Genomic DNA, 72,089 nt, shown 5'->3' with positions numbered 1-72,089 from the left:
GGAATGATGTGAATGAGTACTCATATATACTAGCTAGTCTTTGTTTCTCCCTTTTAGCCTCGGTTATTGGGAGTATGTGAAATGTCGTGGTGTACAACACGGTATCTATTCGAATTTTGGGTCATGGGTTCGACTGTGTGTATTGTTGGCAACGCCTTTTAAATTATGCATAATTTGATAAATTGTGATTGAAATAAATAATTTGTTAATGATTCAAAAATTTTTGCATTGTCTCGGGATTTAAAAGAAATGTAAATAAATAGTTACTATTTGATCAAAATGTTATTCGAATGAATAATTTGCATGAATGAAAATGTGGATTTCTGAAGGTCATGGATTTTGAAGAATTTAGAAATTTTAAAATTCTATTTGTTATGAATTGTCAAGCATAAATTGTATTAAGTTTTAAATTATTAGTTTGTGCACCACTGAGTTCACCACTTAGCGATAGCTTTGTATGCTGTCGCAGATATAGAGACTAGAGGAGCAGCAGATTGAGCTGCTGAGGACAGGGGAGCTACCTGCTAGAAGTTATCGGGTATAATTTATACCCTGACTGTAAATATTTCTTTTGATGTATATATTGCACATAAATGTATGGACATGTAAAAATGGGTCTTGAGCAGTTTGTATAAAATTTGTATAAAGTTGTAATATATATTGCAGTTTGGAATTCTCTTAATGTAAATATTGTAATGATGTATCTAAATTGTTTTGTTTCAAATGAAATATGAATGAAATGGATTGCGAGTATTTTGATAGTGGATTTGAAATTTGAAAGTTGATAAATGTGTTGAGAAATTGATTGAGATTGAGTATGAAATTGAAGCAGTTGTTGAGAAAAATTTTTAGAAGTGCTTTTTACAGGTATTCGAAGAACGGTTTTCTCAAAATACAGAGGAAACTCTGTCAAAATTTTTATAAAATTTGCGAAAAACTAAAATGGACCAAAAATATTAACTAGTTTTAATTTTAACTAAATGTTTTAAATACTTATTAGAAAATGCTCACCACTTATCAAAAATAAGAAAATTGTTTTAAAATCCCTTGTAGAGTACTTAATGAGTTATCGGTAGGTGAAGTGCGGTAGTTCATTAGGTATTCTACGGGATCATGTTATGCCTTACAGAGGGGTAAGGTGTGACAGTTTTGGGAAGAGATGGATGATCTAATGCAAAGCATACCGAATGAAGAGAATGTTTTCATCGGTGGAGATTTGAATGGACATGTAGGAAGTGATAGGTAAGGTTATGAGAATGTTCATGGAGGTTTTGGTTTTGGCAGCTGAAATGAAGAGGAAAAAAGTATCATGGATTTTGCTATGGCATATGACCTAATACTAGCAAATACCTACTTTATAAAAAGAGAGTCACATTTAGTGACTTTTAAAAGTGGGCAACATATAAGCCAAATTGACTTCCTCTTAACCAGAAAGACAAATAGAGCTCTATGCAAGGATTGCAAGGTCATTCAAGGAGAGGTTTTAACAAGTCAACATCTGTTAGTGGTCTTGGATGTCAAGTTTAGAAACAATTCAACTAAGGTTAGAAGAAATAGTATAGCTCAAACAAAGTGATGGGAGTTCAAAAGAGTAAAGCAAGTGAAGTTCAAAAATGAGCTTCTCGAGTCCGAAGCATGGAAGCTGAATGTGGAGGCCAATGATATGTGGATACAGATGGCATCAAAGATTAGAGAAGTAGCTAGAAAAGTACTTGGAGAGTCTAAAGGACATGGACCACCCTCAAAAGAGAGATGGTGGTGGAATGAGGAAGTACAAAAGGCAGTGAAGTGAAAGAAGGAATAGTATAAGAAATTACCTAAGTGTGATAATAATGAGGCATATGAACAGTATAAGATAGCAAAGAAAGAGGCAAAAAAGGCAGTTAGTCAAGTAAGAGCATAGGCCTTTGAAAAGTTATATGAGAAACTTGGAACTAAAGAAGGAGAGAAAGATATTTATAGATTAGCAAGGAGGAGAGAAAAGAAATGTTAAGATCTCAATTAAGTTAGGTGCATTAAGGATAAAGAAGGAAAAGTATTGGTGAAAGATGAGGACATTAAAGAAAAATAGAGAAATTATTTTGATGATCTCTTTAATAATAGTCAAAGTGGTAATAGTATGAATATAGACTACAGAGCAATAGAAAAGAATGTGAATTATACTAGAAGGATTATATCTTTAGAAATAAAGGAAGCACTTAAGAGAATGAAAGTGGGTAAAGCTTGTGGACCCGATGGAATACCAATTGAAATGTAGAAGTGTTTGGGAGATATGGGAGTGGCATGGTTAACTAAATTGTTTAATAAGATTCTAAACTCAAAGAAAATGTCTGATGAATGGAGGAGTATTTTAGTACCTATTTTTAAAAATAAGGGAGACATACAGAGTTGCTCAAACTATAGGGGAATTAAACTCATGAGCCATATTATGAAGTTGTGGGAGAGAGTTATGGAACATCGACTATGTCATGACACTTCTATCTCTCCCAATCAATTTGACTTCATGCCCGGTCGTTCAACTATGGAAGCGATATTTCTCATTAGAAGCTTGATGGAGAAATATAGAGATGTGAAGAAAGATCTACACATGTTTTTTATCGATTTGGAGAAGGCTTATGATAGTGTTTCAAAAGATGTCTTATGGAGAGTGTTAGAACAAAAGAGGGTATCTATTAGGTACATACAAGTGTTAAAAGATATGTATGAAGGAGTAACTACTATTGTGCGCATAGTGGGAGGGGACACAAGAGATTTTTCTATCTCAATTGGATTATACCAAGGTTCAGCTCTAAGCCCTTACCTTTTTACATTAGTTTTAGATGAATTGACGAAACATATACAAAAGAGTATCCCTTGGTGCATGATGTTTGCAGATAATATAGTTCTAATAGATGAGAAGCGAGAATGAGTCAATAGAAAGCTAGAGTTTTGAAGAAGTACTCTAGAGTCAAAGGGTTTTAAGTTAAGTAGAACGAAGACAGAATACATGCATTGCAAGTTTAGTGAAGGCCGAACTGGTGATAGGGAATAAGTTAGTTTGGATGAAGTGGTACTGCCCCAAAGTAATAACTTTAAATATCTCGGCTCAATCCTTCAAGTAGATAGGGTATGTGAGGAGGATGTTAGTCATAGGATTAAAGCCGGATAGTTGAAGTGAAGAAGTGCCATGGGAGTTTTATGTGATCGCAAGATTCCCAATAAGTTGAAAGGAAAATTTTACTGTACAGCAATACGACCAGCCATGTTATATGGTAGTGAGTGTTGGGTACTGAAGGAGTCGTATGTGTCTAAGATAAGAGTTGCGGAGATGAAAATATTAAGGTGGATGAGTAGTCATACTAGACTAGATAAAATCCGTAATAAGAGTATTAGAAAAAATGTAGGATTGATGCCAATTGAGGATAAATTGAGAGAAGAGAGATTGAGGTGGTTTGGTCATATGAAGCGTAAATATACGGAGGCTCCAGTTAAACAAATAGAGCACATTAGATTAGAAGATAGAAACAAAAGAATGGATAAACCTAAACTGACTTGGAGAAGAGTAGTACAACATAACTTAGAAGAATTACATATTTCTGAGGATTTAATCCAAAATCGTTTACAATGGAGAAAGAGAATCCATAAAACTGACCCTAAATTCTTGGGATAAAGACTTAGTTGAGTTAAGTATAAATCAAACTCTTATCTTTTAATAATTATTAAACGAAAATCATTTAATTAATTCTATTGAATAAAATTTTAATTATCCACTATATTACTTTTATTTATATATATATATATATATATATATATATATTTTAATTTAAGATCAATTCATATTAACTATTATTTTTTATTTTTTATTATAATATATTGAGTAAAATACAATTTAATAATAAACTATTCAACGGTCAAGTCTAGTAATAGAAGAAAGGCCTGATGTGGAGTTGCGTAGGAATATTAAGAAGTATTAAAGATATTTAATATTAATTATTAGCAATTCCTTTTTTTCAAACAAAATAATAATATACTGCACAGATACATCAAATTTCATGTACAAACTACAAACTGCACATTAGCTCTATTTTTTTTTCATATATAGAACCTTATTACACACCACCACGCGCCAAAAGAACCAGCATTCAGTGATGCTATTATATTTTACATAAAATGAAATTATCACAAAACTTTCCTGGAATGATCTGGTTTTGCAAACACGTTTAATTTTCTTGAACAATCTTGTCTGCTGGTGCTTTCTCCTGCTTTTCTATATATGCAGAGGGAAACCATCCTGCCTTACCTCTGCATTCTCCTTCAGACCACCCAGTTGGAGCCACCTTGTCATATTACACACCACAAATGAAAATGGTTAGGATAAAGGAAAAAATAGCAAACATGAATCCTAGGAGGAGAATAACAACATTAACAGAAGACCACAGGGAGCAGCCAGGCAGTTCAAAGGCCTGCTGTGATAGAAATTATTTAAAATTTTAATACATTTTCTAGTTTAGTGCCTAATCTTATGTTTTCTCTAATTAAGAGGATTTAAGAATTCCCAATGACCCAAATTACTGAAGTAGACGAAATCAAATAAAAAACCGATGCCAATTTTCACATCATTGCCACCATGACCACACCAATAACATTGCCACACACTTTATCACTTGACCACCGTCGACATCTTTTCTCACTAATGGACAATGAAGCATATTGAATTTGACCATAGTTCTTTTAAAAAATTCACACTTAGCTGAGCAAAATTATTTAGGCGTCCAAATAGAAATTCCCAAAATATTCAGGAAACATTAGTGCTATTATCCATCTACACTTTGAGATTTACAATATTTTCCAAGAAGTTTAACAGGTAAGTGAAGAATCTACAGGTAATTGCATGGATTAGAAAATGCAGAATTCACCTGACGAACCACGACATAATCATCCAGAAATAGACTCAACTCCCCTTCTGCTTGAGCATCAAATGCATGTATAACCTGCAATTTTGAAGGTTATAAAGGGAAAGGTAAAAAACCAACAGAAGTGGTAAATTAGGAAACCAATAAACTATACTTGATTAGTGAAAGTGCCAAACACAAGTATTAACCCTAGAATCACGTGCACACGAACTGAGGGGGAAAAAATGATTTCAATGGTAAATCACATTATGAGAATCACAGTTTGGAAATCAATAGTTGTGATCCAAATAAAAGAATACTTAATCAACCTAAACACTTCGTTACATTCCTTAATATTTTGTCTCCACCATTTTCAGACATTTTAAATGTTAGATCTTATGTTTTACTTTTCCTCTGCTTTTTGAAGTTCTCATGTTTAGTTCCATTTTTGTTGCTTTTATATAATTTGTAGGCCTCCATGTGAAAATATGAATTATAAGAAACAATATTTTTGGGGATAATCACGCCTAGCGCCCTGAAATTTGGGGTTTATTGCAAATGCAAACTGCATCTTATCCTTCAAAATGTTATAAAATCTATTCTAAAAACTTTGGTTCGGATTTCAATACCCACCCTCTATGAACTTTCTTTTGGAAATTTCTCTGATTCTCCCAAATAATTTTAGTTTGACAAAAATGGTTTAAAGTTCTAAATGTTCATAGAATAAACTTTAATTCAACACATGATTTATATTAGAATATTAGAATAAGTAAATATTGTGAGACAGATCTTGAAGAGAAGTTTTAGATATGAAGTTGAATATTTTTAATTGAAATTGACATGCTAATTATTGCTGTCAGTGAAAACTGAACTGAAACACAGATTTTTCTACTTGATAAATGTTTTATTTAAATTTCTCATTTTCAAGATTACATGGAAAATTGAACAACAGTTGGAGAACATAAACTTCAATTGTCAAGGTTAAATGATTTATAAAGTTAAAATTTGAAACTGTAACATTTCAATGCATAGAGTGAAATTTATATCTAAACCACAAAGTTCACAGTGTTGGATGTAATTTTCCTTTTTTAATTTTTGGGAATGGCACCTAGTCCTAATACTTCATAGGAGTTTTTCAATAAACTTCTAATGCTTTATTATTATTATTATTATTATTGAAGTCTTGGGATTATTAAAGCTCTTCATTGTCAGTGCTAAAATGGAGTATCTTGAAAATCTTCATTGTTCAATGTTGGATTCTGCTACTCAATGCCATATTTACTTTCCTTTTTTATTCAAATCTAAATGCTCAAACTAATAGCGTCATTTCAAGTACAAAGCATAGAGGAATGCTTCAATGACGCAAATGAAATGATATGATCATTTTGCTGATGAAATTACAACCTATATCAAACAATGTATCAATTTTAAATCAATCAAGAAGCAACATGGGATGCAAGCACATGCACACATTTCAAATCATGGATTGTGCAATCACAAATATATTGAGTAAATTATTTCAGGGATTTATTTTAATATATTTGTTTTCTTCCCCATGGGAGCAAAGTTTGACAGTTTGGAGAAGAAAATGGATATCTAAAGAGATCAAACGCCTTACCTTTGCTATGAAAAATGTGCCCTTTTGATTAATATGCATCTGATCGCCAGATCCATTTGAAGTAGTGTCTTGATGCACGGATGGGGTGTTCACATCTTGCTGAATGGTCACTGATTGTGATGAAGAATCATTTAATTGCTCCTCCAATATCATCTAACTCCAAAAATAAAAATTTTAAGTAGCAACAGTCATAATCTTCTGCATACATACATTGAACGCAGACTCTATTGACACTCAAAAAATGCCATAAGTTCAGGAGTACAAAACACATATATAAATAAATGAACAGATAGACATGAGTGCACACACAAATACATTGAGATTGAAAGAGAGATATTGCAGAGCCAGGGCGCATGGTTACAAACCTCAGCATGTAATTTATCTAAAATATCAAGAACATGTTGATGATAACATCTCTCGGCATCCACCTGAAAAATAATTTCATTTCAAATCCACATGCAGAAGAAATAAATGAGCTTGTACCACAACTAAGTATCAGTCAGTACCAAAAATATAGTTAAACAAGATGTTCATCAAACAAACAACCACAAAATGATATGTTTTACATTTGTCCATCATACCACCAGTATAGGAAAAGCACTTTCAGCACAACATACCAAATGAACAAAACCAATATAAAAAGAGCCTTACACCACGTAAACAATAGAATCAAAGACACAAACACATACTAGTTTAGTTTTTGGATAAAAATCAGTTGCTCGCTCTCTTCCACAACATCATGATGCAAGATATCAGTTCTCAACACCCAAGAGAATTTCATGAGGGATTTTTGTTAGGGGTGGGCAAGAGAAATCAATAGACCAAAGCACCAACCAAAAATCATAAAAACTGAACTGAAAAAGGGATTAACCAAACTAGCCAATTTCAAATGGTTCCGTATTTGGTTTTTATTTAAAAAAAAAAAAAAAAAAAAACTAATAGTTAACCGCAGCGACCAAAGTGTATACAAATCGTACATATTCTGATATTCAGCATAAGTACGTAATTTTTATAATATTTATTAACTTTCAATCTTAAATTTTTATATTGTACCTTAACTTTTTAATATGATATATATTAAATTTAAAAAAAAAAAGTGTAACATAATGATAATAAAAAATACATAGAGCTCTATTTCCTTGAGTACAATAAAATTTTTTGTGATAGAAAATAACCATTATTGAAAGTTTTTTAAGTGAAATCCAAGTTCAAATTAATTAATATAAACTCAATTTAGTTCACTAGTTAGAAATCTGATTAATCGTTGAACCAAAAAGATAAAAACTGAATGAAATGGTTAACCAATGTCGATGGCTAGGTTCAAAATTTTGCCCCATAAATTGGATAACCGAACCATGCCCATTCCTATTTTTTGTTGGTCTAGTGTAAGGGAGAGAAGACACAACAATTTTTCAAACTTCAAATGAATTTCTATGCAAGTGTTCATACCCTTTTTTCTAACCAAGTGCATTAATGTATAATCAAGTTGTGGAAAATGTATGATCATGGTTGCATACATGATGATACATAGTAGTAGAAGAGGGTACGTGCCAATGTGGCCTACATGTTCACCCAAGTTAGCCATGATTTTCAGAGAAAAAGGACCCCTAAAATCCACATTAACATTTTGATAGCAATAAACCACCAAATGATCTTGACTAGAAAAGCTTTATCCACTCAAGCACATGATAGAGGAAATTTAAAAAAACAAAAAAGTGCTAACATTACAACCACAAAGTATTACCTATGCATTTTTTAAAGCCCCAAAAAAAAAAATGGTGTAACTGCATTACATAACAGTATTGCCTTTATTTCATTTGAAGCACCAACCTCATTAAAACTCACATGCAATTGAATAGTGAGATAACCATAAAAAATAAACTAAAATAATAACTGCTAAATAATAGAAATAAAAGAACAGGCTGATGGTAATCAATAAAGAAAATCATTTGGCATTTCCTGCAACATGAAACACTCCATGTGTCATTCATTCAAAAACATGCAAAACAGAAAAGAAATGGGATCATTGACAATACCATTGCAAATAGACACTGAACAGTAATCTGTTGCTGCTGATTTTCAACTGACAACATGGCAGAAGTTGCTTCTTTCCCAAGTGCCGTAACTGTAGATTTAAGTTCAGTCAGCCTTGCTTCTGCACCTCGAAGTTTCATGCAATTCTCCGCAGATATATCAGATTCTCTAGTCTTTAATCGACGCCTCAATACTTCAGCGGCCTGAAGAGAAAATCTCTGTTATGAATCTATTATTTAAACCACCAAACACCCATGGCATGCCACAGATTACCTGGGCATCAACCTCTTGGCGGAGTTTTTCGTAACGATGGGTTAAATGGCGAGCATCCTCCAAAGGAGCTCCTGTTACTAATAACCGAAGAGGCTCAGAAACCTAAATATCAAAAGCCTGTAACACAATTAGAAACATAAAAAGAAATGGAAAGAATTTAAGTTCTCTGTAATAAAGAGCAACCTAAAAATTTCTAACCTCTTCAATGTTGATTCTTAGTACCATACAAAAAAAGTAGATAATTTACAGCATTGGCAGAACAAAAAAATAATAATGCTACTAATGACAACACTACTAGCACACCATGCATGGTGTCCATCTTAGTCATATACTTGTGCATCTTTACATTTTCTTATTATGCTATCATCACATACCTTAGTTTCTTCGGTTAATTTCACTTGTCGTCCCTCAACTTAAGTAGTTGTATCAATATCTCCCTCAATTTCAAATTGCACCATAAAAATCCACGAACTTCAATTTGAATATCACTAAAACTTCTATGACCTACTATTACAGGTTTCCATATTAACTTATGGCTAAGTTTCACTCATCATCCCTCAACTTAAATATACGTATCCTAGTTGTCCCTCAACTTTATAGTCAATTTAAATTTTAAAATTTTCATTTATTTTCAATTTATATAAAATAAAATCATAGTTTTAGAAATAGTTTAATATTTTATAAATTTTTATAATTAATTAATTATTTAATTTATCATATAAAAATATTATCTTTACATATATTATTTTTTAATTCTTTTTTAGGTTAATATCTAAAAGATTTATATCTAATTTATCTTAATTTCTTTAGTTTTATTTTAATGTAAAAAAAATTAATAACATATAATTATTTTACTTTATTTGAAAATATTTAAATTCTAATTAAGTATGAATGATTTTATTTTTTTATATAGGTTGATATTGTATATAGTTTTTGCATTTATTTCTTAAATTTATATCTGATCTTAATTATTATTTAGTACATTTTGTATTAAAATTATTTATATAATAAATTAAAGTTTAAAGATTCTTGTGAGATAAATTAAAGTTGAAAGATGTGTGTAGTATATTTATCACAGTTGAGGAACAATAAGTGAAATTTAACCATAAGTTAATATGGAAACCTATAATAGCAGGTAACAAAGAGTTTAATGATACTCAAATTAAAGTTCAAGGAATTTTATGATACAAATTAAAGTTGAGGGACATTACTGATACAAACAACTAAGTTAAGGGACTATAAGTGAAATTAAACTAGGTTCTTCTTAACATCAATAGCCATGTGACAGCCACCCATTCTACATGCTAAGTACTAATCCCTTACATTCAAATGCTATACAAGCTTTCTCATATCTTATGTATTTTCAATATGAGAACCTTTTACAAAAACCACTCCTTATATAAGCACAAGGCACAATTAGAATAGCACACACTAGTTAGGCTCTACTAATATGGACATAACATGTTCTTCAAACATGTAATTAATGTATGACACAAAGTAAATAAGTAGAGGGCCAAGGGTCACATTGTGGTGGCTTGGCTTAGTAGAGGGCTGAAACATACATGGCAAACACAAGGCAAGTAGGATTTTGCAAAACATGAGGCGTTAGAATTAAAGTGTTAGGTGGAGGGACCTAAACACTCTACAAATCTTGTATATAGTTATTATAGAAAAAATAAACCAGGCCTAATTCCACCTCAAAAGTTAGCTCAAAGGGAGGAGAGTTGCCAAGTCTTATATATAGCACAAATACCTTATCCCAAACCAACAACTCACCCTTCTCACGCTCAGACATGAACATCTGGAGCGTGAAATTTGCAAGCAAATATATATACAGGTGACCCACTACTAAAGTAGGGTAGGCTCTGATACCATATAAAGAAAATGAACCAGACCTAACTCCACCCTAAAAACTAGCTCAAAGGGAGGAGGGTTGACAAGTATTATATATAGCACAAATACATTTACAGGTTGCACTTGAGAAGGGAGTGTTAGGATTATAAATCCCACATCGGGAAAGTATAAACATAAAATGGTAAATATAAGCTGTTAGATTGTAACATCGACTTAGCTAGTTATTTTGATATACAAAATAATTTAATCACTTATATAAGTCCAAATTAAAATGAATTAAATTATAATTTAACCAACACTCTCTCCAAATTTGACATGGTATCAGAACCCGAACTGGGTTGTGGGTTTCAGTCACCCATAAGACTGTACAATCGAGTCCGTATTGGGTTAAAAATATAAATTAATTATCAAATAACAACCATATAGTTGCACTTGAGAGGAGAATATTGGGATTATAAATCTTACATCAGGAAAGTATAAACATAAAAGGGTAAATATAAGCAATTAGATTGCAACATTGACTTGGGTCGTCATTTTAATGTGTAAAGCAATTTAATTACTTATATAAGTCCAAATTAAAATGAATTAAATTGTAATTTGACCACCACTCTCTCCAAATTTAACAGTTATATATATTTTCAAAGTGCGATCTCTCTAAATCTGGTTAAAAAGCTAGTCTTTCCACAACCTTACAAACTTACAGAATTTTTTTAGCTTTTAGGCAGGAAAATAGAATTTCTTGTAATATCTAAATCCAGCAGAAACATTAAAATGCAGTTATCTCAAATCTGGTTTAAATTCTGCAATTCCCTTAAATGGCATAAATGCATGGGCAACATATACATATACACACACATAACTTTGTTCCAGGCTATTCAGAACAAAGTGTGTTGCTTAACCAAAAGCATAAAGCAAGCCATGCGAGATGGATTCATTTGGTCAAGCTGACTAGAGTTGCCTTTATATAGGCCACTGCTTCCAACATTAGGAATCCAAGGTTGTAATTACAAAGGATTGGGTTAAATTTCGATCTACAAAGAACATCAACGGAGTTGGACGTTTAACCATTTTGGTTACATTTACCCCACTCCAGCCCCCTCCCTCTTCCTCTTAGGAGAAGTTTGATTAGTACTGCCTCTGACCACAGGAACATCTACATTGGAAATTATGGCTCCTATATTTCAATTAAAAATAAAAGAAAAAACTACAACAATAACACTGACGGACCACTGTTGTAGAATAGAAGGATGTAGGTAATTAAAGGTAATGCAACCCTTCCTCCTCTCATGAGACCCAATCTCTTCCTCTTTTCATTTCTCCACTTTTCATAAACTTCATCCCCCAGGTTTGTTTTAAAGCGAAGAACTAATAGTTTTTGGAATTTAAGAGGCTTCATTTGACATTTTTCTTTTAAATTTTTTAGGTATTATTTGTTTTAAACTGCTATAGATTATTACATCCAAAAGATTGTAATGTTACTTGAGCAATATGGCTAGATGTATTATATACTGAAAATAAATTATAATTTGAAGTTTAAATATTTCATATTTATTTATAGAAACTAAAAATTCAAGCAATATAATGGTCAATTACAAAGGATATGTTATTGAAAATATTGAATACATTACAGGTTATTTGACATATAGGTAAAATTTATTAATTTAAAAATGATTTAGCTTTATATCTTTACAATATAAGTAATTAAAGTTTCTTACATATGCATAATAATTATATATAAACATTGGATCTTGGTCAATTTGAGTTAATTTTAAGTTTGCTACATAATTGTTGATAATTTTTTGTTTTTGGATCATTTTAATTAATTTTATATGAAAAAAAAATCTTTAGCCATGTAATTAATAATTCCTACTTAATTCTTACTTAAGAAAAAGTTCAAGTACCACAATCCAATATAATCAATGCCATGAGAACTTGACAAATACCTGTTTTTAAATGATGTTATGTGCATAGAGCCAAATGTGTTTCACTATGAAGGATAAAGGAACAACCACATTACAGTCTAGGAATGTTCCTTTATATAGCTAGAGAAAAAAAAAGATTACAAAAATATCTTTCATGGTTAAAAATCCCTAGAGGCCAACAATACTATACTATACCACTACATCATCCACCTGTCTACTAATGGACTTAAAAAAATGTTGCATATCAAATACAACAAACCCAACCCATCCCCCATACATCTTCTTTAAATATAGTAGCATAAATTCAACCCGTTTGTTATTGAAAAAGGTACATTTTCCCAGATATTAGAAAACAACTGCAAAGGCAAAATTTAAGAGATTTTGGTAATCTACATATATAATTATATGTTTATGAAAACGAGTAATTTGGACAAAACTAAGCATGTAAAATAAATCATGTCCATAACATAATACAAATTAGCAAAAGAAACATAAACACTATCAAAGCCTTAATCATGAATTAAATTGCCAAGAAATAAACTAAACTCATTCCAACTAGAAAAAAAAAACTGCTGCATGTAACAATCTAAAAAAGAAAAAAAATATATTACTTAGAAGTGGTGTTATTTAATGAAACAAATGAAAAACCCAACTTCTCAAGAAAATGAAAATATCCACAACAATTACAGTGAGTCATCCATTTGAGATGTAAATTCATTAAAAATTTAAAATAATTCAGAAAAATATCAAAGTAAAGAGACATTAAGAAAAATGTTTAATTTTAGGAATATAACAAAAAATTGAAAAAATTAAAGTTACAACATTATTTGAAGGCAGAAAAATAGACAAATAATATTCAACTCAAAACCCCTACTGTTAATCTGATTAGGGTCATTCCATGCATATCAAAATTAGGCTAAATTTCACAAGTTTTTTAAACTTAGCCTACTTAGGGCATTGTAACAACGTTAACCCCAAATATTAATTTGCAACATAAAACTCTCCCAATATTAATTTAGTGAATATAAAATCCTTCTGACCTTTAATAGCTGGAGGTCTGCAGGTAATATGCTCACCTGGCATGTTAAAAATTATTTAAAAAAAAAAAATCCTCACCATCTACCTTTGTATCACCTATCACCATCTCCCTAACCTACCCACCATCTCCCTCTTCCTCTAATCAAGGTCAGCTGACCATTTTTCCCAGAAAAAACACAATCTCAAATATAATTCCAAACCAACAACTCAACAAACACAAAGGGGAGAGAGTTTTACAATTTATTTTTCCTCAAAATAACCAGTAGCTACAAATTCTCCATCAACTTATACACCAGCAACATTACACAACTAAATCCAGAAATATACACTAGCAATAAATTCTCCCTCAACATATATACTAGCAACTATCACCCAAACTCACCAATCTTGGTGAAATCCAAATTATTGGATAAATTAATCCAAAAAGAATAAGTGCAGAACCCAAAACAATAGACTCACTAGAACAAAACCCCCATCCTAAGTCCCCTTTCCCACTCTGAAAAAACCCAAATCCCAACCCAGGTTCATCAAAATCACGCTGTAAGGTGCAAAGCCCAAGGCCAGAGGGATAAAATCAAAGTGCTATAGATGGTGAATTCTCCAGGCTTGATTGCCAACCTGCATGAGCTTCTCTGTAATAATATTTGCAGCTTCCATGTAACTAGAGCCTAGAGGGCGGCAATGGTGGAGATTCAGTGGCTATGATGTTCTCCACTCTCCAATTGTGGCATGAATTATCCTGGGCATATCCACTTAAGGAAGAAAGCGGTATGATAAAAAGGAAGATTGAAGAATGGAACTAGAAGGGAAAGACTTTGATTGCGTTGTGTCTTGGGCAAGTGGTATAAAGAGAGAGAGGAAAGGAGAGTAACCAGAAGAATGACAACAGAAGTTCAATGGAGGTTGAAATGGGGTAGCCAGTAGGGGAAGAAGAGCAGCATATATTGAAATAGAATCGGGAAGTTCAATGAAGGAAATGGTGGGTGGCAGCGAAAGAGAGAGGGGAGAGGTGCACAGGTGGGGAGGTGAATGGATTTTAATTTCAATGTATTTAAGACTTTTCACAGCCGACCCCAAATTTTTGGGATAAAGGTTTAGTTGAGTTGAGTTGAGTTGAGTATTTAAGACTTTTCACGTTTTATTATCGGAAAACCTGATGTTAAAGGTCAAAAGGGTTTTTATGTTCGCTAAATTAATGTTGGGGATGTTTTATGTTACATATTGAATTTTAAGGACAACAGTCTTACAACACCCTAAATTCAGGAATGACGAGTGAAATTTACCCTTTCTATTAATATTGGTTATAAGGCTTGCCCCATACGAAGAACACTCAAGTACATTGCCTTCATGCGTTAGACAAGCAGGTTCATGTATTTGTAGATATTTGCAAATACAAGTATGTGAAAATGTAATATCCCATGAATGAAGTTGTTGTAATGATCTTTGTAAGATGGGTGTCAAAGAACTATGAGAAAACTGATAAAATTGAAAAAGAGAGGAATTCACCTGATCACCAAGGATTGCAAGGAAAGTTTCCCTCTCATTTTCCATTAAATTATGTGATGTACCAAATTGAAGTACAGATCTTGCAACATACGAATTTGTGCATTGATTATCAGCTCCATATTTGCAACAATCTTCAGCCAACTTTCTTGCTAAAATATTTGGGTGAGATTTCATCCATCAGCATTGTAAAGCAAATGAATGCAGAGAAAAGGCAAAATCATACTCACCTATCTCCATTTGCTTTGAACTTGCAGATACAAATCCTTCAATGCTACGAACAATATTCTTCTGAAAATGCTGTGGAACATAAGAAATTTTAAGACTTTGGTCCAATTAATACATCATCTCATCGAATATATATATATATATATATATATATATATATATATATATATATATATATATATGAAGCTAATTTTATCTATGATTGATGTATTAGATGTTGTTGCCTGAGACAAACAAAAAGAAACCTGAATCTTTGAAATATGGTCAAAGTGTAATTAAATAAAATAAAACAATTACATGTCCAAATATTGTACCTTAGCTGACCTTGTGGAATTGTATAGATTTTGAAGTTGTTGATAACACTGAAATTCAGCTTCATCAACAGTAACAGTTTCATTACCAAAATGCCCCAAATGTTTCAATACAGCCTGCAAAATGATGAGCATTTAAAACAAGGATTAAATTGAAGTTATGAATGAAATGAATCACGCTGAGTCTTATCATGCTAACAACTCATTTTCATGTGCCCTGTTATTCTTTATTACTGATACAAACCCACCTTTTCCTCCATTGATTTTTCAATAAAACATGGTGATACAATTAATGTGAATAAAAAACTTGAGTTTTATACCTCCAGATGCAGATATTAATACAATTGGAAAAATAAATTATTGCACATCCTCAGCAGGAAAAGAAAAGAATGCAAAAATGTAATAAAGAGTAATATAATCTAATCACTAAAAGTTTAAATCAAAATTTATTAGTCATCCAACTAGAATTTTCTTTCGTAAGTGGCACTCTATCTAAAAGCCACGTATATTTTAACCAGGGTGGGTCAGACATTAACCCAACATAAACAGGCTTTCAGTAGGTAACAATAAGCATAAAATGTTATCACATATGACAAATCCTAATAAAAAATTATCAGGGTGGTTCCCTACTTGAATGCATAGCATTGGAGACCAAGTGCCATAAAATGGGCAAGAGGGTAGAAAATTCACCAAAATTGTTGCGAGAACATTGGAGTTTCATAGGCAAGGGTTGCACATTTTGGGATGAGTGTAAGTAAAGAAGTTACTCTGAGAAATTAAGACATCTCATAAGTGATGCAGCACATTGGGCAATAGCATACCATAATTCCCTAGAAGTTATATAAGACCAATATGTTGTTAAGGGATAGATGAAGGGTGAGAAAAGAACAGACATGTCAGCCCTCGTATTTCTCATACAGTATTGAACAATAAAAAATTGTGAATTCAGATTTATGGCTGTAGTGTCTGATATAGGATGATATGCGCATTGGTCTGATATAACAACAGCAGTTATGTAACAGCTACTATTGATGTAAAGACCCAAAAAACTACAACCATTTCTTCTCATGCTGATAACCTTACCATCACTGACCCAGTAATTGTAAAACACCTCTTCTCCTCTCTTTCTTTCATTTCAGCCTTTTGATTCTAGTTTTAGCATTTAAAAAAAAAAAAAAAAACACTACTATTTTGACTTCAGAATGCTTCATTTGCTCAATTACAAGTCGTGCTTTAAAAACTTTATGCAAAATAAGGTATTATTTGGTCCCTTTTTTAGTTATTTGGCTAGGGTTATAAATTTTTAGATCTTCATCTTGATGATTATTGCATATTTAGTTTTTCCATATTGATTAAAAAAAATACAACAGCATAGGATGATAAAATCCAATATGATCCAAAACAGCAATCAAATCTGATACTGCTACAGGAACCATTTTTTAAAAACCTAGATATATGCAAGTAAAGAACATAGTCCATTAAGTTAGGGCATCCTGATAAGTGATGGCTACAGTGGCACCTAGTACCTAGATATGGTAAGAAATAGGCAAGGGCCTCTATACCATCTATTGGGTCTCACTCTCACCGCCTCATAGCTTAAACCTTAGGGTTAGTTTGGGTGTTCTAACACAGAACTAGAGCCCCCCACACCAAATGTGGGGGTGAAGCTTATGATTTAGGGTTGTATGATGTATCTCTTATGTTGGGTGGGTTTCAGGTAATTGTATGTAATCTAAAATTGCTTTAGAAGCATATTAGGACATTCATATGGGGTAAAAATCCTAGTGAATATGATGCAATTAAGGAAGGGAGGGAGGTGGAATTCAATTTTTGAGGCAATTATTCGTGTCTAGAGAACCCCAAAAAAAAAAAATTATAGCTGGTGGATAAATCAAACTATCCTACATCAAGGGATCAAGCTGAAGTCACCTATTCATAGATTTCATTACTTTTTGAAATTTTTTTTTTCATACAGAAAAATAAAAATACAAAGCTACTTGCCAAAATAAGCAACAGGAAAATCATCATAAGTAAGAGGATAGGAAGAGAATCCCCCCAAATTGCCAAGCCCATAGGAATTGAAACCTAACTTCGCAAGAAATTCGGCGCAGAAATTCCCTTTGCCTTAACTCCATAATATTTAATACAAAGTGTAATTTTTTTTTCTTTTTCACAAATAAAAATTAAATTACAGAATTCAAATTCTTTTACACTATGTTGAATTAAACAGAGTCGCTAACTGAATCATCCATTAACACAAATCACCAACCAGTTTAAAAAAAAAATTAAAAGAACTCACTTGCTGTTGCTTGGCAACTTGCTCTCTAAGCCTAGCAGCTTGCTTCTTGATGGCCTCCATATGAAAACAGGAGTACAGCAAGTAACAACTATGATAAAGCAATCCGTAATAACTGAATTAGACGTAGTGATCAGTGTTTTGCAGAGGAGAAATCAAGCAATTACGTGCATATGAGAGGAGATTGAAGAACTTTCGCATCTCATCGGCCTAAAAAGAGAGAAAACTTTGATCTCATCTTTTTATCTTCCCTTTCAAACGATAACAGATACTCAAAATGGAAACTGTCGTTCTCTTTCCGCACAATTAATGGTAAGAATTTTCGAAGAAAGCGACCATGGTCGGGAGACGCACGTGCTAACATAAGCGCTCGGGTTAGAATTTCTTTTTTTTTTTAAGCTATTTAATCCTTCACTCCTTTTTTATTTTTAATAAATTGAATTTAGAATAAATTCATATTAACAAATAAATAAATTTAAATATTTTTTAAAAAATAATAATTAATTTTAAAATAAATTTAAAATAAATTTTAATTAAATTTAAGATGAATTTAAATTTTAAAAATATAATTTTTTTAAATACTTTACTCGTTATTGTTGCTAACTTAAATGTTTTAATTTGTAGGATGTTTTAACTCGTTATTGTATATATTAACTTGAAACCCAAAAGAATCTAAACACAACGTAAGAATATAATGATGAAGATTGAAGCTAATGAGAGTATTTTAATGCCTATTTGACATTACATTTAAAAAATCAAAATTAGAGGTAAGTATTATTCGGTTTAAATTAAATAAATTAAATTAAAGTGTCTTAATTTGATAATTCGATTCAATTTTTAAAATAATTTTATTCGGTTTGATTTTATATCATAAAAATTTCAGTTATTTCGATTCGAATTAATTTTGAAGAGAAAAAAATCAGTTAAATTGAACCGAACCGAATAGTAATTTTATATATTCAAATTGAACCAAATCGAACCGAATTGATTTTTAAATTGATTTATTTTTATTGGGAATTTATGAATTATATGTAATTTTATATATACAAATTGTTTAATTTCATTGATTAATGGTTATTAGGTTCAAATTAAAGTCAAAATTATATTAAATAACTTGAAAATCAAGTATAAATTAAAAAATAATCAAAAAATAAAACCGATCCGTTTGAACCGATCCGAACCGAAATAGATCTGTTTGATTCGATTTGTTTTTTCATCCATTTTAGTTCAGTTTCTAAAATATATAATTTAATTTTCATGATTTAATTCGATTCAATTCGGTGCAATTCTGTTTGAACCGAATGCTCACCCCTAACCGAAACTGTTTTTATAAATAAAAGCACATGTTTGAATGTTATTGTAAAAAATAGTTTAAAATTTTATTATTTTAGTGCTCTTATAATTAAAACTTATTAAATATAATTTTAAATTATTTTTTAATACTCTTTAATTAATATATTTAAAAAATTAATTTTTTCAATCGCAATTCTAATAGCAACAATGCCAAACAGGGTCTTAATGAGTTCATTGTCACTCTCGAGCCCTAAAGCGGCCTCACCATTGTCGCGCTTGAAGCCTAGTAATACCATCACCACTCATAGCCTTAAAGCAACCTCCTACTCATCATAATTACCAATATAATATCATGAGGAATCTTGTCACTCAAAACATAGCCGCCTCTCTTTATCGCCTTTGCAACCTTTCGTCAATTACAAAAAAGTCATTCAGTCATCTCAGCAGAGCGAAGTAACGCAAGATAAATATAAGGGATAAATTTAAACCTTGTTACCCTTTTAGGCAATTGAGCTATCTAAGCGTGCAGCCATCTATATCTTCTTCATTTACTAGATAGTTGAATTACAGTGTGGGATGGGAGGTTTGGAAGAGTCCATGATTTTGGTGTGGTTTTAGAAAAGGGGAAGAGGTGAAAAATAGTGGTGGCCACGGTCCGGTTTCGAACCGGAATTGAACCGAAATCGGACCGGTCAAACCCAGACCGAAACTGGTCAAAACCGAAACCATTATTAAACTGAATCTAAATCTCCATGGTTTGGTTCAGGTTCAAGATATTATAAAACCATTGAACCGTCGATTTAATTCGAATTAAAACCGTCGGTTTAACTCGAATCGAACCGACGGTTCGATTAAAATGTGTACAGTACATTACACATCTTTGCAGCAAAGATCGCAGCTACCGCCCACACCCACCTACTCCGTGGCCTCAAAGACTCCACCTACCCCCTGCAAATGTCTATTCAAATGTCATTTCTTTTTTTTTTATAATCATTTATTAAATTTCAAAATCAATTATTTTTATTTTTTTAATCTCAAATGGTAAAAAAATTTACCATTACAGTTTTTTATTATTTTAATTGTAAAATTACCCTTTAGTCCCTAATAACAGTAAAAAAATAGTTACTTTTTAGGGATAATTTTAGAAATAAAAAATTTATAAAAACTCTATAAATAGCTCAATTCATCCACTTAATTCATTCATACTACTCTTAAATTCTCTCCAATCTCTCAAATCTCTCAAATTTTCTACACAATTATTCTCAAATCTCTCTTTAATTCTCAATATTCTCTAAATTTTTACACTTTCTTTTTTTTTACACTCATAAAAATTTATTATATCCCATTATTTTATTCAATAACTCTATTATTTTTTTTTATACTATCATTAAAATTTAATATTTTCTTTATTACTCTATTTTTTTATATACTCATAAAAATTTTCTCTATCTCTAATTTTTAATTTAAAATTTTACACTATTTTTTTTGTTTGCAAGTTTCTATTTTTTTTTTGTTATCTTCTACACTTCTTTTTTCAAATTTCTAGTACCTTCTATTTTTTGTTATCTCTATACTATTTTTTTTTTTCAAATTTTATCATAGTATCATACCCTTTTTTTTTTTTTGAGAAAATGGCAAGTAGTGGATTTGGAAGTTCATCAAATAGCAAGGGGAAAAGTAAGGTTGGTGAATCAACATACCCAAATCCAAATGAGCTTACTGCAGTTGATTTAGACAACATAATGGAGCAAATTGGGGATGATGATAATGATTTTGAAGTTCAAGAGTTATTCCACCACACTCAAGAAAATCAAAATCAACAAGCTGAGAAAGTTGAAGTAAAAAAAGCACTCACGTCTGATATTTTCAAAGTCCACTTTACAAAAAAACGAAGATCTGAAAATACATTTGATGTAATTTACAATTACTGTGGCCAAGTCTACAAGTTCAAAATGGGAGGTGGATATGGCACATTCAATAGGCATTTGGAGCAAAAGCATCCGACCAAAATTTGGTATGATAAGTCTCAAACTCAAATATCCGGGTACACAAATTCTAAATCTCAATCTTTATTTCAATATTCTGATCAAAAAAATAAAGAAGAATTAGCAAAAATGATTTGTGTTGAGCATTTATCATTTAATTTTAGTGAAAAACTTGGTTTTATTAATTATTGTCAAAATGCTTTAAATCCTAATGCAAAACGTATTCCTATAAATACTTTGAAACGAAATGTTTTTTCTTTATTTAAAAAAAGGAAAAAAGAATTACAAGAAATTTTTTTAAATATGAGTGCACAATTTTCTATTTGTAGTGATATTTGGAGTGATCATTGGCAAATGCATTCATATATGGGCATAACATATCATTGGATTAGTGATGATTGGATCATGCAAAAAAGAATAATTGTATTTCGTGTTTTTGATGAGAGACATACTGCTGATAATATTTATAGGATGATTAAAAATATTTTAGAAGAATATAGATTAGTTTATAAAATTTTTTCAATTGGTTTTGATAATGCTGCTGCAAATTCTGCATCAATTAATGACCTTAAACCGCTCCAAACCGCCCAACTCTAAACCGCCTATTAAACCGTTTTAAATCGGGGCTCGAACCGAAACCGGCGGTTCACGAACCGCCCTTCAATTTGCTCTTAACGGTTCGGTTTAAGTTCAATATTTTTCTGAACTTAAACCGACGGTTGAAGAACCATAACCGACGGTTGAAAAAACATAACCGACGGTTCTTGAACCGTGGCCACCCCTAGTGAAAAAGAAGGGGATGAATAGGGTGGGTGAGGAAGAGACAGAGATGGAGGGTAGGTGAAGGGGACAGAGGGTAGTTAAGTCTTTTCCTTTTCTATTTTTAAACATATTAAATTAGGTTTTTTAATGGAAAACAAATTACATAGGTAAAAAGACTTTAAGCTTGTTTGGCATTATTATTTAAATTATTATTAATAAAATCACTTTTTTAAATATATTAATTAGAGAGTATTAAAAAATAATTTAAAATTAAATTTGATAAGTTTTAATCATAATAACACTAAAAAATAAAATAATTTTTTTCAAACTGTTTGTTTTAACTGCATTTAAAATGATACTTTTATTCAGAAAAATAGTTTGAGCCTTACAAATTCAATATCAAATGGACACTTTAATGTTCACTTAATTAATATTAAAAATTTTATATTATAAATTAAAATTGAAAGATCATATTATTATAGAGTCTTAAATTTAAAGATAATAGGTGAAAGTTATCCTATATTTAATACATCATGAGTATCAATTTAAAATTGGATATAAAAGTCAAACATTTGCAGCCATTTATAATTATACCTCAATTTTTTAATTTAACTATTACTTTATTATTAAATAAATAAAAATATAAAAAATAATGAAATTAATGATTATTAATTTTTATATAAAAAGTGTTATTAAAAAGTCAATTTAATTTTGCAACAATTATTAATATTAAATCAAATAATTTAATATTAACATGCTTAAAGCTACCATTCAAATTTAAACTACACATTTTAATAAAATTATTTCATTTAAAGGGAGAAGCCTTTTTATCTATTTAAATAAAATTACAAGTCTATTTAGCATTAAAGTTGGAGCTAGTATTAATAAAATTATTTATTTAAAAATATTAATAGGTTTAAAATTATATTTGATGTGTTTTAATTATAAGAGTTCCATAACAATTAAATAATTTTTTAAAGGGCAATTTGGATAAAAAAACACTAAACTATTTCATCAATTTGCAATTTAATGGTAACATTTTAATTTTGGTTTTCATATCCTAACTTTTGACATTTGGTACAATTGTATCAAATTTCTAAAATCAATTTAATAATTAGACATAAAAGCCAAACGTTTACAATAATTTGCAATTATAACTAAATCTTCCAATTTTCAATAAAATTAATCTCATCCTTTGAGATTTGATGCAATTGTAGCCAAAATCTAAAATTTATTAGGAAAATTTTAAATTTTATTCATTAAACTTATAATCACAGTAAACAAATATCCTAAACTTACAATTATAGTAACCAAACGCCCTAAAAAATTTTATACTTTGGTAATTAAGCTGATTGGTTATTTTAAAAATTATGATCGCATCAATTAAAAGAATAAAATGAGCTCATTTAAAACTTATATAGATGAATTTCTATGGATTTAAGTAATAAAATTTAAAGTTTAGGACATTTGATTATTATACTTGTAAGCTTCACATATATAGTATTAAACATACATGCCAAAATTAAAATGTTAGCATTAAATTGCAAATTGATGAAGTAGTTTAGTGTTTTTTATTCAATTGCCCTTTAAAAAAAATTATTTAATTGTTATGGAACTCTTATGATTATAACATATCAAATTTAATTTTAAACCTATTAATATTTTTTATTATTTTATTTATTTTGAATTAATTTATTTCAATAATTATTTATTCATATATTTTTTATTAATTTATATTAATAATATTTATCATAATTTAATATTTTGTTAAATTAATAAATACTAAATAATACTAATTTTCAAATATTTATAAAATATTTAATATAATTCATTCACTATACTAATTTTATTAATTTGCTAAATAAATATTAATGATCTTTTACATATAAATAATATTTATATTTTTAAATTTTTTATATTATATAGTTATTAATTTTATGTACAATTTTCAAATTTTTATATACAAAAAAAATTAATTTTTTTAATTTTACAAATTAATCCTTATATGTGAAGGAACGGAAGCGTGAAAAACACAAGTTTATACCATTGAATTCAAAAATTTTCACCTAGGGTCACATGCATCATGCAAGATTTATTTTTATCTATTTGATTTCAATGATAAACAACATATTAAAACTCTTTTAATATGTTTTTGGATCTGTATTTGTCATTTAAGATTTTAAAATTAATCAGATTAATTTTAGAACCCTAGATTAAATCAAGAACGATTACACTAACCTCTTGATGCACTTGCAATATGTCTGCGCTTTGAGATTCGTCTTGAGGACACGGATGTTGTCCCTCTAGCTTGTCCACACCAAGAACACCTATGGCAGCCCTTGAACAACTTCTAAAGCTTTTTCTATTAATTAGAAATTCAAGTTCTGCCTTTTAAGAGATTAAAGATGTAAACAAGACACTAGAAACAATTTCTAGTGTTCTTAATTCAAGAGATTGATGGCTAATCTCTTTGAATTGATGATAGATGAAGAATAATAGATGGAGAACCTCAAAATGGCATGACAAAGAAGAGGAGTGGCTGCTAATTGTTTTTTATTTTCATAACAACACTTAAATTGCTAGGTTAACATATTAAACCCTTGCCACATGTCACCCTTTGATTAGCTCTAGGTTTAAGTGACCCAATCACATTGTGCCAAGTGTCAAACCTATATTTAATCTTGATTTTAATCATCTTACATGATTAAAAAATATTTGGCAAGCTTATGTGTAATCCCACGTGTCACCATCTCATGGTGCCACGTGTCACACTGTGAAATGACCAAAATGCCCCTGTGTCTTAATTTTGAGTTCTTAACCCAAAATAATTTTTTTTTCTTCTTCTTCTAATTTATATCAAATATAAATTAATTAATTAATCTCTATTAATTAATTTCTCATTAATTAAATTCATATTTAAACACTTTAAATATAAATTTAACTTATACTATACATCCAATAATCTAGATTTGGTTTCAAGTCATGCTAGGGACTTTGCAATTTAATTGCAAACCAAAACTATTTAATTAATCAATTAAACTCTTTAATTAATTAATTAAATCATATTTAAATAGGTGATAACTTGTGTATGTGAGTGACTTACTAGGCTCATCACTAATTGGTAATAAAACATGATATCAACTCTTAATATCATCAGAACTCTTTCTTACCATAAATGATTTCTCTAAATCATTTTATGAACCTCATAGACTATGGTTAACACCTAGCATAGCATGCCATGGCCACCCAATTAGTAATAAGGTTTACCTTAAATGAACCTATAATCATATGTTACCATGCACTAGAATCTCTCTGTTACAAAATCCCAACTCAAGCTGGAGTCATGGTTTATGTCAAACTCCATTTGCTATGAATATTATGTTCTCTTTGAATTCCAGTTCTTGATTAAAAAGATTTTCTCATCAGAAACTATTTTCCGAATAAATCTATCTGTCCTAGCCAGGAACTTGAAACATCAAGAACAATTAAATGAACATAGGATTTTATCTCTATTTACTTAGAGGAACAGATTCCATATTGATCAACACCTACCTCCATATATAACTAGTAGGAGCCAACAGATGCCCATATACCCATACACAGTACAAGTATGAAAGCAGTATCGAACTCAAACTACCTATATACAAGATAACTGTGCTATCTCAGGTCTAAAGATTATATGCACTGATATGATTTATGACAAAACATTGACAAGAGTAAACTCCATGTGCTTGTCATAAGTGTCACTGGTTCGGCCTACTTATCATTTATAAGTGTCTATCATGTTTATTATATGGCATGAGACTCACCATTCCATCTTATTTATATCTCATATAAATAACTTGGTAACAAACATGAATACAATCTTTCTGGATAAGTCATGTCCTTATTATGAAGTATCCTCGATTGTGAACCTATTTATGATACTTTGTACCACCCTAGGCAAATCCCACATCGACAAAACACGGGAGAGATGCTGGGTTCATAAGTTGATAGTTCCTAACCCCTATTGACGCGTTTTAAAACTGTGAGGGATTTGACCCAGAGCAGACAATATCACTAGTAGGCCGAGCCATTACATTTGTGGTATCAGAGCCGCTCCGCGTGCAACCTTGAACGATGGTGGGGCAAACCTCAGCGAGGACGCTGAGTCCCATAAGGGGTGGCAAATGTAATGGCCCGGCCCACTAGTGATATTGTCCGCTCTGGGCCAAAGCCCTCACGGTTTTAAAACGCGTCAATAGGGGTTACGAACCACCAACTTATAAACCCAGCATCTCTCCCGTGTTTTGCCGATGTGGGATTTGCCTAGGGTGTTACAATCCACCCCCCTTATGGGACTCAGCATCCTCGCTGAGGTTTGCCCCACCATCGTTTAAGGTTGCACGCGGAGCGGCTCTGATACCACAAATGTAATGGCCCGGCCCACTAGTGATATTGTCCGCTCTGGGCCGAAGCCCTCACGGTTTTAAAACGCGTCAATAGGGGTTACGAACCACCAACTTATAAACCCAGCATCTCTCCCGTGTTTTACCGATGTGGGATTTGCCTAGGGTGTTACATACTTTGTGCTAGAAATATTGTCACTCATATTCTTAACAACTTAAGAATAATATTTCTAACAAAATATCAATGGACCTTTTCTATTACACATAAATATATTATATAAACGGAAAAGTGGAAATGCCTTTTATTAATAAAAATATGTACAAGATACATATTAAATGATATGCTCTAGGGCATACTACTAACAATCTCCCACTAGCACTAGAGCCATTCATTACAATATCTTAGACCTATCTTCTCAAGATGTCGGTCTAACTGAGTCTGTGACATAGGCTTAGTGAATGGATCAGTTAGATTTTTATCTGATGCTATTTTCTGCATGGCTACATCGCCTCGTCCAACTATTTCTTTGATAATGTGGTAGCGCCTTTCTGTGTGTTTGGATTTCTGGTGAGACCTTGGTTCCTTAGCCTGTATGATTGCTCCATTATTGTCACAGTGTAGTGGAACTGCTGACTCAATGGAAGGAACTCCTGTAAGTTCTGTCACGAATTTCTTTATCCAAACAGCTTCCTTTGCAAAGATCTCGATGCAAAGAATATACTCACCTCTGTAGTGGAATCTGCGATGTGCTCGCTTGGAACTCTTCCAACTGACTGTACCTCCATTACAAATGAACACATATCCAGAGGTAGACTTTCTATCATCGATATCTGATTGGAAATCAGAATCAGTATAACCATCCAATTGCAAGTCTCCACCTCCATAAATCAAGAATAAATCCTTAGTTCTTCTCAAGTACTTAAGGCTATTCTTGTGACTATCGATGTTCCAAACTGGATTGGATTGATACCGCTAGTTAAACTAACGACATATGCGATATCAGGCGCCTAGTACACAATATTGCATACATTAAACTTCCAATAGCCGAAGCATATGGAATCCTGGCCATCTTATCTCTTTCTTCAGGTGTCTTTGGAGACATCTCTTTAGAAAGGTGGATACCATGTCTCACTGGTAACAATCCTCTTTTGGAATCAAGCATGTTAGACCTCTTTAACACCTTTTCTAAGTATAGACTTTGGGATAAACCAATTATTCTTTTCGCTCTATCTCTATATATGCAAATCCCAAGAATATAGGTTGCCTCCCCTAAGTCTTTCATGGAGAATGTATTTGACAACCATACCTTTATAGTTGTCAACATACCTGTGTCATTACCCATCAACAGTATGTCATCCACATATAAGACAAGGAAAGTGATAGCACTGTCACTAACCTTCTTATATACACATGGCTCATCCTCATTTTTTATAAAACCAAAGGATTTAATGGCTTCATCAAAACGGATGTTCCAACTCCTCGAAGCTTGTTTCAACCCATAAATGGATCGCTTTAGCTTGCATACCTTGGAACCATCTTGGGATTCAAAACCCCTAGGTTGTTCCATGAAAATGTTTTCTTCAATGTATCCATTGAGAAAAGCTGTTTTGACATCCATCTGCCAAATCTCATAATCATAGTATGCAGCTATTGCTAATAAAATCCTAATTGATTTAAGCATGGCAACAGGCGAGAAAGTCTCCTCATAGTCAATTCCTTGCCTTTGGCGAAACCCTTTCGCTACTAGCCTTGCCTTATAGGTCTCTACCTTTCCATCAGAACTAATTTTCTTCTTGAAAACCCATTTGTTCCCTATAGGTACAATACCTTCAGGTGGGTCAACAAGATCCCAAACTTGATTCTTATACATGGAATCAATCTCGGATTTTATAGCATCAATCCATTTTGAAGAGTCTATATCTGATATAGCTTCTTCATAAGTAAGTGGATCATCTCCATGATCTACTTATTCATGAGTAGACAACTCTTGTTCTTCTTCATGAAGAAAACCATATCTCACTGGTGGGTGAGATACCCTTGTTGTTCTACGAGGAACAGCTGTAGATATTTCATCAACGGGTATAGGTTGACTAGATGGATCTATATCCATCTGATCTGTTGGTTGGTCAGAATTCTCCAATTCTAACTTTATTTGCCTTCCTTTGCCTCCTTCTTGAACAAACTGTTGTTCAAGAAATGTGGCATCTCTACTTATCACAACCTTTTGTGAAGTAGGCAAATAAAAATAATATCCAAAACTATCTTTTGGATATCCAACAAATCGACCTTTTTCTGATCTGGTCTCCAATTTATCAGTGTTCAGCTTTTTGATATAAGCTAGACAACCACAAATCTTAACATGCTTAAGACTTGGTTTTCTTCCATGCCATATCTCATAAGGTGTGGAAGAAACTGATTTTGATGAAATCCTATTCAGAATATACAAAGCTGATTCTAATGCAAATCCCCAAAAGAAGATTGACATATCAGTATAGCTCATCATACTACGTACCATATCCAATAGGGTACGATTTCTCCTTTCAGATACACCATTCAGTTGTGGCGTTCCTGGAGGAGTCAGCTGAGAAACAATGCCATGCTCTCTCAAGTATTCATCAAATTCAGTACTCAAATATTCACCTCCACGATCTGATCGAAGAGCTTTTATACTCTTTCCTGTTTGATTTTCTACTTCAGATTAAATTCTTTGAACTTTTCAAAGGATTCATGTTTGTATTTCATCAAATACAAATACCCAAACCTTGATTTATCATCAGTAAAGGTAAAAAAATAATGAAAACCGCCTCTAGCCATTTCCTTAAATGGTCCACATACATCACTATGTATTAACTCTAAAATATTTTCAGCTCTTAGCCCTTGTCCAAAAAAGGGTGATCTAGTCATTTTGCCCTGAAGGCAAGATTCACAAGTTGGAGTAGGCTCAAAGCCCAATGAGGATAGAATCTCCATTTTCTCCAGTTTTGTAATCCTATCTTCTGCAACATGACATAACCTTAAGTGCCAAATATATTTTGAACTTGAGTTGGTTTTCACCAAGGCATTGCATTCTTTTAGATTGCTATACTATGGACAGTGGAAACACTTTCCTGCTGGCAGTGGAAACACTTTCCTGCTGGTAGTGGAAACACTTTCCTTTACCTTTGTCAACTTTGATCTTTGTTTTTCTGTTTGGCTATCTTCTTGGAAGGACCAGGAATCTGAGGTTTCTTTTTCTTATTGCCCTTCTTCTTGTTGGACTTTCCAGCAAAAGAAGATGCAATTAAAGCTACCTCTTTTCCTTTATTGCCCGGCATATTCTTTTAAGCAATAACCAGCATGTTGAGTAAACTAGCTAAGGTGCATTCCTGTTGAGTCATATGGAAATTTGTCACAAAATTCCCAAAAGACTCAGGAAGGGACTGAAAGGATCAAATCCGTCTGTAGTTGAAAATCCATGTTGAAGTCAAGATGTTCCAACTGTTCAATCAGCCGAATCATCTTGTGGACATGATCCCCAACATTCTGTCCCTCAGACATCCTCATGCGGAACAGCTGCCTAGATATCTCATACCTAGCATTCCTACTGTGCTCACCATACAACTCTTGTAGGTGAAGGAGGATCTCACTCGCACTCTGCATATTCTCATGCTGCTTCTGTAACTCATTACTCATGGAAGCAAGCATGTAACACTTAGCTCTCATATCATGCTCCTTCCACTTATCCAAAGTTTCATGTTCCTCTTGTGTGGCCTCTGGAGGTAAGGACCAGGAACATTTGAATCTAGAACATATCCTATATGTTCAAAGTTCAGGACAAGTTTCAAATTTCTTAGCCAATCAGACAGATTAGGTCCTGTCAACCTATTGCGATCAAGTATGCTTGCAAGGATATTGGATGGTGGTGGTTGTTTTGTGCTCATTTTTATCAGAAAATTAACTGCAGAAAATAACCAGATTAATTAGTAAATGTATCATGTAATTAACCAAAATGATTATGGTCTTTTAATCAAATTGGTCCTCCCACTAACTTAGCGAATCATACACTTCCAAAGTAGAAAACGGAAATCCTAGTTGAATGGATTTCTAGTGGGTGATTGAATTCTTATAATTCTATTGATCATCCTCAGGTACATCCATTATTGGAATTACAATAAACTATAAGTGAGCAACTCCTTGCCCATCACATCTCATGTGAGGTTCAATCCTTTACCTAGCCCCTAATGCTCAAAATCTCAGGTACATCCATTATTGACTTATCTTGCATTAGTTAAGTTGATCCCATTGAGCCAATAATTATGTAAATAATTTTAATGTCCTCAGGTACATCCAATATTGGCCACCAAACCATTTACATATTTACAACATCTCATGCTTAACAATTATTCTTAAGATAATCTATTAAATTAATTGCATCTTATGCAACTATTTAAAATTTCTTAAAATAATTGCCCCAATGGAGGGCCTATGTTATAATTAGTTTAATTATAGCATTTCCAACTTAATCATTTGTTTGGAAGATTTTATGGTCATTCTAATTACTATTAAGGTCTCACTTTGCACATTATCCAACTAGCATGCATATATCATACAATAGCATACATTCCCATACATCTCATGCATTCATGGATAAGCAATAAATATGGTATGATCATGGACTTTCTAAGGGATTCAATTCTGAGCCACCAAGAATTGAATCAGGGCATTCCTAGGTGCATTTCATTCATTCATTTTACAAGAGTTGCTAAAAGAGTACATAATCAACACTTGATCTTGAATTCCTCCCACTGGTCCCACCAATGCTCTTGACCTCCTTTAACTTCTTGCAATCCAATATTACATAGTAATCCTTGGCATGCCAAGGCGAATTTATAAGAACTTAAATAAATGAAATTACAACCCAAAAATTATTACAAACTTAATAATACATGCCCAAAATAAATTAAAATAAATTAATTAATTTACAATCCCAAAGAAACATAAAATAAATAAATCCAATCACATTAGTCTTTTATAGTCCATGATCATCCATCATGCATATCACTATTTAACAATTAAATAAAACATACATACTTAAATTAAATTGAATATCTCATATTCAACTTAAAAATCCAGATTTGAATATGATTCAAATAAATTTAAAAATTCAGATTTGAATCTCATTCAAACAAATTTAAAAATTCAGATTTAAATCACATTCAAACAACTTTAAAAATTCAGATTTTAATCACATTCAAATATTTTTTTAAAAAATCAGATTTGAATCATACTCAAACATTTTTTAAAAAATCAGATCTGAATTTTATTCAATCAATTTTAAAAAAATCAGATTTAAATATGATTCAAATAACTTTAAAAATTTATATTTGAATCACATTCAAACAACTTTTAAAATTCAGATTTGAATCACATTCAAACAATTTTTAAAATTCTGATTTGAATCATAATTTAATTGTGTGATAAAAATTCTAATTAAACAATTTAATTAGACATAAAATGGATCTTAGATCATACAATAATTGCACATTGACCATCCATTTACCTTTGCACACCATTGTGGTGCATCAACCATGCGCACCATGATGTTCATTATTTGTGCCGCCATCTTGGCTTTGCAACCAGCAATGAACTTTTGATCTCATGATCAAACACACAATTAAATCATATAAACATCAATCTAAATGAAAAATATAGTGGCTCTGATACCAATTGAAGGAACGGAAGCGTGAAAAACACAAGCTTATACCATTGAATTCAAAAATTTTCACCTAGGGTCACATGCATCATGCAAAATTTATTTTTATCTATTTGATTTCAATGATAAACAACATATTAAAACTCTTTTAATATATTTTTAGATCTGTATTTGTCATTTAAGATTTTAAAATTAATCAAATTAATTTTAGAACCCTAGATTAAATCAAGAACGATTACACTAACCTCTTGATGCACTGCAGCGTGTCTGCGCCTTTGAGATTCGTCTTCAGGACACCAGATGTTGTCCCTCTAGCTTGTCCACACCAAGAACACCTATGGCAGCCCTTGAACAACTTCTAAAGCTTTTTTTATTAATTAGAAATTCAAGTTCTGCCTTTTAAGAGATTAAAGATGTAAACAGGACACTAGAAACAATTTCTAGTGTTCTTAATTCAAGAGATTGATGGCTAATTTCTTTGAATTGATGAGAGATGAAGAAGAATAGATGGAGAACCTCAAAATGGCGTGACAAAGGAGAGGAGTGGCTGCTAGTTGTTTTTTCTTTTCATAACAACACTTAAATAGCTAGGTTAACACATTAAACCCTTGCCACATGTCACCCTTTGATTAGCTCTAGGTTTAAGTGACCCAATCACATTGTGCCAAGTGTCAAACCTATATTTAATCTTGATTTTAATCATCTTACATGATTAAAAAATATTTGGCAAGCTTATGTGTAATCCCACGTGTCACCATCTCATGGTGCCACGTGTCACACTGTGAAATGACCAAAATGCCCCTGTGTCTTAATTTTGAGTTCTTAACCCAAAATAATTTTTTTTTCTTCTTCTTCTAATTTATATCAAATATAAATTAATTAATTAATCTCTATTAATTAATTTCTCATTAATTAAATTCATATTTAAACACTTTAAATATAAATTTAACTTATACTATACATCCAATAATCTAGATTTGGTTTCAAGTCATGCTAGGGACTTTGCAATTTAATTGCAAACCAAACATATTTAATTAATCAATTAAACTCTTTAATTAATTAATTAAATCATATTTAAATAGGTGATAACTTGTGTATGTGTGTGACTTACTAGGCTCATCACTAATTGGTAATAAGACATGGTATCAACTCTTAATATCATCAGAACTCTTTCTTATCATAAATGATTTCTCTAAATCATTTTATGAACCTCATAGACCATGGTTAACACCTAGCATAGCATGCCATGGCCACCCAATTAGTAATAAGGTTTACCTTAAATGAACCTATAATCATATGTTACCATGCACTAGAATCTCTCTGTTACAAAATCTCAACTCAAGTGGAGTCATGGTTTATGTCAAACTCCATTTGCTATGAATATTATGTTCTCTTTTAATTTCAGTTCTTGATTAAAAATATTTTCTCATCAGAAACTCTTTTTTGAATAAATCTATCTGTCCTGGCCAGGAACTTGAAACATCAAGAACAATTAAATGAACATAGGATTTTATCTCTATTTACTTAGAGGAACAGATTCCATCTTGATCAACACCTACCTCCATATATAACTAGTAGGAGCCAACAAATGCCCATATACCCATACACAGTACAAGTATGAAAGCAGTATCAAACTCAAACTACCTATATACAAGATAACTGTGCTATCTCAGGTCTAAAGATTATATGCACTGATATGATTTATGACAAAATATTGACAAGAGTAAACTCCATGTGCTTGTCATAAGTGTCACTGGTTCGGCCTACTTATCATTTATAAGTGCTTATCATGTTTGCTATATAGCATGAGACTCACCATTCCATCTTATTTATATCTCATATAAATAACTTGGTAACAAACATGAATACAATCTTTCTGGATAAGTCATGTCCTTATTATGAAGTATTCTCGATTGTGAACCTATTTATGATACTTTGTGCTAGAAATATTATCACTCATATTCTTAACAATTTAAGAATAATATTTCTAACAAAATATCAATGGACCTTTTCTATTACACATAAATATATTATGTAAACGGAAAAGTGAAAATGCCTTTTGTTAATAAAAATATGTACAAGATACATACTAAATGATATGCTCTAGGGCATACTACTAACAATATGTTTATTAATTACAAAAATGTAAGGGCTTATTTGTAAAATAGTTATAATATTTAGGGTTATTTTATAAAATGTATGGATAATTTTGTAATTAAAAATTTTTTGAAGGACCTTAATGTAATTAATTCATATTTTTAAGAACAAAAAAGTAGTTAGACATTTGTTAGAGTAGTGTCCAACAGCCAGAGATAATTATAAGTAGCGTCTAATTACTTTTGAGTAATTGTTCTTTTTTTTTTTTAATTTTTTATTTGCTAGACGTTAGTCATACAAGCAACGAGCTCTTTCTCTCATCCACATAAGTCAAAACATACATTTTTGGTAAATATTTTTTAAGTCATCCATTTTGATAATTTTTTTCTAAATTACCACTTTTTAGAAAAAAAAAATACTTTTTAATTAGTAAATTATAGAGTGTACTCGATACACTAAAATGTTGTGTACCAAGTATTCATATAAAAACAATTGCATCATCAAATTAGAAAAATGAGACTCACTGCTTTATGAATAAATATACACATATGCCGAATGTACTTAATAATTTATCATTCTTAATGATGACATACCCACCCTCACTAGCATATATAATTTCTCAATGCCTTTCTAACTACTTCACGTCAACAAAAACCTACCCCTTTTGAAAATCTACATCACCCTCATTAGATTAGTGAAATTGGTTTTCATGCATCTTTTCTCCTACCCCTCCCATCAACTTCTCGCCTATTATCATATTCTAAAATTTTCATTCACTTCCCACTCTCAACATCAAATAATCCATCAATATAATTTAAAATTTAACAATCCTCCTCGTTAACCCACCCTCAACTCAGTTCCATACATATGTTGACCTGTCTATTCTTCATCATTATTATCAAGAAAAGTAATTCACTATCATTTTCATTGTCATTATCATTTCCATTTTGTTTTCCATTGGTTGAGATAGATGAATTGACATTTCTTAACATTGGCTTGTTAAAAGGATCATTACCTATAGGAACATTGTATTAACTTAACCATGAAAAATCTAAACCTTTATGTTTTGTTGCTAATTTGATTCAAATCTTTTAAATTTTATAGTTGAATCAAATCTTTTAAAATTAAAGAAATTTTATCTTAAAGAAATTTTATCTAACACTTAAAATTTATCTCTAAATTCTAATAGGTAAATTATAATTTAGTTATTGAAATTTAAAAAATCTACGACTTAATCTCTGTATTTTCAAACTATGTAATTTAATATTTGATATTTAATAAAACTTATAACTTAATCTCTTTATCCAATTAGGCTCCACCCCATCTACCATCCTATTTCCATACGAAACCATAGTTGCTGGAAATGCGTAAGTCAAAGCTTTTCAAGGAGAGATCTTGCGGGTCAAGTCGCGACCCTTAAATCCAACCTAATTGGATTTTTGTTTTTCCAATGCAAGAATTTTTTTCATTTTGTTTCAAGAAATTAAAATTTCACTGATCAAAATCTAAAAAGCACATATTTAAAAGCTTAAGAAAATTTCCAAAGCTAAAGAATTCTTGACAGAAAGAATAAATAATTTTAAAAAAATTAATATATTTATTATACTATTTAAATACAGAGTTTAAATTAAGAGACTAAATTATATGTTTTATCAAATTTCATTAGCTAAATTACTTGATTTTAAAAATATAAGAACTAAATTATAATTTATCAAAATTTAATTTGAGTATTAGATAAAATTTATTTAATTTTAAAAGATTTAATTTAATTATTCAAAATTAAAAAGTTTATATAAAATTAATAATAAACACAAACGTTTAGATTTATTCTGTCAATAGACCTTATATAAATTTATATAGCTATTTTAAGCAAATGGTCAATTTTCACTCTTTAACTTTGGATCGGTAATCATGTTAACCCTCGACAAAATTTTACAATTAAAGAGGCACATCAACTTAAAATTTTGGCTTAAATCAACCTAAAAACACGTGATTAGCACGTGAGGAAACAGACGTTGAAATCAGTTGCTTGTGAGCCCAAAGTAGTCTTTTTACCCTTCGACACTTGCCGTTTTCTCCCTCCCCGCATCACAACGGTTTATCTAAATTTGTTATCTTTAGTCTCATTTTTGTGCTTTAGGAAATGATTTGATTTCATATAATTTTTTTTTCTATTTATCAACAAAAATTTGCACTGAAAAATAAAAATTAATAAGTGTAATAAACAATGCTTTTTGAGACATAAGTGTCTATTTTAATTTTATTTTTATTAATAATAATTATTAAATTAAATAAATTAATAAGTGTTATTTAATAATAAAAAGTAAAATCCTTATGTATTATGCCGTTGGAACGATTCCAAGACTCAGCTTTATGACAGTAGGAATGAAAATGGATAAAATATTTTTGAATATTTGATTTAAATAAATTATATCGTGACAGATTTTGATTTATCAGATTTATTTATATAGATAATTAAATAAATATAATAATTTTATAATGATATTTTTATTTTTATTTTATATTTTAAAAAAATAAAATGTAAATATTTTCTAAGATTATTAATTTTTAAATAAAATTATTAATTAAAATATATAAAATAAAATAATTTGGATAATATTAAAAAATAATAATAATTGAATCTGAAGGCATCCCTTAAGTTTGTATGAATAGTCACTTAGCACCCTTATATTTAATTGCATCATATTTAATATTTAAATTTTGTAAAAACATAATTATTAAAATCTAAAATTTATAAAAGCATAATTATTAAATATGAACTTTATAAAAAATTCGAAGTGTGTGTAAATTAGGACTCCATATTCACACATCACAATAATTAAATAATTACATTTTTATAAAGTTTAAATATTAATTAAAATGCAATTGAAAATAGGTACTAAATAACTTTTGGTCTAAAGCTTGGTGGTGTAAAAATAATTTCAAACATAATTGAATTTAGATAAAATTATTATTTAGTCATTGTATTTTACTAAAGTTAATTATTTAGTTTATTTATTTTAAAAAATACATTATTTAGTCCTTATATTTTTTTATTAAACTATTTAATTTATCCATCAATTTTTTTATTAGTCAATAGATTTTAATATCAATTAAATTATTATTTAATATTTTTATTTTATTAAAATTAATTAATTAATTTCTATGTTTTGAAAACACATTAATTAGCATATGTAATTTAATTCCATTAAATTTTTAGTCTCTCTAATTATTTTTTTATACCCAAAATACTTTAACGCTCTCACATTATTTCTTTCTTACTCTTCTTGTTTCTCTCCTCCCAGTTTCTTTTCCTCTATGCCTGCATCATTTTCACCTCATTCTCTTTTTATTTTTCATCTTTTAATAAAAAATAATACAAATTATTTGTGCAAAAATGTTAATCAATTCCTTTATATCTCTATGTAATCAAGACAATAATTGAGGAAAATTATTTTCCAATAGAGAACATAAAAATAATGCCCAATAAATGAATGAAAATACTTGAATAATTTTAAAAAATGCAAATTCATTTTTAATCTACATACAACAAAATTATCATTTTCATCTATGAATATTTTTTAAAATACAAGGATCAAACTAATTAATTTTACTAAAATAAAAAGATTAAATAATAATATTATTCAAAATATAATAATTAATTAATTAATTTCACTAAAATAGAAGGATTAAATAGTAGTTTAATTTCATGATTAACTAAAAATTTGATAAAGAAACTAAAGAGTTTAATATAAACAAAATATAGAACTAAATAATGTAATTTTTAAAACAAAAATGCTACATAGCTCAAATTGAGCTAGTTTAAAATGACAAATTGGTAATTAAATTGAAATTTATTACCATTTTACCCTTTTAATATATGAGCCATTTATGGTGACTTGTGAGCCATCTAGCTCATTTATAAGCTACTTGACTATAAAATCTCTTCATTCAATATATACTCACCAAACAATATTTTCCAATGTCAAATTAAGATGTTAGCAGCTGTTGGAATTCTAAAAATTAATGTTATGGGAAACATACAAATTTAGAGATATTGTACACTATAAGTTATTAAATATAATATATTTGTTATAAGATAAGAAATATTAATTTTTAATGATAAGTTATACAATAAGTTATATTTAATTTTTTAACTTGAAATATTATATAAATTTGATATATATTAATTAAAATGAAGTAAATAACATTTCAAAAATGAAATTAAATATTATAACAATAAATATTGATATTAAAGTAAGTATCATATTACAATTGATTTGAAATTTGATAGTGGTGTTAGAGTGATAATGATGGCAGTAGTGGGTTAGTGTAGGTAGGGTGACGGTCAAACTAGTTATATATATAAAATATTAAAATATGATATAAATTTTAATATATATATATTTTTTTAAATTCATATATACGCCATAAACACTCAAATCACCACGGTCTACAATCACCACTATTATCGTTATTTAAATTATTTACTTACAAATTATATGGATATAGATAGATATAAATGTAAAAATAAATATTACTTGACAAGATATGCACTTTTAACAAATAAAATATATATTTTCGAAAAAATATTTTATATATATATATACAAACACACACATTAGAGCTTGTATGATATATATATTTCATGCAATAAAATATTGGATGAGGGCAAGTAGCTTGACGTGCATAGAAGCACGCATCTCAGCATGGTTCAAGGTTCAAGCCCTCTCTATGTTAGATGTTATTTTTTTTTTCCATTTATAAGCACACCTAATACAATACGTTCTTTATATATATATATATATATTCGTTGATTTGAAAAGTGAATGAGGGCTAATAGCCCGATTGCACATGCTCCCAAGCATAAGGTAAAGGTTTCAGGGTTCGAATCTTTCATTTGCCCTTTTTTTTATTTATGATTCTTTATAATTATTTTCATTAAAAAATATAATATTAAACTGTAATAATTGAAAGTATTTTTAAACCCTAATTAACACTTTTCCTTAAAATTATAATACAACAAATGTTTAGATTTAAAATTATAAGATATATATAAATCATTTATTTATATACATATAATTTTATAGTATTAACACCACTTCACTACTATTAGAATAATCACCTATACAACGATCAATAGTTAAATCAGCACTACCGCTATAATCACCATGTGTACAATATTACCACCATTATTATCATTAAATCATTATTTTTAATTTAAATATAAAGGGAGATAGTCAAAGATTTTTAAAGAATGATAGAAATAAAATGAATTATTGATAGAGATATTAAGATTATTATATATATATATATATATATATATATATATATATATATATATATATATATATATATATATATAGAGGGAGATAAAGATAAAGATGTGGACAGAAATATATAGAAATGCATAAATCCTCTACCTTATGCTTTGGAGCATATGCCAATTGGACTATTAGCTCTCGTCCGATAAATTTTTGTATACACACACACACAAGTACACAAGAGTTATTTCAAAATCAACACATATTAATTTATACATTTCTATATATCTCTCTCCACATTTTATCTCTCTCTCCCTCTATTTATCTTTATATATACCATAATCTTAATATCTCTGTCTATAACTCTTTTTATTTCTATCATTCTCTAAATATTTTTAACTAGCTCCCTCTATATTTAAATTAAAAATAATGATTTAATGATGATAATCATGGTAATATTGTACACGTGGTTATTGTAGCAGTGATATTGATTTAACGATTAGTCGTTGTATAGGTGATTATTCTAATAGTAAAGTGGTGCTAATACTGTAAAATTAGGTGTATATAAATAAATAATTTATATATATCTTATAATTTTAAATCCAAAAATTTGTTATATTATAATTTTAAGGAAAAATGTTAATTAGGATTTAAAAATACTTACAATCATCATAATTTAATATTATATTTTTAATGAAAATAAATATAAAGAATGACAAAAGAATAAATAAGGGACAAATGGAGGGATCGAACTCTAAAACTCTATCTTATGCTTGGGAGCATGTGCCAATCGGACTATTAGCCCTCATCCACTTTTTAAATCAACGAAAATATATATATACATATATAAAGAAAGTATTGTGTTAGGTGCGCTTATAAATAGAAAAAAAATGACATTTGACGTAAGGAAGGCTCGAACCCTAAACCACGTTAGAATGCGTACTTTTATGCCAGAAGGGCTACTTACCCTCATTTAATATTTTATTACATAAAATATATATATATATATATATATATATATATATATATATATATATATATATTATACAAGCTCTAATGTGTATATATATTATTTTTTCAAAAAATATAAATTTTATTTGTTAAAATTGTATATCATGTCTAGTAATATTTATTTTTACATTTATATCTAATTATTCTCTGCAATATAATTCATTATGCTAGGTCATCACTACTGCATGTAGTAGCTCATATGTGCATGCATTAATGCAATAGACACACTTCTCGAATCATCAGTTCTTGAATGGTGTGCATGGCTACAAGCAATAATAGCTTGTTGCATGCACGCTTTCATTTGCATGAGCCATGAAATGAGCTATCTCACCAACTCCAAGCTTTGAAATTATTTTTAAACTGTTTCATCTCTTTCTTTTGAAGATATAATAATAAAATTATATACATTAGTACTATTTGAGCTAGCTCAAATTGAGCTATTTAGCAGTGCTCTTTTTAAAATAAGTTCATTTCGTTAAAATTTATCATTAAGAGAGTGTTTGGTATAAGGTCAACAAGGGATAATTATTACTTCTATAATTTTTAATCATCATTAATATTGTTTACCTACTTAAAATAGAATAATTAACTTTTTATCTCATTAATATTTATATTTTATTAAGAGATTAAATATTAATTTGAAAACCTCAATTAATAATTACTCTTTAAAAAAAATTAAAAATTATAAGAATAGCGTTTAATCCCGACTTTTTTAACAATTTTCCAAACACACCCTGAATAATAATTTTTCCTTGAATTTAAAAAGCACGTGGATAATTCAGGTTGCTAGGTTAATTTTCATGTGCAGTTAGTCACCCGTATGCTGAGGCGCTTCAGTTCTCTGTAAGAATTTGCCTTAGAGGTCCTTAGCGACATGAACCTCTCCGTTGCTTTTCTGCCCCTATCTCTCCCGCTTCCACACAGCAATCACACTATCTCTCGCTTCCACGCCAATGCCCCAATACTTCACCCTCCATCCAAACTCTCCGCCCGCCATAATCTCATCACCACCCGTTCTTCCGCCGCCGACCACCCTCTCACCTTTCTCCGAATTGCTGCTACTTCTGCCATCCTATTCTTGGGCTTAACGGTTGGTGTCTCCCAGGCAGCAGCTTCCACTCCTTTTCTCCATCCTCTGCCCTCTAAGTCGCCGGAAATTTCAGTCACTCAAGGTAGTAAATCAATTCTTGCCATTAAGAGAAATGTTATAGTTATTTGATTTTTTTTCCGGGATAGTTGAATGAGAAATAGGAGAATTCTTATTATCTATCTGATTATTTTTGTTTAAATTATAAATACTTTGCTTGTGTTGAGATTTTGTTGGTTGGGAAGTGAATGCTTGGTGTAATATTATGAACTCAGATGGTGATGATGCTGATGACAATTCTAAAAATGTGCAAAGACCTGAAGAGGAGGAATTGAATGCTGCATTTGAAACTTGGAAGTCAAAAACTTATGCCTTGTCTGTTCCTCTTACAATTGTTGCTCTACGCGGTTCCATCCCTCCTTCGTGGGTAAAGGTCAGCAACTATATACTAGTTTAAGCTTTTCTGGCTGTTTCTATTTTTTGAATTGACATCAGCATCCTTCTTTGCTATCTCCTTATCAAGCTAGTGCAAGCTTGCTGAGAAGTGTTTGTCCAATCCTGGTAGTATAACTGTTTAAACCCGCTGCATGGAGTAACTGAGCTCTGAGGGGTGAAAGAATTTCTGGCTGTTTCTATTTTTTGAATTGACATCAGTATCCTTCTTTGCTATCTCCTTATCAAGCTAGTGCAAGCTTGCTGAGAAGTGTCTGTCCAATCCTGGTAGTATAACTGTTTAAACCCGCTGCATGGAGTAACTAAGCTCTGAGGGGTGAAATTTATCATCAAGGATAGTGCTCAAGCATGCCTCGGATGGGATGTTCTTTTTCACTCTTTTTGGTTTCTATTTGGTTCTAAATAAAATGATAGGTTTTAAGAATTGTTTTCTGTTCTCTTCATCTTATTCTTTTCGGTTGTTGTATAACTTAATATAGGATAGAAACTCTGATATTCTTGGTGTTACTACCATGGTATAATTGCACTTGGAAATTGTTATGTTACTAACTTACCATATTAAAAAGGGTTTGCTTCTCACAACAGCTGTTATAATCTAGTAATTGCTATTCTCTTTTTAAATATGATGTCCAACTTTTGACATCTCATTGCTTGAGCTTAAATCTTCTTTTAACATGTAGGATTTCACACAATCTCAAGGAAGGAGATTAAGACTTCGGACAAAGTTCCTTGGAAGTCTTGACAACATCTTTTCTGACTTATCAATATCCTTTAACAAACGCAATGTTGGTCCTGCATCTGTTCTGGCTGCTGATATTGTTAGTATTGGTGACTCCTGGCTTGGTTTTGCCATTAGAAAAGCTATAGTTGAGCCCATAAGAGGGGTAGAAGACCAGGACTGGTTTAAAGCTTTGAGTGACAAATGGAAGGTAAGACTACAACAGTCTTTAAAGTTCATACCTTTTGCTTGTTTTACATTTTTTAACATCCTTATGTTATAAATCTGACTCTAGAATACTTCAGACTTCATGAAATTGTAGGAAAACTAAATCTTTTTCATGGTATGTGCAAATGACCAGTAACAGTTTGTGGGATTTATAGAAATAAAAGCAGACTAACTCAACTTAGTCATACCAAAGGGTAACATATAATATAAAACTGTTTAGGATGGTGGGGACTATACTGGATGAAAGATTATTATCCCAAATTCATGAGGTGGTAACATGTAATTGTTGAGGTAAATGAAACTGAAGAAAATAATAATTGTGAGGTATGAAGGTTTGATTGATCACTTTCTTAAGGCAATAATGCCTCCAAGTTTAAAATAAAGCTTGCAAACTCTCAAATAGAATTTTGGTAAAAGGAAAACAAAAGAAGGAAGAGTTAATGGGAATTTCATATTTCTATCTATAAAGACTAATAGTTGTATCAAAAAAGATCACCTGTAGCACACATACCTGTCTTAGACAGTTGTCTTTGAAGAAATGAAATTAAAAAGAATAACTGCCTCTAGCAATTTTCTTCTACCAATTTCCAAGAAGTATAGTGCCAAGTGCCAATTTGTTGATTATAATATACTATTATTATGTTTGGTATTGCGCACGTGGTGCTGCTTGAGGTCGCCTTCTTGGCACATGCTTATAAACACCATTTTAAGTTCCTTTCATTCCAATGTAGGATTCTTTTATTCCAAACATTACTAGCTAGACTACAAGTAGGGCCATCTCTCTCTCTCTCTCTCTTTCTCTCTCACAATTTCACTTTATTTTGCTGCATGCTAATAAGCCAAGCTGGTATCCTTCACATTTTAGGGCATACTGTTTTGTGTTCCTAAATATCTCATTTCTGGTTGATTGAATTGTCTTCATTGCCTGTGATTATGTTACTGTGGCTGATTAATAGTTTGATTGTGTAGAACCTTCTGCTACATGCTATGGATGCAAAGCACATGCTTTTTTTTCCCTTTATGTTCTTAATTTAGATGTTTAGCCATTATTTCTTTCTTGATCTCAATCAGTCTTAACCGCGTTCGATCCTCAATTTTATCATAACCTAGCCCATCTCAAAGAATGGGTAAATAGATTTACCTGCATGAATGTATTGCAGTTTTAGTAATGTTAACAGGGATTCTACAGTTTATTCAGGTTTCTCTGAGGCTATTTGATGGGAAAATTAATTTGGGTATAATGAAAGGATTTTTTATATTTGAATTGGACTCAAAACTTTCCCCAAAAATAGAGGAAAATAACAAGATTCTAACTTTTCTCCTAGAAGTCCTTATGCTTGAACTGAAGATTTCTGTCAGCATCACACTTAGGATTGAGTTGCACTACTTGCACAGTAATTCTAAGTGAGGTGATTTCTGGAAATTCTATCAAATCTTGTTGATTGATAAGAAAACAATACAAGTATATTTTATTATATTTCATAGACTCAAAGTAACTCAAAACTATTAACTAATTGAAATCCTAACTAGTCCCAGTACTGTGAGGATTTGTGCTTCTACAAAATTAAAAGGATATGCAAAGAAGAAAAAAATTAACAAGTCCAGAAAACAACAAGCCAGCCCACTCCAGAAAACATTATTGAAAATGTCATTCTAGAAACTCATGATACTAGTGAAATTTCTCTTGATACATATCTTGTGGTGGATTGTTTATCATATATTTTACACCGCTGAGGTGAAACTAGAAACTAATAGAATACTCACTCATAAAATTTTTTAAAAAAATGACTACTATGTTCTATTGTTAATGGTCTCCTCTTTTCTCCATAAATTGCCACTATTCTTACCTCTCATCTTACAAAGTTTCAAATGCCTGCATGGGTATCTTATGCCATAAGTGATGCTTGACAACCCAGGAAACTTAGAAGTTGCAAAAGCTCTATTGAAAAGTTTGGCTCAAAATTAATTTTCATTAATATTTTTTAGTGTTGACTGTTGAGCTTCAAATATATGAGTGACAAAAAGGTTGTTGGCTAGTTTCTTATCTCCTCATTCCTCTCCAATTTATGAAAATTGCTGTCCATCTATATTGGCTAATTTAAACTATTTGATTAACATTTGTATTACTAAAAGCAAACAATGTAACAGTTGAAAAATCTTTTGTAGAAGGATTGATTTGGTTTTCATTTTGCACTTACATGTTGAAAAGCTTGGACTCCTCCAATTTCCATGTTGGGCTGGTATTTGATTGCTAGGAACTAACATTTTTTATGATATGCTATTACAAGTGTTCCAAAAGACATTGGTATGCAACTATTGCTACTCCCAAAGTTAAGAAGTACTGGTAAGATGCCATGCATTATTAAACATTGATTTTAATTGGGATATGCTAATAATTGCTAATATAGGATATTTCCTTGAGGTCCTACTGTATTTTCCCATGCTTAAAATGATATTATCATTTGGTTGTTCCTGCTTCTCCATAGGGTTTCCTTGATCCTCCACTAAACATGTCTCAGGTATACCTACGCAGGAACTGTGAGGGGATAATTGATCCAAATGGTGAAATATGGGCTGCTCCATATCGATGGGGCTGTTTGGTGATAGCTTACAAGAAAAGTAAATTTCAGAAGAATAAATTGGCTCCGATTGAGGTAACTTTATATGTATTTATATTCCTTTTTTTTTTTCCTCCTATGTAGTTACATAGATAAATGGCATGCCCTGAAAATGCCTATAAAGAAATAGGTCTGTTAGTATATTTCTGATCTGTGACTTTTCATGGGCAATTTAGATATGTAGCTGAGGCCTTTTCCCTTTTTGTAGAAGAAAAGACAAATTGATAGAAGAAATGACTTTTGCCCTTAAATTTAACTGGCTTGCATATGCTTGCTAAATGATGCATGTTATCAGGTGAACTGGTGGAAACATGTTTTATGATGGAGTGCTCATTTCTTGCCAACTTGTTTGTTACATTTCATTTCGGATGTCTTATCACCTATGATGTTTTTCCAGTACTAATTTTAAACACATGCTAAATTTGTGAACTTTAATACCCCTGATTGTAATATATGAAAGGAAAAAGATGAGGGTAGTTAAGGGAACCATAGGCATTTTCACAATCAACTGGAACATTAATGTAGCAATTATATGTCTGTTTGAGATGTTGAAATAACAGAGTGACAGAGTGACTGACAGTTTGGGACAGAGGAGGTAGTTAGACATGTTGACATGTTTTGGCCATTATAAAATTTACTTATGCTTCTATATCTTCTGTAGGTAGTTCATTAAGAAAGTCATCTGGTATAAAAAAAATTTCCAATTAAGGTAACCAGCAACCACTATTACAGGATTGGGCAGATCTGTGGCAGCCTAAGCTCACAGGGAGGATTTCTATGGTTGACTCTCCTAGAGAGGTGGTTGGTACTGTTTTGAAGTATATGGGAGCATCATACAACACAAAGAACATTGAATTGGAAGTTAATGGCGGGAGAAATGCAGTCCAAAAGAATCTTGCATTACTTGGAAAACAGGTATTTTGATTTGATTATTTCATTTCATACTTCCTTTTGTAAATAAAAATAGAAGTTGCAATGCATTTCCAACTAGTAGGCAACTCCAAGGATTAAAGTTTGAACATCAAGAAAGGGAAAAATTTTGGTGAGCAGGGTGGTTTATATTAAGCTTCTGCATTTTGGTAATTTTCCATGAGTTGAATGTGGAAACAAGAAAGTGATGGGAGGTTTCTTAGCTAAAATCTGATGAGGGTTTTGGGTCTTGAGAATTTGGTGTTTAGAATGTACAAACATAAGTTGGGTGGGGATTATCATTTTGATTCCTTTCTCTTTCACACAAGGTTTCTAAAAGTATGGCATATGACATACTGACGGCATGTAATGGCTAGACTCATAGTCAATGCCACCCGCTTACGAGTCCTTGTAAACTTTACTTCAAAGGATATTCCTTTTCTCTCTCTTCAATGAAACATAGGATTAGTGTCATTTCATAATTCATTTCTTGGAAGGCAAAAGACTTGGGGATCTTTTCATTGGATTGGGGAAACAGTTGCTGGTATTTTCATTTCCCCTAAATTTTATAATGCAATTGGGTCTTGATTCATTTTTTATTTGTCTTGGCTTTTATGTCAATAAGTGTTGAGCCCTAACTCTAAACCTAACACACTGAGTTAGGGTTAAAACCATAAGTTGACATATTTTTTTTTCCTCATTCCCATTTTGTTTTAACATTTGATTCATTCTATTGACAACTAAAGCCAGCTTAAATAGAATGCTATACATATAAAATAACTAGACACAAATATCTTGCTTGTTCAATAATAGAAGTACAAAAATTTTAAGATTGTAAAAAAAAAATGGAGGAACAAGCCATAAAATGACCAAAAGAAAATAGATTGTGACAAAAAGACGGAGAGAAAAAAGACCGTTATTTGAGAAAACTTTGACTATGAATTAGCTTGGTGCTGTTATGATCCAGAGTTGTAGATCTTGTTATAGGGCGATTGATTGGATAATCTTCAAGTTCTGCAAAGAGCTTCTCCTTTTGTGATTTCCTGCCTTTTCTACCTATCTTGCTTAATTGGTGTTTGGGGCTCATTAAGACAGAACCCCTCGATCTCCAAGATAAACTTTATTTTTTGGAATGTGCCTTACGTTTTTTCATTCCATATCTTCCATAAATGCAGGCCACTCCAATAACAGTAACACAACTCCCTAAAGACTAGGACTACATCTCAGTATCCCTCTTTTATAACTTACATGGAATGCTAACAACAACTGACATGGTCAGCCAGTGTGACCAACAAAGAAAATAAAATTAAGAAAAAAAAAGCCACAATAAATAACAGAAGTTACTGCTAAACAAACTAACATCTGCTAACAAACAAACAAACATCTATTAACAACTATTGCACTACCAGCTGCTTTAACTATCAAGTTGAAGTTTGACCCTTCCTGACTTTCCTGCCATAAGTAACCCTTTTGTAAACCAACTCAGCCTCATTTTCTTGCACACTTGGAGCTGAAGATTTTATCATAACAGGTACTGTGGGTATCAGTGTCAAATATCATAAAATGACAACTTCGACAAAAAGCTCTAGAAACTAGCTTTTCCAATGAGCTGCACTTTTCGCCTAGGTGTTTGTTCATAAGCGTAACAAAACTGGGTATGTGAATTATACTAAAACATGCATTTAAAAGTCTCTTTTTCTCTCTCTCTCTCTCTCAAAAGAAACTTTTAAGTGGCTAGTTTTTATACTACAGATTCCAGTATTAGTTCCTATGAAATGTTCCATTTGAGGGGGATAGGTGTCTTAATTGACTTAACTCTGTTATGTGTGTGTGTTTCAACAGAGTGACAAGTTATTTAGACTTGTATAACTCATTTCATTGGAAAACGTTTTTTTAATGAAACAAATGACCTTGTTGCAATTTTGTCAAAAGCGCTGGGCACCCCTAAGGCGAGAAGGTCTTTCATTGCTCAAGGTGCTATGCACTTGACCGAGCGAAGTGAGGCATTAATTTATTCTAAAATAATAAATAATTAAATATACAATGTAAAAATGTCTAACATATTATACAATCAATAAATTGCCAACTTTCATATTCATATTTCATAATATATTATATATTTTAAGCTTTAAGATCAAAAGCATTATTATAATAACACAATGTTAAAGCAAAAATCATAAAGCACATAATATAATTTAAAATTCTAGATGCATTATTCAATTTCTTTCATTATGTCATGCAAATTCAAAATCTTAATTCTCTAGTCATCGTGTGGATGCCAAAAGGTGAAAACAAATCAGATTAGTTTTTTTGTTTCTCAACTTTTCTTTTTTTTTTTTTTAAAAAAATTCTTTCCTTTTCCTCGCCTGGTGACACTTAGCTTGGGCACCTAGGCGGCACCTAGATGAAGGCACCTCGCTTGGAGGCTTCCCAGGCAAGGTGCCTGAATTTCGCGCCTCTTGACAACACTGCCTTGTTGGTGATGTAATCTAAACAAGTGAACAAGTCGAACGAATAATCAACTTATAAAATAATACCACTAAGCAATCCAATAGGAATTTATACACACAATTGAAATGATTGCAAAAAAGAAATAAAGTAATAACATGAATTTTGAAAAATAAATAAATAAATAACACACATTGTCATGAAAAAAGTATTATAAAAGCCCGAAAGTTTTGTTGTTATAAATGTTGGATGTTCGGGGAAATATTATTATAATTTCCATTTTCATTGGCTATTTGTAGGTCCGATTATTTGATAGCACGCACTACCTGAAAGCATTTGCAGTGGGAGATGTATGGGTTGCTGTTGGTTGGAGTAGTGATGTTCTTCCTGTTGCCAAGCGCATGTCTAATGTTGCAGTTGTAGTCCCCAAGTCCGGAGCTAGCTTATGGGCTGATCTCTGGGTATATCCTGATTTATCTAAATATGAAGTTGATAATCACTTTTTCTTCACCTTCATGTTGGTGTTTCTCGGTTGAATATCTAATGCATCATCTGCTGACTATAACCATGTGCTTACTAGAATGGGAAATGGTAGAGCCGTAGCTGCAGTGCAGTCTATGCCTGTTATGCCCTCTCATGCTATTGACAATCCATATATGCCTTGGAGTTGAACCTTCACCAATCCTGAATTAGAACTACTAGTAAATTGTAATTGGTAATGTATGCTTAGTTAGACAATTAAGTCGTATTCTTGGTGCAGGCAATCCCAGCCGCCTCAAGACTTGAAACAAACCAAATTGGAGGGCGAGTCAGAGGACCATCTCCATTAATCCATCAATGGATAGAGTTCTGCTTGCAAGCTGCAAGAGCACTACCTTTCAAGCAGGAGGTAGTCGCTGGAGCAACTCCGTCTGCCCTTGAGAGTACAACAGTTGAAATCCCTAAAGAGCTCACCAGAGGTAAGCCAAAATTGGACACAAATCTTATAGCTGGAGTACCACCACCTGAAATTTTGACTAGGTGTGAATTCTTGGAGCCATTGTCTGATGCTACATTGTCAGAGTACAAGTGGCTGCTTGCCGGTATGGAGAAGCCTGGTCCTACTTTTATCCATAGAATACATCATTACATCTCATCAACAATTCAATCTTTTGGGCTAAAACCGCATTCAAAGGTAACATAAATCTGCATAAAGCTCTTTACGTCGGCCATTTAAGATCATGGAAGCAACTTCCAAAGTGCAAAGATGAGGTTGTGAAGGTCTGATTCATATTTGCTGGCACATGGTGTAGATACTGTATTATGCGGTCTTGTAAAAACACAAGTGATCAAGTATTTTTTTTTTTTTATAATGAAAAATGTTAATTTGAGAATTTATTTGTTTTCCTTGGCATGAATTTCAAACAAGAAAATTAGAAGAGACAAAGGCCATAAAAATAGAGAAAAACCCAAGAACAAGAAAAATCATCTTCATAAATAAAATTAATTTCTTTTTCAAACCCCGTTTTATAATCTAACTTATGAGCTACTTAGTTTCTGCCGTTCAAACCCTGATAAAAGGAGGCAACACATTACGCTATGAGAACAAAAAATGTTCGATGTTCCCTTCAACAACTGGACATAAGCGGGAGCAGCCACTGAACCAGTTCTGGAGTGATTCTAATTTGAGATTCAGAATTAAAAATGATAACAGGACAGGTTAGAAAACGAGATTACTTCCTTGTTCCTGCTCCGTTTGATGCCTTCGCAGGTTTACTCTTAACGAGTTTCCTAAGGTGCGTCCCTCTCCCTTGTACCTATGAGTATTTATCTTCCTTTAAAAAAAAAAAGCCTTTTTTCAACTAGAAAACAAAATGAAAATATCACATTCGCACTAACGTGTTGATGTATATGATAGGCAGACAAGGAGATTAAGTTGGTTTTAAAGATACAACCAGCATTCCACACAACAAAAGAGAAGACACCAATTATTGCAATGAACATATTTTACAAAAATGGTTAAAACCGAAAAAAAAAAAAATCCTTGGCAAAGACACATAGATATCCTCAATTTATACAAATTGCATATACACTTAATTTGAGAGACAAATGCTTAGGGGATTACAACCAAAAACAAAAGAAGGAAAAAGAAAAGGGCTTAAACCAAAAAAAAAAAAAAAAAACCCAAAGGATGGATGAACGAATGACCTGTCCCACAAGAGGAAACATCGATCCATTTTGAACAGTTTCCATACATCGATTCAAAACGTGCAGATCCTAACGTAGGAAAATTCCACTTGGTGACTAATCAATTGCTAAAGGTCTCTGACAGACAAATGAAGTGGTGAGCCTTAAAACTTGTCATAAATCTGCAGAAAGAATGAATGAATAAAATCAAGATACAAAACTGCCGCAGATTCTAGGCCCCTTCCACTTGCTTGCTCATTCCTTCTCTAATAGAAGCTGCTGAGTCAACATGTGTCATTGTCACCAGATGAATCATAGAAGTCACTGGGGCATGGTGTCATAACTTCAGATTCAAGCAACTGAACTACCCTGTGCATGGTGGGTCGATCCTCTGGGCTTGAAGAGACACATTGGGTGGCAATTGAAAGCAGCGCATCAAGGCTTTCTATTTGTACGCCCTCACAATTGGGATCAACAATATCTCGTTGCCTATTCTCCGTGCCCAAAAAATTTAACTGCAGAAAAGGAAATAGATTGAATAAAAAATGGCATCCCTTTGACTGCATGGGTGTCTCCATTTCAGGTGACTGTTGGCAGTTGATGCAATAACTTGCTTGGAAAGTTTACTTTGTGAAATTAGAAATAGCCTGAAGCCAGAGTCTAGGGGAGTAAATGAACCAAGCAGAGTAGAGCTCTTCAGTGTTCAGCCTCGGCTTGGTTCTCCCTCACCCAAGGTTGAACTTGACTCGGACTCGTAGTTATTAAATGCCACAATGCACACCAGGGCACAAAGAAGTCCTGGAGCCCAGGTGCAGGCACACACCCTAGAAAGAAAATAATAATAGTATAACGAAGTGTATACCCAGCCTGTTCACAAGTTCACCAAACCCACTAGTTCACTTACAACCCTAAAGGCAAGCATTTGACGACAGAGAGAAATAAGAGACAAGTCCATTGCTTGAGGTGTTTTCAGAAAATACTAATCCAACATGATTGGACCCACGGTTCCCCTAGAAATTTGTCGTGCTTCTAGTCAGTAACTATAATCAATCATAGAAGTAGACAGTACTAGCTAAAATTTAACACAAAGGAAATTGTTGAAAGAAATAATGAATTGGGTCAACGTAGAGTGGGAATACGCTAAAAAAAATGGACATGTTTATTGCACTGAAATTTTAGAAGACAAAATCCTTATAAATATTATCAAAATTGGATTATATTTTAAGATTTAGCTCGTTGTTAGTCTACTAGCGTTTAATCATACATTCTATACATTACACATAAACTATTAGCAGATTAGAACTGTCCCTCACGAATTAACTCTCAGCAGCCTTTTGAACTATCCCTCATGAAACAACTGGGAGCTTAAAACAATATATATAGTTATGTACTGCAGCATAAAATAAACTGAGCATGCAAAGACTAGACTATGTTAAGAATTTGGCTATTTTTCTGTTCACTGATGTTGGAATTTTTTTCTTTTTTAATAACAAGTCAGATTTCCTTGATAGCATTAAACAAAGCAATACCAAATTCTAGTAAAGACGCAGAAAAAAAGAAATTTATTTAACCAAAACCAGAATTTTTAACATGCACAGGGAAGAGGACCTACCCAACCAACAATGTTAAGGCCCTTCTCAATGAATGATGCATCTGTGGGTCGCTTTCCACTTAATACTTCAAGCACCAAGACCCCAAAACTATAAACATCAGTCTTTTCAGTTGCTCTACCACTCTGCATGTATTCTGCAAATGAAGTGAAACAAACTCAGAATGTATTATTATATTTTAAGGTTTAGATGAAATTAATGTATGGTATTTCAAATTGATATAAAAAGACTGGCCAGCTTAAGAACAATCAGACCACTTGTTATTTGCCTAGGTTGTAAGCTAAAGACACCGAACCTTTTAAGCACTGTCAAGCATTATAAATTATTAGGATCAGGTCATGAAAACAATAGGCCTTCTCATGGAATTACGAGATAGGCATAGCAAATTTATTATCGAAACCTAATTTATATAAGCTAAAAAAGATATTGGCTGCAAGTGTGAGTTTAATGTCATCATCATTTAAAAAAAGCAAAAAAAAAAAAATCCCAAGAGTTTGGGTCAAGTAAAAAACATAGATCAAGCGTAAAAACCTCACCAGGAGCTAGATAACCAAATGTTCCTGCAACAGTTGTTGTAATGTGTGATTCTTCATCCTCTAACAGTTTGGCAAGTCCAAAGTCAGATACACGGGCCTCCAAATTGGCATCAAGCAAAATGTTGCTTGACTTTATGTCACGGTGTATGATCCTAGGGGAACAGTCATGATGCAGGTAGGCCAGTCCTTTTGCTGCTCCCATAATGATATTCAGACGTGCATCCCAGTCCAGTTGCTCAGATCTTTCTGCACAAGTCATCATAACAAGTTATCGTTTCTCTTTATTTTTTCCCTTCATGAAGCAAATTTAAAGAAAGCATAAAGGAGGACATTGTTCAAGTCAAAAGGGAAAATTTATAACCAAAACAAAACCTAAAAACTACTTCGAACCTAACCCACACCTTTACTCAATCAGCCAATGCCTAGAGCAGAATGTGCCCAAGAATTTCAATATTACCAACTTTCCCAATCAACATAGATTGAGATCTGGATCACCACAATAATACTCTCTCATGCCCTTGCCAAAGATAACAGTAGCCACAACAAAAACAATACTAGCAACAGCAAACCTGAAGGGCTCATATATCACAATCACATCCTATCATCTGAGCATGTGAAATCAAACAAAAGGCAGCATCAAATGGGATGAGGATCAACCAATAAATCAAATCATTAAATATTTCATAGTTTATAGGGCTTAAATGTAGAAACAAACCACCATGAAGAACAGAAAATAGCTGATGCAAATAATGCTAGAGCTATTTTGCTAAAAATTGCCATGGGTAATACTTCCATGAGTCGGCTACCACAGCTCTTTAGTTGAGAGCACCAGAACTTTGAAAGTGCAAGATTGCATGGAAGCTGTCACACATTAGCCAATGCTAAGGACAGAATGTGCCCAAGAATTTCAGTGATGCCATTTCCTTTTCTTTTCCAATCCAAATGGATTAAGAAGTTAATCAGCAAGAGAATAATGAAATAGATTTAACAAGAGAAATAGAGAAAAATGAAAACGAGAGAACTAAGATATCTCAAAGGACTGATTTTCTAGTTATACAACTATCAAAAACTACCAGCAGTAAGCTATAGAATTAATTTATGAAATGTGACTGTAAAATGAGTGTTACAGCTCCGTATACAGAATCCTAATAGAATTCGGTCTTGATCAAAATAAGATTGGAATCCTGATTTTAAAACTGCTACAGTTTGTGAACAGGGATGCAATACAATAACCCAAACAGTAAAAAATTATAATATTTTGTTGGTGCATCACTAGGTCATGCTCTTCCCAAAGAAAACAGCAGCCATAGAAAAAGACGTAACCCTAAGACCTATGAGTTCATAGATCATAATCACATGACGACATCTAAGCATATAAGGTTCAGTTCATAGTTATTAACGGCACGCCTCAAGCTCCAGGCTCCAACCCTTGAGCCTCTATAGAAAAAAGGCGCGCGACATTCACCAAGTCCCTCCCCTTATGCGCCTAAGTGTGCGCCTTGCTTCAGGTGCAAGGCTCTAGAAAGGCACGCCTTCTTTATTTCCACCTTCGGCGAGCACTTCCATTGACAAAAAGCACTACAACTCAACTAGAAATTTATCGATCTAGAAGTTTTTAAAATTAGTATTGCTCGTGATAACTAGTCACCAAAATCTCATCAAACTACCACACTCAAGATCCCAAATCCCCCATATTTCCACTTTCAACACTACTACTCGTTATCTTTTTCAAAAAAAAGAAATGTTGCATCTACACCTATTTTAAGATCTATACCAATCTAACTCGAGAATTAAATAATACCCCTTTAGTTCTTAAAGATGAGGAAGATGACGAAGATATTGATTTTGAAGATGAGTATTAAGGACGAAGGTGTAGAAGAAAAGGAAGAAGATTATGATGCTACTCTTGATGAAGATTGAAGAGTATTTATTTTATGATTGCTTGACTTTAATTTTGAAACATTAAAAGACTATTCAAGTTTTAACATATTACTACTTCAATGCTTATTAGTTATTATTATTTTTAGTTTTATATTATTTGAAGTTTGATAGAATATTCACATTTATTTGAGTTTGAATTTTATTTTTGTACCTCACCTTGCTCAGGTGCAAGGGTGCGCCTTGCGCCTTTAATAAATATGGTTCAGACTTTAGACAAATTAATTCCTTTCAATGAAAATTTAAAAAAAAAAAAAGAAAATCAAATAAAAATCAAAGAGCACCAAGCAGGATTATGATCCAAGTCTCCCAACATATAACATCACTCTTCTAATTGTCATATTAATTACCATATCTGTTTGCTAGGTCCTGTCCAGAATATGTCAAAATTAAGAGGGCTAACATGCTTATGAGCATTGGAACTGATAAGAGGCACATAAATGCAGGTCACAAATTCCAATATACTTACCGTGGAGTGCTTCATCAAGACTGCCACCAGCGAGGAAATCATAAATTAACAACTTCGAGGTAGTAGAATTGCAATAACCTCGCAAGTTCACCAAGTACCGATGTTTTATGCTTCCTAGAATCTCAAGTTCCCTCTCAAAGAAACGATCAAAACCCTCATTCATCCTTAAAATTCTTTTCAAGGCAAATACATTGCCATCATCCATAGCAAGCTTGTACACTTTTCCAAAGCCACCACAACCTATGATATGTTCCTCATTCAAGTTCTCTAATTTCTTAATTATGTCTTTTGATGAGTATGGCAAGTCCCCATGAAACATTACAATTGAAGCACCTGGAGCAACAAGATCAAATAAATCAAAATGGTTGAGTTTTAGGAACTTATAATGCATAGATGTAAATAGGAAAGAGAGAGATCACAAAGATATTTCCTGTAGTTAAGAATAGTACCTCCACTGACATCCATTGCAATGCCATCACTTTCACTTTTACCAAACTTCTTATAAAGAAAGCAACCCCAAAAACACATAAGTGCCACCAGAAGGAGTGCACCAATAGTTGCCGAAGCACTAATAAACAGTCTTCCTGAGTATTTCTTCTTTCCACCTTGATTTTGGGCTAAAAATGGTGCAATGTTAATTAATCTCCACTAAGATAACGTGTAAAGGACCAGATAACATACACAATATTCTGTCTGATACAAATTTATGTTTTAAAGCGTCTTCAAAAACTTCAGAGAGTCAGATTTTAGCTCTTTACATGGTTAAGTTCATGTCATGAGCCATATGATACTTAAATGCCCATGTTTTTAAGCATTCTAAAGGCGGATGATGCACAGTATCCAGAATTGTGGATATTATACCTGGCAAGTAGAGATGCCAATGTGAATTATATATATTTATCGAAGAATCAATTTATCATGCTTGCAATTTCACCTGATTGAGGAGATTGTGAATTAGTTGAAGGTCCTCCACTTTCATCTTTACAATTCATATTGATCTGCCTCCCGCACAAGCCACGATTCCCAGCGAAACTATAAGAGTAAATGCCTAAATTCATTAGCACTGAACTTTGAATTATGGGGAAATTACTACAATAGTCAAACTATAACCATAATAAAGTACTGCTTATAGTGCGTCTCAAGGTAATTAGATCACCACTAAATGACCAAAAATCCATTAAACATGAAAGGTTGGACTTACGAGCTTTCTGTAAAGTTGATAAGCACACCATCAGATGGTATTGGTCCAACAAGAAAATTGTTTGATACATTGCTTCCAAAATTCACCAAGATCGTATTAATAAGCATCAGATTTGAAGTAAAAATTTATATTTCCAATATAATACAAGAATATTATTAAAAAAAAAAACACTGATGAGAAGGAAACAGTGATACTCACAAAGTAATGAGTTTATTTAACTTCCCAATAGATGATGGGATTGACCCACTGAGAGAGTTGCTTGAGATATCCCTACAGAATTGAGGAACAGAATACCAATGAGTATCATCATTTACCAATATATTAATTTGGATAATCAAAGCAAGAAAATATAATTAAATAATTTCTCCCTCACTTGGGAATCTGAAATCATTATTTGGCATTTATGGAAAATTAGTAACTACATGACAGCTAATATTCTTTGGATCTTTGATCTTTCTAACAAATAACTCAATCCTAGTAGAATCTTTGTTTTTCTTCTATTTATTTTCTTTGCCATTAGCAACATTGCTAATGTAAGGCATGAATTTATTTTACATCATTTTATAGAAACAGAACAAAGTAAGTTGGTGTAAACCAAGCAGCTTGATTTCCTTACTATCTCCCGCTAGGATGAAGTAACTATCATGATAGTACTCAATTGCTGTCTATATAAAATGCAAGTAGAAAACCTACTAAATCCCATCTTATCCCCTAACAGCTTCGGGAAAGGAACTAGGTCACAACTTTTACTTAAACTATAAGGCTTGCAGTTCATAATGTTAGCACCTAGACAGATACAATATTCTTCCTAGGATTAAATTGGGAAATATTATTCAGGTTCAAGAAGGACTGAACAGGAATATAAACCACAGCGATGATGTAGATTAATAGGCACAGCTGGTCCAGAAAACTAATTTCTCCGAAAGGTTAAAATCAACGCTATAACCCTCATGAAAGATTAGGCCCATTCAACCCATTTCTGTTTTCTATATTTGATGGAGGATTAAATGTGACACAAGAATTATGAACTTCAATAATCGACTCCACTCTTGATATAATAGGAAAAAAAATAATTATTAAAAAAAAAGAACTCAACAAACTACACCATTGATTGAAATTGAAACATAAACATCACAATCTCATTTCTGAATGAAAGATACACAATGTAGACATAGGCATCTACATACTAGAAGACAGGATTTTAAATTTCTATGCGAACTTGCAAAATAAAAAGCATCACACGTTTAAGTTGAATACTCAGTATCATTAAAATAATAAAATTCACCATAAGGAAAGACTCACAAATATTGAAGCTCTGACAAGTTTCCTAGTTCACCTGGAATTAGCCCACTTAAGTAGTTACCCTGCAAGTATCTGTAGAAGACATATTTATCATTTACTTTGCAATCCATTTAGGAGTAAAAATGTAAATAAGATATAGAATTATAGATCGACCATCAAAGATGGAATAAAGGGTGCCAAGTGCCAACTCTATAATTACAAAGAAAAGGTAACTTCACTTTATACAAAGCTAACTACATACATCAAGTTAATCTATAATTTTTACGTATTACACTATCTTAATACAAACCAAATGCAAACTCTCTTTATTGGAAAGAGTTTCTATTTGTAGATGACAAATTCTTAAGGAAAAGAAATTGATGGTGCCGCTACTAATATTGGGGCTAAAAAATTGTCTAAGAAACTAAGAAAAATGTTTGATATTTGGATTATCCTAATATATATATATATATATATATATATATATATATATATATATATATATATATATATATATATATAATGCTAATCTCTTGCTTTTCACCAAAAAATTAACCAAGTTGCCCTTCAATTGAAATTAAAGGATCCAAGGGCATGTTTAACAGGCCATTTGCAATTATGGATACTTAAATTGGTTATTAGCTTTTTTGATGTTTTTCACATGTAGATTTTCTTTAGATGGATCAATTCTTTAGATGGAGATTAAGTTCCTGAACATGGATGAACTTTTTTAGATGATGAATTTGAAATACCTACCAATAAGAAGTGATTTTCAATATATTCTAAAATTTAGCTAAAGGATTCCGCAAACCCCCACCCTCCCCCCTGTTTCTACAAGTCCAAATCCTTGTTTAATTGAACTAAAAACTCAGACATGAATCCTGTTATTTCAAATGTTCTGTCCAAGTGATAACTCATGGATTTTCAGAAAGAATACATTTCCTCATGTATGATTCAGTGTTTGTTATTATCAATCTTTAGTTTAGGGACTTCTCATTAACGGCCATGTATTATGAAGAAAACCCAAAAAGGAAAACATACAATCTTCATGGGTAGGTGAAGTATGCACATGAACAAAAACAAAAAAAAAAAAAAAAAGTTTTAGAAAAATAGTTAAACTAATATGCAATGTCTTTCGACATTAACATGCAAGTCTAGTAATAGAGCAAGTTGTATTTGTGTACTCGAGGAAATTTTGCTTTACAGTTCATAAAGGATTTTTTTCTTTTCTGAAAACCATATTAGGTCTCAAGCATCAATTCAGTACGACTAAAACAGCACATTGTTTGGTCTGGACTACTGTACTTTTGCCATCAGAGATACTTACATTCCCTGCAACTCCGTGCAATTTCCCAATTCTGAAGGAATTGTTCCATAAAAGTTGTTGTTGTATAGAGCTCTAAAAACACATCAACATATTAAAATGAATCAGAAATGGCACCTTGCCTTCTAATTCAGCTAATAAGCAACAAAATACTAAGAAAAACATGAAACTCTAAAGTCACATACAAAATCTTCAAGTGCTCTATCTTCCCAATGTCAGGAGATATAGGTCCACTTAATTTGTGATTCTTCAGACTCCTGGAAGAAGTGATTTAGAAAAATCAAACAAATGCACAATGTTAAATTCAATACAGGAGGCAATTGCACATAATATGTTCATTTCCACATATTCCAAGGTATTTATCATATTGCATCATGAAAAAGACTTCGAGGGCTATGAGAGTGCATCTCTATGTGAGAGTGTGAATATAGACACGCACATGCATATATTGTATGAGAGTTACAGATCATTTTACTCTACCGCATAGGGCTCCTTTTCAAGCAAACGAAAAATAGGCCTAAACATATCTATAGAGGTATATGAAACCACAAACCACCAAAAGACAAACAGAATTTTTCCTTTAGGTTTTTTTCTTTATCATATCACAGTACAGCCACCTAATAGAGGAATATACACGCATCTAGGCATTATCAAGGTAACAACAGATTATGACAGCAACAAACCTTCAGGTGTTAACAACTACAATGCAAACAAGCAGCACATGTGCCTTTAATTAATTTGTGCAAAAGAATACCGAAGAAGCAAATTAAAAGTGCCAGCCACTCAGCCTTATGGCACAGGCTTCATCTACATGACTTTAAAGAAACTAGCTAAATTAATTTGGAAAAATTCATTAACAAGATCTTTTACTATCTATGATTAAAAGTAATTTACTGGAAGAAACATTGAGAAACACAAAAATTAGTCTTTTCTAGTCTTTACAAGACAAAGGGTGAGCCCAACAATGCCACAATATACTTCATGTAATAAATGAAGACAATATTTTTCAAGGCCATTAAAAGGTAATGCAACAGAAGAAGTTCCTTGTTATCTTCCACTGATTACAAATTCCCTTTAAAAAAATGTGTTCTGTAAAAAAAAAAAAAAAAAAGGTGCTGAAATCCAACAAAAAAAAAACTTACCTTCTAGCGGCATATTGACAAGAGGGTTAACTAAAGCAATTATAGCAAGCAAACCAATTGTGGGGAAGAACTCACACATATATAACTCTCTTGGTTTTCTGATCACAGGTCACACCTCTCCAATTACATGGGTCAGGATCCTCAGGTCTCCATAGGGGAAGGATACCATCTGAACTAACAATAGCATTCCTGAAGTTTAGAAGTGCCTCACCTACAAAATCAGAAAGTGAGTGCATTCTATTTATATCACACATGCACTTGAACATATGCATTTTCACACACAAGCAACGAGAAGAATCCACAAGGAATGGAACATAGATTCTGCAAAATCTAAAGGCTATGAAAAACATGGATGTTGGAAACAACGCCTAACATATCCCAGAAAGAAAACACACTCAAGGGCTGAACTACTAAGATGCTTACAACCATGCAGAACCCATTAATCATTGTTAATCACAAATCTAATGGAGAAAACTCCATTAATTGATGAAGAAATGAAATAATTGAAAGAGCAATCCACACTATTTCCCATAAGAGACCAGTTAAATGGTAACTCCCATCAAAGTTTGGTGGCAAGACATACAATATATTGTACAATTAAAAAAAAAATCCACTATACAAGCAAAGAATTAGATCTAAAATCAGCCACTCAACACTTTGACATAATCATTAAATTGGTGGCTAGAGCAGAATACAGGAGAAAAAAAAATCAAATATTACATACCATCAGGATTGATAGCTCTACTTTTGTTTAGAAGGATATAGAACAGTAGAATGTGAAAAAGCCACGGCCCTTGACATCTCCTCAGATAGATGGCCATTATGGCATTGGTAAAGCATAATACAGCTACTACAAATCATCTGACAGACCAAAGTCCAAAATGCTTCCCTTGTAACATATATTTATCTGGTTGATGATACCATATGGCAGCCAAAAATGAAAAAATTTGCCTGCGAGAAATAGAGTGTCGTCATACCAACAGCATCATGAAGAAAACATGACACAACATGAGGAAAAAAGTTTTCTAAACTTTTAAGTTTTAACTCCCAACTTAAATTCTTAGGTTTCAAGCATATATATCAAAATACATATCTAGCTGAAAACATGCATAAGAAAACTCTTCACTTCAATCAAACTTTTCTTTCATTTTGGCGACATTCTTGCAAGCTTTAAAAATAAATGGTTTTTCTACCCTTTGGCAGATTTTTAATAAATTCTAATTATCACAATAGAACGCATTAAATTTACACAAGAACCCAAGGCACAAAGTTGAGGAAGAAAATAAATAATGCTTTAGTAACAATCCAGATAAACCCATTAATACTTGTACCCAGATGCTAAGTGTTAGTTATTACGTATTAAGGGCAAGAGACATCAAGTTTGTAACAGCCCAAATTAACCATACACAACCTACAAAACCATCCCAATCCTTATTCACCCAGCTATACAATCAAAATTACAGAACTACAAGCAACCACTTAAAACAATAACATCACTTCACATTGGAAACTTTACCAGACATGAAATCTACACTGGTCAGGACAATCTACGAGAAAAGTTGGCTCTTATAATCCAATGTCATCCGTCAGCTACAACACTGAAACAGCATCAAAGTGCCGCACAGTAAGTTAGTTCAGATAAATGCATTTTTTATTTAAATTCCATATCAAGAAGAAATTTAAATACACACACACACACACACAACTAAAATATGCAAAAAAAAAAAAGAAAAAGAAAAAGAAAAAGAAAATCTAAACCATCGAGTACCAAAACTACTCCGATGTTTAGTCACATTAAAGAAAAAGAAAAAGAAAATATAAACCACAAATACCAAAACTACTCCGATGTTTAATCACATTACCATTAAGCTCAAAAATTTTCACAAAAAATAAAAAATAAACACTCAGATTTTGAACGACTACAAGCAAAAACACTCGAAATCTAACACTACCCATCAATGGAATTGCTCTAAAAAGTCAGAATATTTACACTTGTTCACACCTTGACCGACTATTCCCTTCCCCCACCCCCCCCCCCCCCAAAAAAAAAAAAGCTCGAAAATACACTAAAAGTTGAAAATTAAAAAAAAAAAAAAAAGAGGAAAAAAATTAAACCTGATTTTAGGAAATTTTAGCTCAGCAAGAAAATGTGTGTTCAATCTTTTATAAAAAAGAAAAGGAAAATTAGAAGAATTAAGAGCAGACGCACACATACAGAACTTAGATTCGATCTGTGAAGCAAAAAGAAGACAGCAAGCTGTAAATTGATACCAAACAGAAGAAAACAAAATAAAAACCAAAACCGCCTCTCTCTAATATTCTTTCTATCACAGATTTCCTCACGGATTTTTCTTTTTTAGAGAGAGAGAGAGAGAGAGAGAGAGAGAGAGACTGTGTGTGTGTGTGCGCTAGTGAGTAATGGATGCCTGGCATTAAAAGGGGCATCAGCCCAACCAATCACAGCAAAGTGGCTTCGCACTCGTGATCTAGACCTACCGCACGTGCCAACCGACGCTGGTTGCTGAGTTCTTTTTTTATTTTTTAAACGTTGCTGGGTTAATTGGGTGGAAAAGAAAATTATGGATTAAAAAAAATTAAAACTAAGCTAAAATTGTCAAAAAAAAATAGCTAATCAAGCTAAAAATTCAAAAAAAAATCTAGCACTAATTCTTTAAATTACATAATATTATTTAATATTAATAAAATTATTTATGAGTTAGGATATTTATAAGTATTTTTTTAATAAGATTTATAATAAGATTATTAATTATTATTTATTGTAAATTAAAAAATATAAAAATAATTTGATTAGTTTATAAATACTCTCATTAATCATGTTTTTATATTTGTTAATTAAGTTTTTCTAATAATTGGATCACCCAATGAAAATTAAAGATAGATGTTTTAACATAAATAAATGATTATAACAATTAAATATAATTATTGTAAAATTGATAAGAAAAAATAATTAAAAGATATGATAATTATAATATAACAATTAAAAAATAATAAATTTTTGAAATAGTTAAAATTTAGAATTTAATATTATACTTTATTATAAAATATAATGTTGATAATAAATTTTATTTTTATGATATGCAAATCACGTCCTTATATCACTTATACTTCTTCTTTTATTTATAACTCTTCTAACCTAACTTATACTTCTAAAAAAAATAAATAAATAAAAGAATAAAAAAATTAAGTAATTTTAAATCAATTAAGAGAGAATAATAAAATTCTATGCTTCTTGATTTAAAAGTCTAATATATATATTTATTGATTTAAGCTTCAAATCCATACTTTAAAAAAAGAGCAATTTTGATGAGATATAAAATATTCATAACCCGTAAAAGAGTACTCAATGGGTATTATCACTAGATGTATGGGAGAGCAGTTTTCGGTTAAAATCGAAAAATTAAATCGAATTGAGTCAATTCAGTTCAATTGATTCGGTTTTAAAATTTAATTGGTTCGATTCTATCTATAATTTTTGATAATTTTGGTTAATCGGTTCGGTTCGATTATTTTCATAAAAAAAATCAAACCGAACCGAAATTATTAATATATATATCAAGGAAATCAAAGAAAACCGAATCGAACCCTAAGATTTAGGTTTGATGGGTTTAAAACCGAACCGAACCCAGTTAGAAATCAAATGCTCAATTTATAAATTTCGATTTGATCGGTTTAAAATCGAACCGAACCAATATTTATCTATTTGGTTCAGTTTAATTTTCTCTTTTTAATCGATTTGGTTCGATTTTTAAAATTTTTAATTTTCAATTTTATCGGTTCAGTTCGATTTGAAACCAAACCGATCATTTGCACACCCCTAACTAGATGTGATTCTTTTGTGACCATTGATCTGTAAGTCTAAACCTGTAAAATTATAAGATCTTTTACATATTCAGATAATCATTAGGTTTAAACAATCAATTTTAATATAACAATATTTTTAAATTAAATAATCGCTATAAATAATAATACAACATAAAATTTATTAATTATCAAGAAATATCATCAATCAACCATAGAATTAAATTTCCTGTGTGTTAAATATTACATACAAAACATTATTACAAACTATGCCACTTACCTCAACCAAGTCACTAATTTTTTTACCCGACTTTAAGGTCATGTAAAAAGTTAAAAAATGGAAAAGAGAATTATCACCAATCTTGAGTTACATATATATATATATATTCTTTTTTTTTTTTTATTCATCCAAATTGTAAATATATAATTAATATTAATTATTATAAAATTATTTACGTATTAAATATATACTAAAATATGGGAATAGGTTATATAGTATTCAAATTAGAATAGGACGCTTATTGCGAAAATTATGCTAAAAATATTAAAATTCTTTAATCAATAATATTTTTTATTAATTAAATAATTTTAGGATATTCTTATTTTATTTAAAAATATTAATTTTAAAAGTTAATTAAATTTAGTTAAATTATAATAAAAAATTAAATTAAATTAAATACATGTAAGATTAAAAATTTTAAATTCATGTAAACTTTAAAATTAATTTAAAAAATAAAAATTTAAATAAATTAATTTGTAATAGCCAATGAAATTGAGTCTTTTATTGTATAATAAAATATGCATTTTAGGTAATTTCAATATTCCCCCTCCCCCTGTGGCATAATAATAATAATAATAATAATAATAATTTTTAGCTCCTATTATAATCCTTCTTGAAGATTTTATTAAAATTTTATTAATATATATATATATATTATTAATATATATTTATATTATATTTTTTATTTTTTCTTATTAATTTATTATTTTAATTAATTATTTTCATAAAATTTTATATTTAATTGAGATTAGTATAAATGGGACTATGAATTTTAAATTTATATGATATCTAAAATTAAGAATTTTAAATTTATATAAATATTAAAATTAATTTAAATAATAAAATAAAATTATACTTAATTTAAAAAATAAATGGCATTTTTTTGCGAAGACAATGTTTTCCATATATATATATATATATATATATATATATATATATATATATATATATATAATATAGTTTATGTGAAAATATAAGTGAACGTATTTTTTTGAGATGGAAATAATAATTTAAATATTAAACTTTAATTAAAATTTTGTTATATCTCTGTAATTTTGTTTGAATCTATTAAATTCTTCACTTTTAATGTATGCATGGATTATACTATTTTAAAATTATGAAAATAAAATTTCCTAAAAATTTATAATATTGCAGTAAAATAATAATTTTGAAATATTGTGAAAAAGAAAAATATATTTTTCTTAATGTTCAAATTATAGAATAAAAATAATTAGGTTTATTGACAAAATTAATTGCGATCATTAAAATTAAAAATCTAATTTTAAACAATTAGATAAATAAGTTGAAATTACTAAAATTAAATTTATTAAATTAATTTAAGTTTTTTTTTAAATTAAACCTGTTTAGTTTAAATTTATTATAATAAAATCATTAATTTTCTATGGGGATGTCAGAGTAACGATAATTTTCTATGATTATAGTTTTTTTTTTATCTTTCATTTATAATCAAATATATTGATTAAATTTTATTTTATGAATTTCAATATTTTTTTTAATATTACTATAAATTGGTGCTAGAATAATTATTATAAAAAAAATTTATAATATATTTTTGTTATTTGCTAAAGTGATAATTTAAAATTTTCTTTTTAAAGTTATTAAAACATTTTAAATTTTATTTTTCTTTTAGCTTGATTAATAATATATAGATTTTGATAAAATAAAATCAAAAATTTTTATATATAAATTGTTTTTAATCATCATTTGCAGTTTTTACTTTTTAGTCAGATTGAGTAATTATTTAATAAAAATTATAAAAAATAAAATAGAATTTATGACATATATAATATTATTTTTATTAATCAAAACATGCAATTAAAAAAATAAAAATTTATTTACATATAATTTGATTTGGTGATATGTTAAAATAATTAATTAAAATATAGGATGCATACTAACTTATTTCCTTTCTCTCTAACTTTTTGATAAAAATTCTATTATATTAAATTATTTTATCATTGATATTTACATGATATTTTTTTGCAATTATTTTATTAATTTATTTATATATAAATTTATATGAAATAATAAATATAAACTATCAAAATCATAATTTTTATATCGTAAATATCTTACTAACTTGTTATATATACATGATACATTCATTTTATTAAACTATATATTATAATAAACCTATTAATTTATTAAACAAATTAATTGACAATATATTAGATGATGTGCCTGCAAGGGGGTCGATAATTTTTATCAATTTTAGAACCTTGAAACATATTCATTACAAGTATGTAAAGTGGAAATAATATGAGAAACTGATGCATTATGATTGCATGGATTTAGTGAAAGCAAATGAGTTAAGCCTATTTAGAGTTAAGAAAATTAGGTTCAAATGGAGCACACTAATAAGGCATAATTGGACTGCTTTGTGGTGGGTCTTTATTATTTAAAATTCATAAGTTCATAATATACTATTATTTATTCACTTTTGAAAGTCTATATTGAGGATGTTTTAGTGTTTTTGATGCCTTTTTTATTTTTATATGGGTTGAGAGTCAATTTGACATATTTGACCACCAAATATTCTCTAAGATCTTCGAAGATTATGACCAGCAATAATAGGAACGAATTTTGACATGTCAACTCATAATACAATATTAAAAGATTATTACTATCTTGAAATATCTTGGCTAGCACTTTATTAATTATGAATCTTTTACTTTTCTTTTCCTATTTCTGCTACGATTTATTCCATATCTGTATTTCTTTATTTTCTAATTAGTTTCTTTATAATTTTTCTTTTTAGTTTCTTATCTTTGCCTGTAAATGAACTCACATATGTAATGCTTTAGACACAATTCAGAGATTTTAAACAATTCAATGAATGAAGAGAAAAACTTAGTAAAGTGTCATCAATTTCAATTCTCATCAATCTAGTTTTATTGTGGCAAATTACTTGACTTATCATAATGTTCCTTATGTGGCGTACACTTTTGAATATTGAGTTTTTTGTGGCATTCTTAACTTTTCAAATAATTTATCTCTTCTACTTATCCTTTTATCTTTATTGTTTTGTTCTTAGTTTCAATTTATAAACATCAAAACTATAAAAATATTTTATTTTATCATTTCTTTACTTTGTTATAAGTTAAAACTAGAAAATACTAAAAGAGTTAAAATCTCACAGTTTTCAATTCTTGTGTTTTAAGTGTTATTGATTGATTCCATTTAGTTCTATACTTGTTTCAATTTAGTTTACTTATTTTTTTTTTCTCTTAATTCAAATTTCTTTTTTGTTTAATTCAATTGAATTATTTCTTCCCTCACAAAAGGCATCATTAGACAAACTAATTATTATCTATAATACATGTAACATACCATTATAATATAATATAAAATGTTAAATTCAATGATAGTTTTTAGTCTTAATGTTTTTAATAAAATTTTTTTAAGAAAGATATGTTAATTAATTTAACTTCTATTGAATTTTTAATATTGTTTAGTTTCTAATTAATAATCTAATTATATTTCATAAAATATAAATAATAAATTCATAATATTAGTATATAGACTTCTTATTACAGATTTGTAATATTAATATATAAACTTCCTATTAGAAATGTATTTCTAAATATTTAATTAGGATTCTATATTAATTAATTAATTAATATTTTTTATAGTAATTAAAAAAATAATTGTATTAAATATATCAGAATATGTTTTTATTTAAAAGTTCATTTTTCATTTATTCGTACACTTATATATTAACAGTTTTTACCTCGACGTCAGTTGCATGTTAATTTACTTGTTATATAAACTCGCGATATAATTTTTTTTTATAAAATTTTCTTTTAATTTTTTATATAATATAATATAATCAGTATATGTTATTTTTAATAGCTAATTAAATTTAGTTATTTATTAATATTGTTGTATTTTACTTTTAATTAAAATTAATTCAAAAAGTCATAAAAAATAAAATTAATAAGTTATATTACTCTAGTCAATTAAAATATTATAAATAAAATAGAAGAAACAAAATTTTTAATATATATTACTTTAGTGATTAAAATATTTTAAATAAAATACCATAAATATGATATGAAAATATAAATATTTTGATTTATAAATTAAAATTTATTATTTAGTAAAAGTTATTTTCAAAATAGTTTCAATTGTCTTAATAAAGTTATATATTCCATTTAAATAAAGATTGGAAGGTAAAAAAATATGTATTTTATTGCTTCACTTTATGTTATCCTAATAAAAATTTTAGAACTAATAATTTTTTTATAAAAACAATTTTTGTATTTTTGTAAATAATAAAAATAATGAAAGGTCTTTTTGAAAATTTTGATATTCCCCCTTCCCACTTTTTTTTTTTTTTTCAACTTATTGCTATTATAGTCAATTTTTTATTTTTGAAAATTTTAGCTTGATTTTAAATATTTATTTTTTTAGAGAGCAGTAAAAATTGAAATAAATTAATAATTAAAATTATGATTGAAAGAGTAATCAATAATTAAAATTACATCGCATTAACTGTTTAAATCAAATTTGACTATAGATTAAAAAAAAAATTAAAATCATGCTAAAATTGTTAAAAAAATTAACAATAATTGTAAAAATAAAAAAAATATTTTTTTAATATTAAACCTTTAAATTACATACTATCATTTACTATTAATAAAATTGTTTATGAGTTAGGATTTTGATCTATATAAGTTTTTTTTGAAATAAGAGTTATAATAAGACTAAGATTTTAATATGTTAAAAAATTATAAAATAATTTGATTATTTCGTAAATTCTATCCTTCATAATTTCATATTTATTAATTAATTATTAGAAAAGAACAAAACACTATAAGTAAAAGTTAGATAAATGATTGAATGAATTTTTATTATTTATCAAATTATAAATATACAATTCTATGTAATATAATTAAAAGTTCAAATAATTAAAGTATTTAAAATAAAAAATATATATGATAAATATTTTGATGAAAAGTTAAATTATATATTTTAAACATATATTGTTATAATTATATATCATATATTAAATTTATTTTTTAATATAAACTTAAATACTCATGTATTTACATAATTAAATAAGGTTAAAAGACAAAAAATAAACTAAAAGTTTTATGTCAATTATTAATTTTAGTAAAAACTTTAATTATGTCAATTTAATTATAAACCTTTTCAAATGTTTTCAATTGTAATAATAAATTTAATTAAAAATAATTATCTCATCAATTAGCAAAATAATTCAAATTCTTTCATTTATTATCAATTTTAACTACTCCTTTTAGTTTTATTAATATATTCAATAATTTTAAAATTTTTATTAATTTTAATAAACTTCACATTGATAAAAAATAATAAATGAATAATATATCTAATATTATTATCTAAATTCTTTTTTCCCTCTTTCTTTTTTACTGATACTTTTAGTTTACATATTTTCTATTATTTTATTTCAAATTTAAGACTAAAAATAAGAAAAATTAAATATTTAAAAATAAAATATGAACAAATAATAAAACTAAAATAAATGTAATTATAATTTTTAAAATGATAGATAAATTAATTAAAATAATATTTTTATTAATTTGAGAATAATAATTAAAATTGATATAAAAGTAAAAAGATTGAGTAATATTAATAATGTATACAAATATTTGAATTGCTTTGTCAATTAAATAATCTAATTAAGATAATTGCTAAAATTAAAATTAATATTAAAGTTTGAGATTAAATTGATAAAATTAAAATATTTGGCTAAAATTGGAGAAATTTTTAAAGGTTTTGATTTTTTTTAGTCATCTAACCATCAATAACAATGTAAAATTTATTTAAATAGATAAAAATTTAAAATAAATACGCATTTAAATTTAATATTTTAATTTTTTTATTATCTTTTAATGTAAAATTAAAATTTATTTTTATTTTAAACAATTAATTATCCAAATAAAGTTTAAATAATTTTATAAACAGTATTTTTTAAAACTTTTTTATACATTTATAAATTATAATATTTTATTAATGTAAATAATAAAATTAATTTGAAAATAGAACTAATTAATAAAAAAATATAAACACCTTTTTTATTTTTATTTAAAATTATAAAATTAGTGTTAGTTTTATTCTATTTATCTAAACAAGCCAAAATTGAAATACAATTATAATAATTTCATTAAAGTTTTTAATAAAAATTATTTTTTTAATTTATTATATTAAATAATAATTTGAGAATATAATATTATTTATTTTTATTTTTTTTATAAAAATAAATAAATAAAATCTATTTATATATAAAAATAAAATTTAATTTAATTAAAATTATATTTTTATCGATATAAATAATTAAAAAAGACAATAAATTTATGATCAAATAATATGACTTATTTATTTAAATTCGATTAAAAACTTAAATTCTTAATTTTAAAGTGTAGTTAACGCTCAAATTTTATTTAATTAAATATATATATATATATATTATTTATTAATTTTATTAAAATAAATTACTTAATTTATAATGAATTAATAATACTTATGGAATTATAATTATATAATTACTATATTAAGAATTAAAATATGTTTTTTTAATATAAATAGAATTATTATTAAAATAACATTAAAACATTAATTTATATTTATTATTATAATATTAAAAGAATTAAATTATTATGTATTTAGAAACTTATATTTCATCATTAAAAATTATTAATGATAATATAAAATATTATTGAATTAGCATTTTAAAAGATTAAGCCATGTTTGAATGTACTAATAGTTAAAATTTTAGTGATAAATATTTTTGTAGTTAAATAATATTAGTGACAAATTTTGAATAAATTAGTTTTAATATGTATTATTAATGATGAAGTATTTAATTATTATTATAAATACATTTTTTTATATTTTTTATAAACAATAAACAGGTTAATAATATTTTTAATTTTGTATTTTAATTAATTATTTTTGTATAAAATTTTATATTTAATAAAAATTAAAATAAATAAAATTTTAAATTTTAAATTTATATAAATTTTAAAATAAAAAATTATAAATTTATATAAATTTTAAAATCACTCTAAATAATAAAAATATAATTATAATTAATTTTAAAAATAAAACACAATTTATATATATATATATATATATACAGAGCAAGATATTTTTATGGCGCTGCGACTTGACATTCTAGTCTATGATTTTGCCAAGTGACCATCAATTATACTGATATGCAGTTTTCTTTATTTTTAATTGATTATGAATTTGAATATTTTAAATTATAATTAAATTATTCATTATCTGATTATATATATAAAATTTATAAATTATTTAATAATTATTTTCGCAAATACTATAATAAGTAATAATTTTTATAAGATAAATTATAATATATTAATATATGTTAGTTATATATATATTTATAAATTTAT

At 29.8% G+C, this 72,089-nt stretch overlaps 3 protein-coding genes across 7 annotated transcripts; 1 reads left to right on the top strand and 2 right to left on the bottom strand.

Annotated features, from left to right (window-relative positions):
* Positions 1–3,947: 3,947 nt before the first annotated feature.
* LOC110651379 (SH3 domain-containing protein 1) lies at positions 3,948–18,255 on the bottom strand. Its single transcript, XM_058140661.1, has 10 exons — positions 17,952–18,255; positions 15,656–15,769; positions 15,344–15,413; positions 15,117–15,265; positions 8,797–8,898; positions 8,526–8,726; positions 6,855–6,917; positions 6,490–6,642; positions 4,896–4,970; positions 3,948–4,316 (listed from the first exon to the last, which is right to left on the bottom strand). Exons 1-10 carry the CDS (start codon positions 18,009–18,011, stop codon positions 4,200–4,202), a joined length of 1,104 nt encoding a protein of 367 aa, XP_057996644.1. The 5' UTR covers positions 18,012–18,255; the 3' UTR covers positions 3,948–4,199.
* A 22,976-nt stretch (positions 18,256–41,231) lies between these two features.
* LOC110637283 (uncharacterized) lies at positions 41,232–50,277 on the top strand. The gene is made up of 7 exons (XM_021787320.2): positions 41,232–41,613; positions 41,804–41,961; positions 42,662–42,910; positions 45,447–45,581; positions 46,278–46,460; positions 49,202–49,363; positions 49,663–50,277. Exons 1-7 carry the CDS (start codon positions 41,316–41,318, stop codon positions 50,083–50,085), a joined length of 1,608 nt encoding a protein of 535 aa, XP_021643012.2. The 5' UTR covers positions 41,232–41,315; the 3' UTR covers positions 50,086–50,277.
* Positions 50,278–50,841: 564 nt separating this feature from the next.
* LOC110637268 (LRR receptor-like serine/threonine-protein kinase FEI 1) lies at positions 50,842–62,979 on the bottom strand. 5 transcript variants are annotated; one of them, XM_058140363.1, is made up of 15 exons: positions 62,785–62,979; positions 62,086–62,167; positions 61,294–61,520; positions 60,645–60,780; positions 59,613–59,684; positions 59,431–59,502; positions 58,125–58,196; positions 57,021–57,092; positions 56,823–56,894; positions 56,556–56,653; positions 56,071–56,238; positions 55,622–55,954; positions 53,215–53,460; positions 52,681–52,814; positions 50,842–51,583 (listed from the first exon to the last, which is right to left on the bottom strand). In XM_058140363.1, the coding sequence occupies exons 3-15, from the start codon at positions 61,388–61,390 to the stop codon at positions 51,353–51,355; spliced, it is 1,803 nt and encodes a 600-aa protein (XP_057996346.1). In that variant the 5' UTR covers positions 61,391–61,520; positions 62,086–62,167; positions 62,785–62,979; the 3' UTR covers positions 50,842–51,352. The 5 variants fall into 5 exon arrangements, with proteins under 5 accessions (XP_057996346.1, XP_057996347.1, XP_057996350.1 ...); XM_058140364.1 differs by having other exon boundaries at positions 62,779–62,976; XM_058140367.1 differs by having other exon boundaries at positions 56,071–56,226; positions 62,779–62,975.
* Positions 62,980–72,089: the final 9,110 nt, after the last annotated feature.

The sequence above is a fragment of the Hevea brasiliensis genome, chromosome 18, assembly GCF_030052815.1.
Source record: "Hevea brasiliensis isolate MT/VB/25A 57/8 chromosome 18, ASM3005281v1, whole genome shotgun sequence".
Classification (NCBI taxonomy): Eukaryota; Viridiplantae; Streptophyta; class Magnoliopsida; order Malpighiales; family Euphorbiaceae; genus Hevea; species Hevea brasiliensis.
The sequence above is the reverse complement of the archived record's forward strand: the minus strand, read 5'-3'. Positions and strand labels throughout refer to the sequence as shown.

Bases quoted from the DNA above. Each gene is read 5' to 3' on its own strand.
- LOC110651379 (XM_058140661.1), bottom strand. From the start codon at position 18,011: ATGGAGGCCATCAAGAAGCAAGCTGCTAGGCTTAGAGAGCAAGTTGCC. The intron at 15,266-15,343 runs GTGAGTATGATT...CAAATATTTTAG, and splicing joins TTCAAAGCAAATGGAGATAG to CAAGAAAGTTGGCTGAAGAT. The intron at 6,918-8,525 runs GTATTGTCAATG...ATTATTTTTCAG, and splicing joins TTCAGTGTCTATTTGCAATG to GTGGATGCCGAGAGATGTTA.
- LOC110637283 (XM_021787320.2), top strand. From the start codon at position 41,316: ATGAACCTCTCCGTTGCTTTTCTGCCCCTATCTCTCCCGCTTCCACAC. The intron at 42,911-45,446 runs GTAAGACTACAA...AACATGTCTCAG, and splicing joins CTTTGAGTGACAAATGGAAG to GTATACCTACGCAGGAACTG. The intron at 49,364-49,662 runs GTATATCCTGAT...TTCTTGGTGCAG, and splicing joins GCTTATGGGCTGATCTCTGG to GCAATCCCAGCCGCCTCAAG.
- LOC110637268 (XM_058140363.1), bottom strand. From the start codon at position 61,390: ATGGCCATCTATCTGAGGAGATGTCAAGGGCCGTGGCTTTTTCACATT. The intron at 53,461-55,621 runs GTAAGTATATTG...TGACTTGTGCAG, and splicing joins TCTTGATGAAGCACTCCACG to AAAGATCTGAGCAACTGGAC. The intron at 52,815-53,214 runs GTGAGGTTTTTA...CTTCATTTGCAG, and splicing joins ATTTGGTTATCTAGCTCCTG to AATACATGCAGAGTGGTAGA.